General features: G+C 43.8%; 1 pseudogene; it reads left to right on the top strand.

The window, feature by feature from the left end:
• The first annotated feature begins 6301 nt into the window (after nt 1-6301).
• LOC104302148 (arylsulfatase D-like) lies at nt 6302-45166 on the top strand (annotated as a pseudogene).
• Nucleotides 45167-60291: the final 15125 nt, after the last annotated feature.

Genomic DNA, 60291 nt, shown 5'->3' on the forward strand with positions numbered 1-60291 from the left:
ATGGGGCACTTGTTTACCAAACAACCCCTATTTACCATTTGCCCCAACAAATACTGGTCCAATGAGCATCCATTGCTAACACAATAATTAACCAATGAAATGTGTTCTGCCAAATACGGCATAAGCATACACCATGAACAGGGCAAATGCGAACATGTAGCCTGGCCCTTGTTTACCACAGAGGTGGAAATATGCCCAGGCAGATTGTTTACCTGGACTAAGTGGCATCAAGATGCCCCACCAACTTCAGATGAGAGGGGGGAGAAGGGGAGTTTGAGTCACACACACAGAAGCATGTTCTGGCAATATGTGGGGCACAATCCTGGCTATAAGCACCATTTACTATACTATGTCAAGGCTAGCTGGATAGCTTTTACCTCTGCAAATTGGTTGGATTCTCCTTCACCATCTTTTGCCTCTGCAATTTGATCTGTTGGACTCCACACTACAGACTTCCACTTTCGCTTGTTTCCAACAAGATGGCAGTAACCATCTGTGAACCAAGCATATTTCTTTTCATCATCAGAAAGGTCATTGTAAGGAGGAGCTTCCTCAGCACAAGTTACTCTCTCCTCTGGAGGTTTAGTACAGCTAGTGCCTTCAGGCCAGTTTGTGATCACCTCTACCAGACCAGGTCTTTTAAGATTTCCCATTCAAGCTCTCTGTGTTATCAGAGCCATCCACTTGGACCATGTGGCATCTGTGGCATGATGTGGTGTAGAACCTTTGCCTTTGAACATCCAATTCAAAACTGGCAATCTAGGAGCTAAGGGAAGTTGTGATTCAGTTCCAATTACTTCAGAGGCAGCTATTACTCCTTTGTAGGCAGCTAGAATCTCTTTCTCTGTTGGAGCATAACTTACCTCTGAGCCTCTGCAGCCTTGACTCCAGAAACCAAGAGGACGTCCCCGTGTCTCACCTGGAGCTCTTTGCCATAAGCACCAGGTTGGACCATTGTCACTTGCAGCTATGCACAAAATGTTCTTAATGTCGGGACCATCTTGGACAGGTCCCAGACCCATTGCTTGGACTACTTCTTGCTTTATCTGGTCAAAGGCTGCTTGTTGCTGAGTTTCCCACTGGAAACTGTTTCTCTTTCGAGTCACATCATACAGAGGTTTCACAATCTGACTGTATTCAGGAATGTGCAGTCTCCAAAATCCCACTATACCTCAGAAACTTAGAGTTTCTTTCTTGTTCATGGGATTTGCCATGGTAGAGTCTGTTTACCACATCCACTGGAATGTGACAGCAGCCATCCTGCCACTGGACTCCCAGAAACTGGATCCCTCTGGCAGGTCCTTTCACCTTGTCTCGCTTGATGATGAAACCTGCGTTCAGGAGAATGTCAATGATTTTGTTACCTTTCTCAAAGACTTCTTCAGCAGTTTTACCCCAGATGGTGATATCCTTGATGAACTGGATGTGTTCTGGAGCACCAGCTTTCTCCAGAGCATCATGGATCACTGCATCACAGATGCTTGAGCTGTGAAACCATCCTTGAGGCAATCTGTTGAAAGTGTACTGGATTCCTCTCCAGGTGAAAGGAAACTGAGGCCTGCATTCCCCTGCTATGGGAATAGAGAAGAAAGCATTAGCTATGTCTGTGGTAGCATACCATTTGGCCTCTTTGGATTCCAGCTCATACTGGAGTTCCATCATGTCTGGTACTGCTGCACTCATAGGTGGAGTTACTTCATTCAGGGCACGGAAGTCGACTGTCAGATTCCAGTCTCCATTCTGCTTTCACACAGGCCACACTGGACTGTTGAAAGGTGAATGAGTTTTGCTGATGACATTCCGACTTTCCAACTGACGAATCAGATTCTGAATGGTCACCAAATAGTCACGGTTGGTTCTGTACTGTCTGTGATGCACAGTCTGAGAAGCAAACAGCAACTTTAGATACTCTATCTCACATTGTCCCACAACTGCAGATTCATCAGAAAGCTCAGGTCTAACAGGTAGCTTCAATTATTCTCCATCAGTTTCTACAGATGCTTCTCCAAAAGCCCATTTGTGACCCTTAGGGTCTTTGAAACACCCTTCTGTCAGAAAATCAGTTCCCAAAATACAAGGTGCATCAGGTCCTGTCACAATAGTATGTTTTTTCCACTCTTTACTAGTTAAAATATCAACTTGTATCTTAGTTAACTTTTGAGATCCACCAGTGACTACCAGAATAGTTATAGGCTCTGATCCCTGATAATTTGATGGCATTATGGTGGACTGTGCTCCTGTGTCAACCAAGGCCCTGTACTTCTGAAGTTTTGAAGTGCCAGGCCACTAGATGTACGTATCTCAATAGATTCTGTTATCTCCATTATCCCTCTCCTCCCCCTGGCGGGATGCATGGCACCCCTAATTATGGGGAATATGTCCACATGCAGTTAGCACAGTGTCCAGTATTAGAATTGGAATCATTGTTGGAGCCGTTAGAGTTGTTCTGGGAAACTGTGGAATTAACAGCTACCCTTCTGGTATTGCTACCTCGGGTTCTGCCACTTTGCAGTTCCCTTAGTCTCCAGAAAAGATTAGACGTTGGTTGACCATTCCATCTGTTCATGTTCTCACCAAACTGATGATGCAGAGTTATCCAAATACTCCCATGTGATTGCAGCCATTTTCTCTCTTTTACTTCTGCCTCTCTGGGATGAAAGGACTAAGAGAGTCACTGCTGACTTCCTGGTTCTCTGCCACATGGTCAGGCCTGGTCTTTCTCCCTGCTGCATCTTCAAAGGACTGTTGGTTTTGTATATTCTCCCTATCCATCCTTGTTCCTTATGAACCCCTCCTGTTATTGTTTTTATATACATATATATATATAAAAGAAAATTTTACATCTCTACTTCCAAACCTACTCCACATTATTTCTCAGTAGATTTACCTCTTCCTTATTTTCCTTATCCCCCTTCCTTTCCTTTTTTTTTCTTAGAGTTGGGGGGGCAGCAGGGGAGGGATTCTCAGTATTTTGATGAGAAACAGCTTCTTCAAGTCAAGAGCTATTCAGATTATTTGAATTCTTTAGGTAAGTCTTAAAATTAGATTTAATTGAGCTCCTTTAGGTAGCTTAGGACAAGAAGTTTCATGAAGTGGTTGCTTGGGAAGATAGTGTGGAGTTTGTAGCAGGTTGTTTCTCTGATCATGATTGCTATGAACTCTTAACAGGCAGTCAGCTGAAATTCATGGAGAGTCCTGTAGCTTCTGTTTCTTTACAGAACTTTTCTTTCTTCCACTTAAAGTATGTTGTAATATAGATGGGTAATTCACCCCAAGCAAATCTTCCAGGACAAGATGTAAGCAGGCAAAGACATTTATTACATTATACAGCAAAGTTATATAGTCTATCAGAAGGCATGTGTCACATCTTAATTTATCATTTTCTACTGGCATGCATGTAATTAAGGCATAAAATAGGTTAAAATAACAAAACAGTATTTTAACACATCCAACCAAATTCTGCCTGATTTCTCTCCTTCAGTTACAAGATGTTTACATTCTTTTCTGAGTCACAGACTAAACATAGCCTTCTCTAATTTGAACAAAGGCAAATCTTCCCCATAGCCTTCCAAAGCCATCCAAAACCAGCCCTTCTCCCACAAAATTACACAATCATAGTTATTGCACTCTGTTTAGAAACATGATTGAATAACAAATTGCTTTGCTTGCAGAAAATACATGCTCTATTTGCCTGACTTTACTTTCCAAATACTGCCTCTGTATCAGCAAAATTGATGAACTTTCTAAGACCTGTATTTCCTCCCCATAAATTTATACACTAATGTTTTACTGTCTTGTTCTGGATTGAGGTCCTGTTCTCTCAGATCTTTTCCCACTCTTGAATTGTTAATATGTGATTTTTCTGCCCCCTCTTTACTTCATTTTGAAAACACTTTGCTTTTTGTCAGTAGGCAGTTTGATGCCATCAGTACTTGTGTCTGAGGTAACATCGTCTCACTAGTCCATCTTTTGTAAAGAGACATCAGGATTGCTCAAGGTGTTCTTTTCACTCCAACATCACACTGATAACTGTTCAATTTATTGCTTTCTATAAATTTAACTTTTTTTCAGGATCCCTGCCTACCAGGTGGTGATTGTGCCAGCACCATTGCCTCCATTCTAGTCAGGTGAATCTATTTACTTTCTACTTGGCAGAATTAAAATTAGGTTGTTTCATTTGATCAACATTTTGGCTCAAATAAATTACTTTTCCTGATGCCTTGTTTGCCTTAAGTCTTTATTCCCTTTCTTACTTCCATGCAGGAAATTCAACTGCATTAAGTCTTGTCATCATTTTTCTCTATCCCCCTCCTGCAACCCCATCCCATTATAAAAAGTTTATTTCCTCCATGAGTGTAGGCCCCACACTGCTCTAAAGATATGTACAAGCCCACAAGCCCTTAGAGAAGCTGTCCAAAGTGTGCCAGGCTCTCATACAGATATAACTTGCCTGTGAAATCTCATAGGAGCAGCAGATTTCTTGAACAGAAGCATGCTATAATCTCATAAAGCTGACATTCTCCAGGTATGCACTGAGCACAGTGGTATCACCTTAGAACATAATTCTAAGGCAAGTAGAGGCACCAAATATTGTAGTTCAGTAGGTTTTTCTTGAACATCTGATTGCTTGTGCCAATGAGCACACCTGTCCTCAGAAGATCATTGTCAGTAAATCTATGGATCTGTCTCCTGTGTGGAAGTCTCTCTGTAATATTATAATTTGCAGAAACAGATTTCTAGGTAATTCTGATAAAGTTTATATATATATATATATATACACACACACACACATTTTATATATGTATATATAAATATATATATATGTATACATATGCAAGCTTTATCTTCTACTTTCTTTCAACCCTATTCTTTCAAGATTCTTGAATTTTTCCTCAATGTATTGATGAAGGAAGATCACTTCAGGTTCTACACATGGTTACTTTATAATGTATAGTAATGCTACCTAACACCTTAGGGTACAGACTTTGAACTGTTAGCAGTAGACTACCTGAGATGGCACTTTCTTGTAACTCTGTCTTAATCCACCAACAGGATTACTGCAAGTAATTACTTCTAATATCCAGCTCTTACACTATGAGAAAACAAAGTGCAGGTATGGGACTGCAGCTCTTGGTAAAGTCATATTTTGTAATTTGATTGGACTTGATTTTTTTCCTGTTTCCATTTTGAATAACAGAAAGAAATGGGATTAGCTACTTTTGTTCTCAACTTAGAAAGAATGTCTGAGTGACTCAAACGGGCTGTTGTCCCTGCTTAGTTCCAGGGACATTTAGAGACCTTCCCCTGCAGCTCTAACTGAATTTGTGCTCTAAAAGGATGTATTACAATGGTATAATGTCCTGTAAGTCTTAGGAGATACAACATTGGCAAATGGAAAATTCTGCTTTCATTAAAATGAGTAATAGAAGTATAGAGAAGCAAATTACCCAAAGCCCTTCTAAAGCAAGGTTTCATCACAACTCTGTAAATCACTGTTGTAACTCAGCAGAAGAATGCACAAACAACCCCCAGCTGGAACTTTGCTCTTGGCTGATTAAATTCTCATAGCTACTGGTCACTTGTTTACAGTTGGGAGATCTCAGTCTTGTTTACAGAAAGTCCTGTGTATTGTGTTTTCCTGTTAGAAGTGATGGTTACTGATTGGTTCAAAACCATCGTTTTGTATAAAAGATTGTCACGCCAAAACTGCAAATCCTACAATGATTTGCAGGAGCTTTCTCAGTCTGCTAGAGAGTTGCTCTTGCCACATGTCCAGCAAAATTAATACATATTGCAATGATAACTCTGTCCAAGTGAAAAATCAATCCAAGATTAGGTTTTAAGATTATTGATCAACAATACCTGGAGAAACAGATAGCTTCAAACACTCTGACCAGGGGGTTTTCATGTTGTTCGGCAATTGTAAGTATCTGTATAATATTGTAAATAGTGTATATTTTGTAGATATTCATTGCCTTCCATTGTAGAGTGTAGATTTTCCTTGTAAATACAGCTTCATTTTCTTCTAACTGACTTGGTCTGGCAAAGTTAATGCTGGGGGAGAAATTTCAACCCACCAGAGCAGTAGAGATGGAAGAAGTGGAACCAGTAAAATTCTGTCCTCCTCTGAAGTTCCCGCTGTTTTATGTTTCATATTTCAGATCTGTCCTCATCACTATCCAGATCTTGAAAGTCACATATGTAAAAAGTTATTTTGTTTATTTTGTTGTGTTTCAGAAGGTAGCTCCTAATGGTACTGACTTCATGTGTATTCTGGAACACATCTGGCCTTAGTGCAGCTATGGACTCTAAACCAAATGTACTTGTTTCTGGCTGATGATCTTGGAATCAGAGATATAAGTTGTTATAAGAACAATAAGGTAAAAAAATCTCTCAGTACAATGTACTTAATGCTATAGAACACCTACACTGGGTAATTAAGCCTAGTTATAAAACCAGAAATATTGTTAATCTCTTGATCTGAGGCTCCAGTAATTGTATATTTAAAGACTTGTATGTATGTACATAGGATTGGTCCTAGATTAACAGTATGCAGTGAAAGAAAAAAATAACAAAGTAAACCAGACCATATATTTGTTTTGTTTTAAGTTCTTTCTGGAAATTCCTCCCATACCTTTTCTCTCCTTCTCATGCATGAACTTCTTAATTCCTTATCATTAATAGTTAATCCTTGCTTTATCCACCCAATGCTTTTTCAGAATCCCTCATCCATTTGTTTGCTGTCTCCAAATGACACCAGTCCAGATTTACATGGATGGACCCACATAATTTATTATATGTATATGTGCTTCAAAACTAGTGATTATTTGCCTTCAAAACTAAAAAGGCAAAGTAGAACTGAATGGTCATTGGAACCACATCTTATAAGATTCAGCTCAAGTTCCACCAAGTGGAAGACAAACATTTTGTTGGCACGTTCCAGATGCATCTTCCTTGAATGGTGTCAGTGGAGTTGTACAGAGAAATGGGAATGTGCCTGTGGAAGCCTATCCTCTACTGGTGGTGAAGACATTGAGGAGACCTCTTTCAATCTTCATTGTGTTGCAGTCCATTATTCTGGGAGAGCTAGCCTCCAATACAAATGCACCTGTGTAAAGACACCACTGTATTTTGAAGTAAATGGTGCATGTTAAAAATACAGAACAGAAAGTCTTGGTTTCAAGAGCTTCAGACACACTGTAAGGTTCTCTGGCTCAACGAACTTTGAAATTCAGGGTCTAAATGTGCTGGCAAAAGTGATTTATTGGAAGCACTAGAATAGAAAATTAACAGCCTTTCTTAGATAATTCTTTCCATTTCAAATTTATTTTCAAAGAGTACCAATAATGTCTAGGTTTCTTTTATGTATTGCCAAGCACACACTATGGCTATGTCCCAAGAATGGATTCTCCAGTGGCTACAACCCACTTCACTCACAGTATCAAACTTGTTACTATAGCAGTCCTGGAGTATGTAAAGAAGAGATTTTCCTCTTGAAAAACTGTGCAGCAGCTTAGTTGTTCTAGGCAATTTATTGAAATAAATTTCAGATTACCTTGCTTTTCTTAAACTTGAAATATTTTTTGAGACCCCCAAACATTGATTGCTTGGCAAGAGCAAAACTTACTCAGCACATTGTTGCAGCTCCACTTTGCACTCCGAACATAGCAGCTTTCCTCACTGGCAGATACCCCATCAGGTCAGGTTAGGCCTGTTTTAAATCATAAATTTCTGTGAGTAGTGCTGAGGAACTAAAATAGCTAATAAATATTGGAACAGGAGAATTCAGCTCTTTCTTCAACCTGAAATAAAAAATATGCTGCTAGAGGCCCAAACATTCTTTAAATAACCTCTGAATGGGAACCACCACCTTATCAGCTGACAGAGTTTTATCCTGATTGTGTAGAATGTGGAGACTTTTATGTTGAAAAGAGATAGATAGGGAGAAGTGCCAAATGCAGTGATATGTATCACTTCCATACAGCAATGCAGCCTCGGGAAAACTGATGGAATTCCCCTTGATAGTAATGGTCAGAACAAAGGGTATCCTAAGAGAAATTTCCAACAGTGCAGAAAGTTACAAAACTCTGCTGAAAATGGAGTGTTGGATTCATTCCCCACTACCTAAGGCACCTTTAGGAGGGCTTTGTACATACCCATCTCTCATCAGGCATTATAGGAAAGTTAGATGCCTATTTTGAGAGCTAAGTGCATCATTACTGTCTATGTTGAGTGTACTGTCTCTCCTAATATGATATAGCATCCCTCTGATGCAGGAAAATACAACTGTTATCTCTCATTTTAGGTGAAAAGCAGCGGGACTAAATTATCACAGTTACTCAGAAAGGCAGAAAATAAAGCCTACTTTATACTGTCACCATTGATTTATTCTCAATTTGATGGTAAAACTGGTGCCAAGCAGTGTTTGTTTTGAAATAAAACTCTTGACTGCCTGAGGTACTTGACACACTACTGACACACTACTGACAATGCAATGTGACCACTCACAAGATATTTTTTGCTTTATGCCTTATGAAGAACTTTGCTGGTTTCAGGTTGAGCTGCTGATGTGGAGGTTGACAGAAGCAGCTCAGCCTCCACTAGCAGAAAGCAAAAGTCCTGCAGGAATGACCAGAGCTGTTTTTGTGAGGGATGCCATCCAGCAATGGGTACTGGGCACTGCAGTGCAACACAGGGTCAGGAGGGCTCCCTGCTAATGAAATGGTTGCCAGGCTGCTGCAGCAACAAGGCTACAACAGTGGACTGATATCTAAGGGGAAATATTTTAGCATGAGCTTGAAGAATTAGCACTCTATTAGGACTGTATTTGCCCCACGTAGTCTGTTACTTACAGATACAAATCTGAAAAGTCAAAGGGGGAAAACCCCTCTTATTTCAAGGAGACTTAAAATACTACAGTCCACAGAATTCAAATATTTTGGTAATGCCTGTACAGGGCACCTGAAACAGGAAGAGTTAAAAACTGTCTCATGATTATAATGGGTAAGCAGTTATTTTATTTGGCCCAAGGTTTTTTTTTAAGATTGGCCCACTGTGAGAGTTTTATTAATGTAGAGATTGCTCCAAATGATACAACATCTTGTAAGTATTTCATCTGCTTTTAGGAGGCAAGAGACAGAAGAAAAAGAACAGCAACAAAAACTATAGGGAAAGAAAAGAACAAAGTTTGTACCCACAGAGAAGATGAAAAAGCACAAATGTCTCACAGATGAGGCTGTCCCAGAGAAGCATGATGAGGTGTCTGTTTCCTTACCTGAAGCCCAATTGCAAAGGTGTCAGTGAAACACTGCCCCAGGGCACCTTCCTCTCTTTGACTTTGAGCAGACCTCAACAGTTCAAAAATTCATTATATTTTTGCCAAATATATCTAAAATCAGATGGCAACATTTCTCTTTTCCTCTTCCATCCGCTTTTATTACTGTCAAGTGACAGGCACTCCACAATAGATCCTTTCACATAAATGAGTAGGTAAGGTAAGCACTGTATACAGGGGATTTGGGCCAGCTGTGCCAAGTGTATTGACATATCCATGTGCTGGAAATAGAAGTGGTTGCATTAAATCATGAGCTAATGAATTGTAGTCTTCCTGGCTGAGTCTGTAATTACTTGGAAATCACATAACAAGGCCAACTTCAGGGTCCTTTGATCCAGTGCATTTTCTAAGCAGACAGCTTCTGCCTGCTTGCTCTATTCTAGGCAGGGATAGAGTGAAAGGTTGGTTTACAGCCTTTTTACATGGAGTAGGGAGATGCTTGTGGAATCATCTTCCCAAGCCTGGTGATAAATATGGTTGTTAACATGGGACAAAATTTTACTGGATCTTCCAGTTATCTTAAGTTTCAAGTTATAAGTTGTGATTGAAACTTCAGAAGGGAATGTATTAAAGGAGATAATGAGTAAGAGTATCTGAATTCCCTGATCATCAATGAAATGTAATGAAATTCTATCCTTATGTGACTCTTATTCCCTCAATAGCTGATCATCTTGAAAATGTGTTTATCCCATGATCATCTGGGGATTGTTCCACAGTTGTGTGTCTCTAACCAGGCTTTCTAAGGACAGTGAGAGATTTCACTGGTTTACAATGAAATTGCAGAGAATTTAGGGCTGGAATTAATTGTTTATTATAAGAGTTTATTGTAAGCATGCTGGTAGAATACTAATGAAATTCTGGGTTGATGTGAGTAAATGGAAACATATTTTAGTTTGGTTTTGTCATCATCCCACCCCTAAGGAATACCACTGCAAACATTTTACTTGCTCAGACAGTTTAGTTTATTAGATATCTTCTTTTAATCTGATAGTATTTTTTTTCAGTCATGGCATACAAACAATTTCACAAATTTCTTGGTTTGTCATTTCAGTATTTATGTTCTTCACTGCTAGCACTTCACTCTAAAAACTTGTCAAAGGAAGAAGGAATTATATGAATGCTAATGTTTGTTTTTAGTACTCAGGCTTGCAAGAATCTAGGTGGAAAGTGGCAGTAGAAAGCTACAATGACTCAAAAGTTAAGTTTGCTGGCAGAGAATTTACTTTCATGCAGCAGTGAGTAAATAGCAGCTTCCTGTGCTTGGGTACAGTGAAAAAACAGAGTAAGAGGAGGAAGTACTGCAAGGCTCAAAATGCTGAGATAAAAATCATATCCTTTCTGCTTCATTCTTACAAAGGTCTTTTTATGAAAAGAAAAAACCAAAGGTGTTGGTTTAAAGCTTAGTTTTGTTGAAGATCATAAGTAATCACAGCTGTTACTTCTGTACTGGGTCAGTAATGTAGTGGTGAGGAATAAGGTGCTAGCAGAGTGCTTCATCTGCTTTGAGATACCATTTTGTTATTAAGTAAAATTCTAAAGATGGGAAGTTGTTGGGTTGAGGTTTGTTGGCTTTTTATTTCAGTTGGCTGATTTTTTTAAGTTGTGCCAGCAGCAGCATGGACACCTCTCCAGTAGTGATCACATGTAAACAGCTTAGAAAGGCTAACAGTTTTCTTCAGTCATAATTTGGGCCAAAGACAGATGAAAATTGATAGTTATGTCTTTGGCAACTTTTTAAGATACAATTTCCCCAAGGCATGATGAAATTTGTGAGACATGGTTTTTTTTTCAAGAAATAACTTTGCACTCAAAACATTGCAAGCTGTTAAATAATCATACAAAACAAGTAATGTAGTATAGGTATGAGTGAAATAGCCCAATTTGAAAACTTATAAAAAACAACTGCAAGGAAGTCAATAAATAAAACCTGCTTCCAATTGTGATTATCTCTGACATGTATTATACACATATGGTAGTTTAAGCTGCTTCATCTCTCTAACTCACTGATTCCTGTTTTCTCTAGAACACTGTTTCAAATTCAGCATTTGCTGTATTCAGCCAACTTGAAGAACTCAAATGTCAACAAATTAATAGACGAGAGTTCCTCTAAGAAGTGTGAGTGTTGGGGGTGGGGGTAATAGTAAACTTTCAGTTGTTGGGGGTTAAGAAAGGGCAGTTAATATCTTCTGTACAGGCAGGCCTAGCATTTCTGAAAATGCCATGAATATGAAAAGACATCATGGCAGGAAAAAAAAAGGAAAAAAGAAAAAAAAAAAAAAAAGAAAAAAGAAAGAGGAGGACAAGTCCTGTATCTGGCCAGAAGGCTGTAGAGTGGGAGAAACAAATCCTGGGGCTCTGAGTGCTGTGCTATTATTCAGAGCACCTCTTCAAATCTGTACAGAATTAACTGGATGGGGTATCTACCAAAGGCAGTAGCCATGTTGTGGCAGTAATTCAAGAATAAGGACTTTGGACTGTGCCTGGAATTCATGTTAAACTGTGCCAGTTTGCTAGTGGTTGCTGGCAGGTATCCCAGGAGGGTTTTGAGCTGGAGACTGGGGGGAGGGGGAGTAAGAGGGAAAGGAGCAAGTCCCAGCATGCTTCCTCCCACGCTCGACTCAGAGGATCAGGACTGCTCAGCACACCAAGGAGCAAGAGGGATATCAGAGCAAGAAGAATATTTGAGACAAGGGTTTGTTTGCCACATTGTTAAAAGGGGTTGGCCTTTTTTAATTAGTCTTAATCATTTATTGTGGCATACTGGCTTACAGATGGAATTACTATCTGATGGTTCTCACATTTCTGTAAGTAACTGCTGATTCCTAGAGGTTGATGTTAGATTTATGGATTAAGTTGATTTTTCACTTAACAGCTAAGGAATCTGGACAAGCCCTAGGGCACAGTACTGAGTTCATGGCAGTACTATCAATGTCAATGACAGCTCTGCTTTCAGAAAGAATCAGCCCTTAATGGAGAAACACAAATATGCATATTTAAACTGCTGTGAGTATTTTTTTTTTTTTTTTTAACAAGTTAGATATTTCTGGTCATCTTTTTTAGCAAGATTAGGGTTCCTAAAATGGTTTCCAGTAAATCAGGAAGCACTAACTTTAGTCATGCCACTGCTAGTGCTATTAAGATTCAAATATCTTTTAATACCATCACTGCAACTCCCATGTTCAAAAATTCAGAGCTTTCCCAAGGGGCTGTACAAAGTCCCCGTCTAAATACCAATGTGCCTGCTGTGACCAGCTGGCTGTGCCACAAGAGCCTGTGGGGCAAAAGTAGAAGGCAGCAGAGTTGTATCAGTTCAGAAAGATTATCAAAGCCCACAGGAAATCAGGATTTGTCAGATGTCCAGATCTGTCTGGTCCCTTTGCTCCACTAAGCTCACCAGGGCTGTGATGATCCTCAGCTACTCAGCACACGCTGAAAACGTTTTTGTTGGAGTGGTTTTGGTTTAATTATGTACACCAAGTCCTTTAAACACAATTCTGCCTAGCAGTTGCTGGGAAGGCAGAATTCTGCCTCTGATCTTAAAGCACCCTAAAGTTGTTCTCATTATAGATTAGGACCAAAGCCTTTGTTGGGTTTTCCTTCTTGCATGTTAATGCCTTTGTAAACTTGCCTGATTGTAACCTCAGCTCTTTGGGGTCATAGTTCACCAATGCTTTGGAGAAAATACTGCCTCAGAATTTTTGGCTTATCCTTTGAAATGAAGAGGACAGGATTATACTCTGCTCTGGCCCATTTAGTATTCCTCAGACATCCAAGGAAACAGTAATGCTGTTTTGTACCAAAAAGAGAGAAAAAAGTTCTCTAAGAAAATGCTGTATGTTTCCACTGGAGAACATGTTGATTTTGAAAAAGAAAACAAGACACGCACAATAAAAACCCCAAAAACCCACCCAGAAAAACAAGCAATAACAACAACAAAACATTGCACAAGTTTTTCTTTAATCAAGATGGAACTTTTTAGTTCTCTGTGTTTAGAAGTGACTTCTGTTTACAAACATGCCTCTAGTTGTTATTGAAAGTAAATATTCTTAGTAGCTTCAATCTGTTCCTTAATGGAGCTAACAACATCTTTGTTCTTGTGCTTGTTTGGAATGGAAAGAATCATGGAAAAGCAGAAATTTTGCATGTGTGGGATATTTCAAATTTGCATCTCTTTTCACAGCAAAGGAATGAATGTCATCTCTAGTTTATTTCAGTGTACAACATGAAGTCATGTATGCCAGTCCTTGATGGAGCCAGTTTGCCATGTACTTCTTCATGACTGTTTGCATGATTCAAGTGCAACATTTTATGCAGACCTGTGGCCATTCACAAGGAGTGCATTTCCCAAGCCATTCTTTGTCTAATGCAACTAGATGTGCTCTCTATTTCAGCAAGCACAGGAAATTGCTTCAACTAATAAGATTTGCCCTGTCAGACAAAATAGATTTAGAAACTTAAAGATTACATCTGGGTTTCTAAGTCCAAGTTGTTTTCATAGAGTTGGCAGGTAGAAAACCTTGCCTGATCAATTTATAAATAGCATTAAGTTTTTAAATCCTTTACAGAAATAATGATATTTATGTTTCTGGAGATAGCTTTTAGTAACACTTAGATAGAAACACGTCCTTGTATATACTGGATGGCTTCCAAACCCAAGAACATTACAGTCCCTTCCCTAAGAATTTCACTCCAAATGTTAGTTCCCAGAACAGCTTCCCTTTGAGACATTTTTTTGTAGTTTCTAAGCACACAATAAGGATTAGATTTTTTTTTTCCCCCTAGACCTTAAAGATAACTTGAGGTTAAATTAAAAGTGAGATACTAGTTTTACTTATCATTACCTTGTTTATAAATTGGTGAAAAGCTTCCTTTCAGTGGACACCAACACTTCTGTGTGTGTATTGAGCAACTGGCACCTTTAATACTTATTGAAAGACTTGGCCATTTAACTTTCTTTCCACTCATGAAGATATGCGCAGCTGGGAACAGTTTAGATCTTGTGATACTACACACTGTGCTCTCTGACCTCACCTGTCCTCAGAAGTGCTCTTTCTGCTTTTCAATGTCAGTTCTCTGTCAGGGCTCTGCAAGTGCAGGAATGTAGGGACTGCATAATCAAGACCTAGTAGTTCAGTCCTCCTCTGTTGTAGCCAGCCGCAAGCAATGGCAATATTAGTGTGGTAATGCAGGGAAATTCGTGAACAACTTCACAGACAAGATCACCAGGGCAACTGGGCTCTGAGTTCCTTTTTTTCCTTTTTCATCAGAATTTATGTGACCAGCTGTTGAGGAATGGCTTGTAAAGACATGGTTCTATGGAATTATGGTTTGAACAAGAGCATGTAGGCCGGACTCCATCTTGTTATTTACTGCTCACAGTAAGCTAGTGTGTTGATGCAGCCAGGCCACCGTGGCCTTGTAGCTGTGCTTGCAGCTGCCTGCAAAGGATAACAGGATACCAAAGCAAGGTCACTACGCCCTTACAGGCGATAACAAGTAAAGAAGAATGTAAAACAGAATTCTTGTGATTATCTCATCAGGATGGGAAAGCAGGATGTTTAACCGCAGAAGGTGGGATCGGCAGCTAGGCTACTGTATATAAGAAGTGTCTGATGCTCAATAAAGTTGGATTTCGTGGATCATATTGATTGTTTCTGACCCCTTCTTGCGACAAGTGGCGCCTGGAACAGGGACCCCACAGAGAGGGTCATAGACTCACAGAGAAGTCTGAAGGTTCCTTGAGGGTTCGACCCCACAGAGAGGGTCATAGACTCACAGAGAAGTCTGAAGGTTCCTCGAGGGTTAAGTGTACGGTCGTGAGCGCGGAGGCAAGAAGTACCGGCCCGGGATAGCAGTACCGGAGGCTGTTCGTTGACCCGCAGAGAGGCAGCGAGACGACAGCCTGAGAGCCGAAGACGTTGTAACCTGGAACTGCTGGGGAACTGTGCGCACAGGTACTAATGCATGATGGATAGGCAGGCAACGTATGATTTACTTAAGTGCTTTTTAGAAAAGCGGGGCTCTAAGTTAGATGTTAAAAAGGAATTGATGCTGTTGTTAGAGCATGCAGAAAGTTTGGGATATTTTAAGGATCCTAACGATGTTTTTGAGAGGACAGAATGGAAAAAATTTGGCCAGGATTTATGGTTAGCAGCAATTGATGATGATAAGTCAGCTAAAAAATACAGTAAGTCTTGGAAAGTAGTTATGACTATATTGGATCAACATCGGGCGGAACAGAAAGCATCTAACTTCTGAGTGTCGTGACTGCTTAACTGTTGCATGGATGTTAAGAGATCAGAATTACTAGGATGAGCAAAAACACGTTATTTTGTGTAATTTTATATTGGGCAAAGCAATGAAGCTCTTTTTGCTCTTGCTGTTTTCTTGCAGATTTCTGTCTGTGAAGCTAGAGCCTGGCCAGATCTACCTTTACAGATTAAAGAAATCTTGCTGCCATTAAGCAGTTGATGATTTTTGACCATCCTAGAGAAAATAAAAATGCAACATACCCCAAAAGCAGATTGTAAAAGATAGTGCTAAGGATTGCATTTGTGTCTTAATCTCTGTGTGCAATGTGTTCAGGCATAATCATTCTTCTCTGTCAATAAGTGAAATGTAAAGATTGGAACTATTAAGATCTCAGTTCTTCTTTACAATGTCTGTTATCTTTGACCATGGATTATGCCAACGCTGTTAGAACATTCTAAGCACCGTGTCTTGTATGGGTGACATGGGCCAACATGACAGACAGTAACAAATTTTGTTTGAGCTTATAGACAGTGGGTTAGACAATTGATAGAAGAAGTTTTAAGGTTTTTAGGTATCATTGTATTAATTTTGATTATTGATAAGCCTGAATGTATTGTGTAGAGTTATATAAGGCCTTATTTGTATTAAAGAAAACGGGGGAATTGTTGAGGAATGGCTTGTAAAGACATGGTTCTATGGAATTATGGTTTGAACAAGAGCATGTAGGCCGGACTCCATCTTGTTATTTACTGCTCACAGTAAGCTAGTGTGTTGATGCAGCCAGGCCACCGTGGCCTTGTAGCTGTGCTTGCAGCTGCCTGCAAAGGATAACAGGATACCAAAGCAAGGTCACTACGCCCTTACAGGCGATAACAAGTAAAGAAGAATGTAAAACAGAATTCTTGTGATTATCTCATCAGGATGGGAAAGCAGGATGTTTAACCGCAGAAGGTGGGATCGGCAGCTAGGCTACTGTATATAAGAAGTGTCTGATGCTCAATAAAGTTGGATTTCGTGGATCATATTGATCGTTTCCGACCCCTTCTTGCGACAACCAGCTATATACTTTTTTCATGCAAGGGGAAACCATGAAGTTTACCCAGCAAAACAATCTGTTGTCTTTCCTGGCTTTTAAGTGTTATGCTTAAGATAATGTAAACAGATCTTTCCCACCCCAGCCCCCCGAAACTCATTGAGAATCTAAGAGCATCTAGTGCAGGTTTAGATCTATTGGTATTTCAAGACATTTTACCATAGGTTTATAGCACATGAAAGATTAGGAGTATAGTATATCTACTATGCATGTGTCAGATTGCAGTATCTGTTAATGAACTAGCAGTCAGTACATGTGTTCTAGCATATGTATTTTGCTTCAGGTGAACATCAGTGAGCAGCCCTTTGCAAACACTCTGAGCAACTAAGACATTTGCTAAGGTGTTCTTAAGGTCTTCTAGGAAAATAACCAAGGTTAAGTCTGTTGCTGCAGCCTTGCTTTTGCAGATGGTCCCATGAGTGAAAGAGCACTTTCCAGATGCTGTGTGTAGCACCAGGAGCAGTGAGTGCAATAGTCAAGCTATTGCATTCATATCCAGTGTACCTCTACATCAGCTACCTCCATACTCCTGTCCTGCTCATTCCAGAAGCCTCAACAGTAATGTCCTACACCCCCGTACAAGGGGTACTTCAGGAGACTTGCATGCATCCAACCACTCTTTCTACTGGAACCATGTTAAGATCAGTGAAATCACAACACAGAAATGCACACACAGAATTTGTGGTGGTTTGAAAGGAAAGGTTCTGCTTTCCCTCCCCCACTGAGAAAGAAACCACGGCTAAAAGTCAGTGGGAGAAATGAGTATATTTTACAAGGCAACAGATTATATGTAACACAACAAATACAGGTATTTTGCAATATATACAGAAATATACAGCAAATGAACTCAACCAGAAACTAGACCCCCCACAGAGGGGGCTTCCCCCTGTGCCCCCTTCACCCCCCTACTTCCCTTCTCCCCCAAAGAGGTAGAAGAAGAGAAAAAAGGGGAGTTAGTACAGCAGACAGAGGCCTATGCATAGGGAGTTAGTTCTTATCTCTTGGCAAGAAGCCCAGAAGCAGATCCAGCCAAAAGGGACAGCGAAGAAAGGAAGACTGAGAGAGAAAGTCCCAGCTCCCCTGGGTCCAATCTCACCTCCCGCAATTCTACCAATGAAATTCGTTTAGATTACCAAAATATTTTATAAACATTTAGCCAGTGTGCCCCTTTCTTAAAGGCACAGCCTCAAACGGTCACAGAATTCTTGTGCGAGTAAAAGGAAAATGCTACTGGTTTTAGAAAATGCAAGGACTTTTCTAAATATTCAGGAGCTCTATCTGCTGACAGTATTTGGCAGCTGTTTACATCTATACTGAGCTGTCATAAACTGTAATAATAGTTTAAAGTCTATTGTAAAGCGTACAAATGCTTTTGTAGTATTACCTCTTTACTTGTCATTTCAGGATCTGCCTAAGCATTTGGCTAATTCTATACTTGTTTCCAAGATCCTCTGTATCAAATCCTTCAAACCCCAATTTTGTACTGATACTGGCTGATGATTCTGGTATTGGAGATGTGGATTGCTATGTCAATGACAGTAAGGTAAGAATGTATTCTACAAAATAAATTATCCCTTCCTGCTGCAACGCTGATGACAGTACTGGAAAAATCATTAATGGTGTAATTCATCTAGATAATTTCTACATTATTTTAACTAAGTGTAAATATTCTACAGTAATCCCTACTGAAATGATAATTATACAGGCATGCTTGAGCAACTTTTTTTCAGTTGTGCTGGGTTGAGGCAGCCCCTCTCCCCACCACGGGCAGCAATAAACACTCAAGACAAACGGATTGCAAAAGTGATGAAAGTTTAAATAGAAAGCAGTGAATGTTTACAGACAAGCAAAAGCACAGTGACAAAGAAAGATCCCGAAACAAACCCAGAGGCATCCCATTCCCACCTGAGGGTACACCCAAGACCCCCAGGGCTCCTTCTTCCCCCTCCAGCTAGTCTTAGCTGGCCAGGTCTGAGACTGCCCATCCCCCTGTGGCCTTGGGCCTAGCCAGGCCCAAAGCCAGCAGACATCTCCCCCAGTTACCGGCTGAAGGAGGAGGAAGAAAAGAGAAAGTGCTAGACCCCGCACTGGATCTTATAGTGGTGCAAAGAATCATGGTAGGAAATACAATTTCCTGTGTCCACCCCTCTGGGCTGGACTTCTGGACACAGGAAGTGAACATACCAGGGGGTACCGAGCTCAAACTGCAACAAGTATATGCAGTCAGAACTTCAGAAATGTGTCCATGCACTGTATTTGTTCAGGCATGTGTATAAACTTTAAATTTTCATAACTCAAGGATTAAAATGTCAAAGATCAAGATTAGGATTTAGTATCAGCTAACAACCCTAGTAGGCTTATTATGAAATGACAGTTTAGTCTATTTGATCTATTTATCCCTGGTGCACTTATCAAGCTGTATATAGATTGGCTGTGTATATTGTTGTGGTTCAGGCCTAGACAGCAGCAGAACTGCACGCACCACCTCACACAACACAAACACACAAAGGTGCCCCCACCTTTGCCCATATAAGCCCTTTCCTTACATAGTAGGCAGAATATGGAGTACACTTGAAATTCCTCTTTTTTTTCTTTATTTTTTTACCCTTTTAGTTATCAATAATAACACATGCATCCATGGAAAGTTCATTTCTAAAGTGTCAAGGTATTTTAAAAAATTCATAGCACAGAGCTTTTCGAGTGTGACCGGTTGAGGCTGTGCCTTTAAGGAAGGGGCACTCTGGCTAAATGTTTATAAATATTCTGTATTCTAAATGAATTTCATTGGTAGGATTATGGGAGGTGAGGTCTTAGACCCAGAGTGGCTGGAACTTTCGTTCAGTTTTCCTTTCTTCGCTCTCGCTTCTGGCTGGACTGCTTCTGGGCTTCTGGCCAACAGATAAGAGATACTGACTCCCTGTATCTAGACCTCTGTCTGCCTTGCTGTTGTAGTTTGAGCTGGGTGCCCCCCTGGTGCATTCACTTCCTGTGTCCAGAAGTCCAGCCCAGAGGGATGGACACAAGAAATTGTGTATTTCCTACCATAATTCTTTGCACCACTATAAGATCCAGTGCGGAGTCTGGCACTTCCTCTTTCCTTCCCTCTCCGAGACTTGGTAACTGGGGGAGAGATCTCCCGGCCATGGGCCTGATTGGGCCCAAGGCCACAGGGGGATGGGCAGTCTCAGGCCTGGCCAGCTGAGACTAGCCCAGCAGAGGGAGGGGGAAGAAGGAGCCCTGGGGGTTTTGCATGCACCCTCAGGTGGGGATGGGATCTTTCTTTGTCACTGCGCTTTGGGTTTTCTGTAACATTCACTGCTTTCTATTTAAACTTTCATCACTTTTGCAATCCGTTTGTCTGAGTCGTTATTTCTGCCTGTGGTGGGGAGGGGATCTGCCCCAACCCATTACATTTTGGCGCACCAACGTGGGGCCAACTGCAGCTCGGATTGCAAAAGATGGAGAGTTTAAATTTAGTTCTGGGCGTCGGTTTGGGTTTGGAAAGTTGGGGCTCAGGTTTTGTGTTACCGGGGCGACTGTGTGAACTCCTGTGGACTGCAGAAGGATAGCTGGTGCGTGGCTGATGGCATGGAAGTCCCTCCTGTTCCTTGGGAACAGCGAGGGGTGGTTCTTTCTGTGACTTTCTGCCCAGGGTAGCTTAAGAGTGCTCGAGTAGCCTAAGAAGGCGAGACCTGCCCTCTCCTCGTTCTCTGCGGAGCGGCAGGGAGCGGAGGAGGGGCAGCGGCAAGCAGAGCGTGGTCGGCCCGTGGCCGCTGCGGGGAGCGGACACCCGCGGCGAGCGGGCAAGCGACTGCTGGAGGTGACTTGGACTCTGCATCGCGGCGACAGAGACGGCGGGGGCCGGGCCGGGCTGCGTTCAGGCGGCGGCGGCAGCTGTAAATCTTTCCCTGGTGTTTTCGGACGTGTTCCGAAAATGGTGCCGAGCACCTGGCTCCGCCTCCCTGCTTCTTCAGTGGGCTGTGGCGCAGCTCCTCCCTCTTCCGGGGGTGGAGGTTGTGCAGCCGGATGCTGTCCTGCCTCGGTACGCGAGCGCCCAGCCGGGGGGTGCGGAGTGCCTCTGACATGCATCCGTGTAGCTTTGGTCCGCGTGAAAGCGGTTGGCTGCGGCACCCTGGATGGATTGAAAAAGGCAGTTGTGGAGCCGGATTGTTCCGACTGGCCTGCCCCAGGGGTGGAGAATTTGCCGCTGAATATGAGAGTAAAGGCTTGGCTGAGAAGTTGTGAGGTATTTCCAGGTGACCAGGATGTCCCAAGGAGTCCACAAGGAATTCACACTGCAGGAGAAGGACTGCGTCGCTGGGAGGTTCCATCACATGAGGAAGAACAACTGGAATGGACTGATGCTTGAGCCTGAATGAGAGACTGTTTGAGTGGACGCCCAGATGAAGATGTGGACTCCGCCGGACATGTCATCAGAAGTTTTCTGATCTGATGATGTGTTTGGGTGCAAGGATTATGGTATGAAATACAGGGGTGGCATGTTGTAGTTTGAGCTGGGTGCCCCCCTGGTGCATTCACTTCCTGTGTCCAGAAGTCCAGCCCAGAGGGATGGACACAAGAAATTGTGTATTTCCTACCATAATTCTTTGCACCACTATAAGATCCAGTGCGGAGTCTGGCACTTCCTCTTTCCTTCCCTCTCCGAGACTTGGTAACTGGGGGAGAGATCTCCCGGCCATGGGCCTGATTGGGCCCAAGGCCACAGGGGGATGGGCAGTCTCAGGCCTGGCCAGCTGAGACTAGCCCAGCAGAGGGAGGGGGAAGAAGGAGCCCTGGGGGTTTTGGATGCACCCTCAGGTGGGGATGGGATCTTTCTTTGTCACTGCGCTTTGGGTTTTCTGTAACATTCACTGCTTTCTATTTAAACTTTCATCACTTTTGCAATCCGTTTGTCTGAGTCGTTATTTCTGCCTGTGGTGGGGAGGGGGTCTGCCCCAACCCATTACACTTGCTAACTACCCTTTTTTCTAACCCTCTTTGGGGAAGAAGGGAGGTAGGGGGCGGTGAAGGGGGCACAGGGGGAAGGCCCCTCTGTTGGGGGTCTGGTTTCTGATTGTGTTTTTTTTGCTGTATATTTCTGTATATATTGTAAAATACCTGTATATATTGTGTTATATATAACCTGCTTCCTATATGTGCTTGTAAATATAGTCTGCTTTCTCCAACTGAGTTTAGCCGTGGTTACTTACTCTGCGAGGGAGAGAGAGCTAGGCCCTCTCTCAACCTACCACATCTAGTTAAGCTGCAGATAGAGAGTTTTGTAAATGTGATGGTGACGGCCTTGACAAAAATAGGAGGAGGGGGGCACCACTGTGGTGGTGAGAGAAAGTTCAGTTCTCACACACACACAGAAACCACAGCTGACTCAGTCGGAGAAGCAACAATGGGAGGGCTATATTTTACAAGCAGGATGAAATGCGGTGAACATACACACAACATACAGTATTTACAATATATACAGAAATATACAGCAAAGAATGTAACACAGAAAACCTTCCCTCTTCCAGAGAGGAGGGTCCCCCCAACTCCCCCTTCTCTCCTTTCCTCCCTTTTTTCCCCAAAAAGGGTTAGAAAGAGAGAAGTAATTATTAAGGAGGAAGTTCTGTTAGTTAAAAGCATGTGCTAAGGAAAGGAAAAAAAAATTAGTTTTTTGTCTTGTTAATTGAAGGTCAGCAGCCAAGCTCAGAGAGAGAAACAGCAGCTGTTCAGACCCAGACTCCCAAACAGAGACTGACTGAGATTCAAACTGAACTAAAACTAAAATTTAAAGTTGCATTCTACCAATCTACCAATGAAATTAGTTTAGAATTATCTTTGTTTTCCTTATTACACCAAAACATTCAGCCAGAGTGTTCCAGTAACTGTCTTTTCTTAAAGGCACAGCCTGAACCGGTCACAACCATGAACTTCTGTATAATATGGTTTTTTTCAGAGATGGGATTTTTATCTTTAGGACCCCAAACACTGATGGCCTGGCAGAAGGAGTGAGACTTACTCAGCACATTGCTGCAGCTGTCTGTACTCCAGAGCAGTTTTCCTGACTGGAAGATACCCATCAGATCAGGTTGGACTGCTCTCTAATGGTTCACTGCAATTTGTCTAGCAATAATTGCTATTAAAAATCCCCTGAAGTAAACCCTTTTAAAGACTAGTTAATCTAAGGATTTGGGGTCTTTGTGAGATGGACAAGAATAAAGATGACTAGAGTAGTGTATTGGGTTGAACTGAGCTGGAGTTAATTCTCCTCACAGCATCTTTCTAGTGCTGTGTTTTTTTGCAGCAGTAGTTGATAACACAGCAGTGTTTTGGCTACTGCTGAATCCAGTATCCAGGCTGTGTCCTTTCAACGTTTCCCTGCCCCAAGAGTACATTGAGGGGTGGGCAAAATCTTGGGAGGGGACACAGCTGAACCAGCTGACTCAGACTGGGCAAAGAGGTATCTCATACCATATGACGTCAGCTCAGATATAAGAATGAAGTGGGGGGATTTGTCCATGGCATTTATCCTCCCAAGGAACCACCAAGCTTAGAGAGCCCTGCTTCCCGAGACCAACCATCATCCTTCTGATGGGAAGAGAGACTAACAGCTCTCTCTCTGCTTTTTTGCTTCCACACAGTCTATTGCTGTTTGCTTATTAGTGTTATTAAAATTGGTCCTATCTTATTACGGGCTTCTGTTATTTTTTTTTCCCTTCTTCCCCTGTTCACTTAAGAGGGGGAGTGATAGAGAGGCTTTGGTGGGCATCTGGCCTCCAGGCCAGGACCAAACCACCACAAGTAGGGATTAATTTCTATGGAAAAATCCCTACATAAAGCACATTTAATGTGGCTAAATTACAACAGATTAAAAGATGACAATCCAAACAGCACAAAGTACCCAGAGGTAGAAATATAAAGAAAATTGTGTAAATACTGTATGTTCAGTGGTATTAAGATTATATTAAGTAAAATGCAATATTTTTAATATCCCTGTGAAGTTTTTCATAGTGAAAGGTGTCAGACTGTGGAATAGTTCTCCACTATCTCAGTAGTTCTCATGTTTTAAGACAGACTTCAACCATGTAAATTCAAGATAGAAAATATTAGCCACTGCTTACAGCAGTAATAAGCAGCGTAGCTCCTCTGTTGTGATTCTGACTTGCTAAATGAGAAATGTAATCATGAACTGTACATGTCAGAAGTGTGTACCTGTGTCTCTGAAAACCTTTTGTGCTATATAAACCTTTCATTTCCCCCACCTCCCCTTTTATACATTAGATTTTGATACAACTTTGCTTGTAAAAGGTTGCCTGGTATCCATCTTAGTGCCATTTGTAGACACTCCAGCATAGCTGAAGCATCTGTATTGGGCTAGCAGATAATGACAAGGGAGTTGGAGGATGCATCCTTCTAGGGATCAGTCAGAGTATTCCAGACCATACTAAATGGCTTATTTAAAAAAACACTAGGTAGGCTTAGAAAATCATAGAATGGTTTGGATTGGAAGAGGCCTTTAAAGGTTATCTAGCCCTACCCCCCTGCAGTGAGTGAGCAGGGACATCTTCAACTACATCAGGTTGCTCAGAGCCCTGTCCAACCTGACATGGAATGATTCCATTCCATGGATTGATGGGGTGTCTACCCTATCTCTGGGCAACCTGTGATACTGTGACACCGTGTCACCACCTTCCTTATGAAAAATTTCTTCCTTCTATCTAATGTAAATCTCCCATCTTTTAGCTTTAAACCATCACCATTTTTCCTGTTACAATGTGTCCTGTTAAAAAGTCTGCCCCCATCTCTTTTATAGGCCCCTTTTAGGTACTGAAAGGGCACAGTAAGGTGTCTGTGGAGCTGCCTTTTCTCCAGGCTGAACAGCCCCAGCTGTCTCAGTCTGGCCTCATTGCAGAGGTGTTCCAGTCCTCTGATTGTTTTTGTGCCAAGAAGGCAAATGGGATCCTGGGATGTATTAAGAAGAGTGTGTCCAGCAGATCAAGGGAGGTTCTCCTTCCTCTCTACTCTGCCTTACTGAGGCCTCATCTTGAGTACTGCATTCAGTTTGGGGCTCCCCAGTTTAAAAGGGACAGGGATGTCCTCATAGTGGAAGGCTATGAGGATGATTAGGGGAGTGGAGCACTGCCCTATGAGGAGAGGCTGAGGGCCCTGGGACTTTTTAGTCTGGAAAAGAGAAGACTTAGAGGGGATTTAATAAATGTTTATAAATATCTGAGGGCTGGGTGTCAGGAGGGAGGGGACAGGTTCTTCTTTCTTGTTCCCTGTGATAGGACAAGGAGCAATGGATGTAAGCTGCAGCACGGGAGGCTCCACCTCAACACAAGGGGGAACTTCGGGGTTACAGACCACTGGAACAGGCTCCCCAGAGACGTGGAGTCTCCTTCTGTGGAGACTCTCAGGGCCCATCTGGGTGCATTCCTCTGTGACCTGAGCTAGATTGTATGGTCCTGCTCTGGCAGGGGGGCTGGACTCAATGATCGCTTTGGGTCCCTTTCAACTCCTGACATCCTGTGATCCTGTCATAAATAGACATTAATGAACCTTTGTGTGCTTATATCAAACATGTTTCAACACAAGGACACTCAATCAGCTTAAACTTCCAAGTCTCCCTTTGGTTTTGTTTATTTAGAACTGGTTCTCTAAAACATTGCAGATCCAAAGCTGGATGCCTAACAGCGATGTGCTATGGCACAGAAACAAGGAGAGCCACAAAAATGATCAGAGGGCTGGAGCACCTCTATGAAGATGGGCTGAAAGAGTTGTGGTTATTCAGCCTGAAGGAGAGAAGGCTCCAGGGAGACCTTATAGCTGCCTTCTAGTACCTGAGGGGGACTAAAAGAAAGCTGTGGAGGGCCTATTTACAAAGGCAAGCAGCAATAGGACAAGGGGCAATGGCATTAAACTAGAGAAGGGTAGATTTAGATTGGACATTAGGAAGAAGTTCTTGACTATGAGAACGACGGAACAGGTTGCCCAGGGAGGTAGCGGAGGTCCCATCCCTGGAGATATTCAGTGTCAGGCTTGCTGGGGCTCTGAGCAACATGATCTAGTTGCAGAACCTAGCGCCTGGCTGCGGGGAGAGGAGGCAGCGGTGCCCAGCTCAGCTAGGCCTGCTCACTGATGGGAGAGAGAGAGGGGGAAAAAAAAGAGAGGAAAAAAAAAGTGGGGTGGAGAGGGTTGTGATGAATGGAGTGATTATTTGTGTCAATTAGATGATTTTGATTAAAGCAAAAGCAGGAGCATGAATGATGAAAACAAGGCATCAGATACTGGGAACTGACCTATGTAACTAAAGTATGATTTATTTATTTATTTTAGGCTTTATTATAATCAGTTGTTTATGATTAATTTTACTTGCTTTAATATAGAGTAAGATTTTAGGTTTTATTATAACCTGTTGATTATTAATTTGATTTGTTCTAATATATGTATACAAAGGCCTTAGTGAAATGTAGGAGCTAACAGTTGGAATACTATGAAACAATAAGTTGTTTAAGGATGGGAAAGGAAGAGAGATTGCTACAGAAGATGTGAACACGAGAGACAATTGTGAGAATCACAAGATCCTATGTGCAACCCATCCCTGGGAAGGATGTTGATTGTAACAACAGAGCTAAAAAAGATACAACCACAAGGACTCGGCACACAACCCACCAGCTGTACTGACCAGAAGATTACATCATTGAAAGACCACCACAAGGATGAACTAATTTAAATAAATCCACCCTTATATGCATATGTATTAGGAGTAGAATATTTAAAGGGGAATTAGATTGTGTTTAGTGTGCATTATTGCACCCAACGCTGTTTGCATGTCTCTTATTGCCTTAAAATTGCTCTTTTCAAATTAAAACTGTATTCAATTGACTTTAATTGGCTTTGTCATTAATAACAGGGTGGTTACTGAAAGATGGTTACTAGTCGAACAAAGGCTAGTAGAAAAACAGTGGGCACCCAAGCAGAAAGCACACACAAGCATGCAGATACTCAGGTAGGTGACTGCAGTGAGTGCTGGAGCCTAGCACTTGATATGGAGGATGGAAGGAACAACTCCTGTGTTAGGTGTGAGCAGATCAGTGATCTGATGAGCATGGTGGCCGAGCTAAAAGAAGAGGTGGAAAGGCTAAGAACTATAAGAGACTGCAAAAGGAAAATTGACTATTTCCATAATCTAACCTCTACAAAAGCAGAACAGGGGGTAACTCTTAGTGGAACAGGGAGTTTGATACCCTCCCATCAGCAAATCTATCAACCTCCCTGTATTAACCCACATGAGCAGGGCCAATGGGAACAGGTCTCTGCCCGACGGAAGAAATGCAAATGGAGAAAGCCTGCTACTTTGAGCAGCGTACTGCCTACAGTGCAATTACAGAATCGGTATGAGGCTCTGCAGGAGGAGCAGGTCATTGGCAAGGTTGAGGACTCAAGAAGGTCAGAAGCTGCACCAATGACAAGTTGCCTCAGGCCAGCCACCAAAACTAATCCTGAAAAGAAACCTTGTAGGGTCATTGTCATAGGAGACTCCCTGCTGAAGGGAGCAGAGGGACCAATATGTATCATAGTATCAGTCAGGGTTGGAAGGGACCACAAGCATCATCTAGTTCTAACCCCCCTGACATGGGCAGGGACACCCCACACTAGATCAGGCTGGCCAGAGCCTCATCCAGCCTGGGCTTAAACACCTCCAGGGACAGGACCATGGACAACCCATTCCAGGGCTTCACCACTCTCATGGTGAAGAACTTCTTCCTGAATCTCCCCACCTTCAGCTTCATTCCATTCCCCCTAGTCCTATCACTACTTGATATCCTGGGAAGTCCCTCCTTCTTATAGGCCCCCTTCAGATACTGGAAGGCCACACTTAGTTAGACCAAACCCATTTCATAGAGAGGTCTGCTGCCTCCCTGGTGCCCAAGTAAGGGATATTGTACGTAAAATTCCCAATCTCATGAGTCCTTCAGACTACTACCCACTTCTGGTCTTTCAGGTGGGTAGTGACAATGCAACAATGAGAGGCTCACAATCAATTAAAAGAGACTTCAGAACCTTAGGGCAACTGCTAAAGGGATCAGGAGCTCAAGTTGTGTTCTCTGCTATCCCTCTAACGTCAGCAATGGACAAGAGAACATTGAGGAAGAGCCAACAGGTCAATTCATGGCTCTGGGGCTGGTGTCATCGACAGGGTTTTGGGTTCTACAATCATGGCTTGGTTTACAAGGCACCAGAGCTGCAAACAACTTATGGGATGCACTTGTCCCAGAGTGGGAAAAGGATCGTGGGGCAGGAATTGGCAGGGCTTATTGATAGGGCTTTAAACTAGGTTTGAAGGGGGAAGGGGTTAATAGTCTCCTGCTGGCCAGTGACAAACAGAGGGGCAGCTCACCAGAGGCAGAGGGATGGAGAGCTTGTAAGGGCTCTCAGCTTGCTGCCCTGAGGCAAGCCATGAATGATGCATGAGGATATTCTGTGGAAATCAAGGGGAATTGGCTCAAGAGGACAACAGGGCCAGCCCAGCTGAAGTGCCTCTATGCAAATGCACACAGCTGGGGCAACAAACAGGATGAATCAACAGCCACTGTGCTGCTGGGATGCCATGACACAGTGGCTATTACTGAAACTTGGCAGGATGATTCCCATGACTGGAATGTAGGGATAGACAGGTATAAGCTCTTTAGGAAGGATAGGCAGGGAAGGAGAGGAGGAGGTGTTGTCCTCTATGTCAATAACCAGCTGGAATCAGTGAAGCTCCACCTGGGGAAGGATGATGAGCTGGTTGAGAGTGTATGGGTTAAAATTAAAGGCAAGACAGGGGAAGGAGATACTACTGTGGGGGTCTCCTACAGGCCACCTGACCAGCAGAACCAAGCAGATGAGATCCTCCACAGGCAAATAGAAGTGGCTTCCAGGTCACAACCCTGGTCCTCATGGGTGATTTCAACCACCCTGACATCTGCTGGAGGGACCACACGGCAAGGCACCAGCAATCTAGGATGTTCCTGGACTGCATAGAAGACAACTTCCTCCTCCAAATGGTAGAGGAACCAACAAGAAAAGGTGCTATGTTGGACCTTGTTCTCACCAACAGGGAAGGGCTGGTAACCAATGTGGAGCTCAGAGACAGCCTTGGCTGCAGTGACCATGAAGCAGTTGAATTTAAGATCCTCAGGGCAATCAGGAGGAAGTATTCTAAGCTCACAACCCTAGACTTTAGGCATGCAGACTTTGATCGCTTCAGGGATCTGATAGCCAAAGTGTCGTGGGACAAAGCCCTGGAGGGAAAAGGGACCCAGGACAGCTGGTCAGTATTCAAGGACCACCTCCTCTGTGTCCAGGAGCTATGTATACCAACAAAGGGAAAAGCCGGAAAGAATGCTAGGAAGCCTGCCTGGATGAGCAAGGAGCTGCTGGACACACTATCACTTAAAAGGAAACTGTACAGGAAGTGGAGGGAAGGACAGCTGGAACAGGGGGTATATAAGGAAGCTGCCCGAGCAGCAAGAGACCTGGTTAGGAAAGCCAAAGCAGAGTTTGAATTGACTCTAGCCAGGGAAGTTAAAGGGAACACTAAGAACTTCTACAGGTATATTAATGGGAAGAAGAGGACTAGGGAAGGTGTGGGCCCCCTCAGAAAGGAAACTGGTGAAATGGTCACAAGTGATGAGGAAAAGGCTGAGGGTCTCAATAACTTCTTTACCTCAGTCTTCACTGCAAGGGCCTCTAGCCACACTCCTGATGTCATGGAAGATAATGGCAGGGACCAGGAGGAAGAACTGCCCATCATAAGTGAAGATCAGGTTCATGAACACCTGAAGAACCTGAAAGTGTTCAAGTCCATGGGACCTGATGGGATACACCCACAGGTACTGAGAAAACTGGCAGATGAGGTTGCTAAACCTCTCTCTGTTATATTCCAAAAGTCATGGCAGTCTGGGGCAGTCCCCACAGACTGGAAAAGGGAAACATTACCCCATTTTCAAAAAGGGTAAGAAGGAGGAACCAGGGAACTACAGGCCAGTCAGTCTCACCTCTGTGCCCAGAAAGATCATGGAGCAGATCCTCCTGGAGGCACTACTGACACAGAAGAATAGTGAAGAAGTGAGTTGATACAGTCAGCATGGCTTTGCCAAGGGCAAATCCTGCCTGACAAACCTGGTGGCCTTCTATGAACAGGTGACAACATTAATAGATGAGGGGCGAGCAACTGATGTCATTTACCTGGACCTGAGCAAAGCCTTCAATGCTGTTCCACACCACATCCTGGTCTCCAAACTGGTGACACATGGGTTTGCTGGCTGGACCACTAGATGGATAAAGAACTGGCTTGATGGCTGCACCCAAAGAGTGGCTGTCAATGGGTCCATGTCCCAGTGGAGGCCAGTGACAAGCGGAGTCCCTGAGGGATCAGTCCTGGGACCAGGCTTGTTCAACATCTTTGTCAGTGCCATGGACAGTGGCATTGAGTGCACCCTCAGCAAGTTTGCTGATGACACCAAGCTGTGTGGTGCAGCAGACATGCTGGAGGGAATGGATGCCATCCAAGAGGGACCTTGACAGGCTGGAGAGGTGGGCACAAGCCAACTTCAGGAGGTTCAACAAGACCAAGTGCAGGGTCCTGCATCTGGCTTGAGGCAATCCCAGGCACAAATCCAGGCTGGGCAGTGACTGGCTGGAAAGCAGCCCTGAGGAGAGAGACTTGGGGGTGCTGGTGGACGAGAAGCTCAACATGAGCTCTCAGTGTGCACTTGCAGCCCAGAAAGCCAATCAGACCCTGGGCTGCATCAAGAGAAGTGTGGCCAGCAGGGCAAGGGAGGTGATTCTCCCCCTCTACTCAGCTCTGGTGAGACCCCACCTGGAGTACTGTGTCCGGTTCTGGAGCCCCTATTACAAGAGGGAAATGGACATGCTGGAGCATGTCCAGAGAAGGGCCACGAGGATGACCAGAGGGCTGGAGCACCTCTCCTATGAGGACAGACTGAAAGAGTCGGGGCTGTTCAGTTTGGAGAAAAGAAGGCTCTGAGGTGACCTTATTGTGGCCTTCCAGTATCTGAAGGGGGCTACAGGAAGGCTGGGGAGGCACTTGTCAGGATCTCAGGCAGCGCTCGGACTAGGTGAAATGTAATGAAGCTGGAGGTGGGGAGATTCAGGCTGGAATTGAGGAGGAAGTTCTTCCCCATGAGAGTGGTGAAGCCCTGGAATGGGTTGTCCAGGGAAGTGGTTGAGGCCCCATCCCTGGAGGTGTTTAAGCCCAGGCTGGATGAGGCTCTGGCCAGCCTGATCTAGTGTGGGGTGTCCCTGCCCATGTCAGGGGGGTTGGAACCAGATGATCCTTGTGGTCCCTTCCAACCCTGACTGATTCTATGATTCTCTTTGGGGCTGTTCCTACTTACTGCAAGGGGGTTGGCCTAGATGACTTGGTGTTCAAAAAATTGATTGGATGTGGCCCTTGGAGCCATGAGGTTTTAGTCACTGGGGAATAGGTATGACTTGATCTTTCAGGTCTTTCCCAACCTGGTTGATTCTAGAAAGAAAATTCTTTAATCCATGCCTAGTTTTGCAGCCTGACTCAATAAATTTTGATTCAGAAAAGGGGGAGGAAGGATACTCTAGGAGAATTTGGCTAGATAATCTTCAGAGGTCCAACAGTGGGGAGGACAGCCACAGTTTGGTGATTGCAACCCAAAATGAGAAGAAGAGATTATTCTCTCTTCCTCTGTGGGAAAGGGGAGAAAAGAGAGAAGTGACACAAAAATCTTTCCTGAGCAAAAGCTCAAAACAGTAATCCCAGAAGGACTGCAGAGCTCAACCCAGCATCAGAGGTGCATTTGATCCATCAAGACCAAGGTGCACAGGAAGGCCTGGGTGTGGGAGTTTACCAGCAGCCAGATGCAGGTGGATAACCATCACTGGCCACCTTAGCTTTTACAGAATTAACCGGGTTGGAAACTGACCAGGTTAGGCAACTGACTCCCATTCATTAGAAAGAACAATCTGAGAAGACTGAAAATCTGGTATGAAGATTTTTGAAACTCTGGCTTGTTTTATTTTAAAGACTATTATCTTTCCCCAGGCATGGCATTCAGCACTCAACAGCAGGTTCTATTTTGGAATGGGTGTTCTGGTGGGCTCCCACCAAATGAAACTACTTTTGCCAAAATACCGCAGCAGCAAGGTTATTCTACAGCACTTGTAGGTATGAGACATAGCAACCTGCCACCCTTCCATTGCATGTTATTCAAATAAGGCTACTTCTGTACATATTTTTGCTTGCCAAAACATGTAGGATTAGTTAAATTAGAGTTTCTTACATGCAAGCTATCTGAATCAACAGGGCTTTTAGAATGTCACCCACAAACCTCAATGTTAGTGCAACATACCTGATAAATCCAATGGAATGCATAGATGTACATGGCAAACAGAAGTAACCACAAAGGAAAGAATCCTGTTTACCCAGTACAGACTGTTTTAGAAAGAACCAACAGAGGTATTCACTGATCTATTAAAACAGTAAAATGTTGTCTGCCAGTTGGTACCCAGGCACTATGGTGGTCTTAGTTATACCTGATGGCTAGGTTTTCTGTTAGTTATGCATCCTGCTTACTACCACAGTTAAAACTCTGAACAACTCTGCAAAAAAAGCTGAGAGAGTCCCATTGACTTCAGTGGATTTTGGATCAGAATATACATTCAAGAAAGAAAATTCTATTACCTTGGCTATCTTTTAGCCTGAACACTGATTAAAGGATTTGTCTTTCAAACACCTCTCATTTTTAAACTCCCTTTGATGAGGTCAAAAGCATCATGTGCTTCATTGTAATTACTGTGAATGTGACACCTCTGCTTGGCTCTAGCACACTGAGTTATTGCTGGGTTCCTAAACTGAAGTGAGTCTCAGTGATGTACTTACTGCACACAAGCCTGTGCAAAGGCATGAACTTTCTCTAGCTCACTGCAGTCTGGCATAGCTTGTAGTGTAAACGATATTCATACACATGAGTACAGAGCTGTCTGGCTGTTCTCATAAGTTTTTTGTCTAGCTAATAGTCCCTAAGCCCATGGTTATAGACTGTCCATCAATGTCAGGTTAATTACATTGTTCTGTCCTATGACTTCACTAAGGTTCATTTTCAGTGTATGGCATTATGATGTTTCTAGTTGTACTGGATAATTGGAATGATCTATTTTTACTACTCATTTTAGGATGAACTTAGACACACAGAGCCAATATGTACACCTTCTTCAAATTTGGACTGCAAAGGTCAGTTAGAACTTGTATGTAAATCAGTTCCTATTTTTGCTTAGCTGTTTCTCCTGTCACAAGAGTTTCTCCCCATAAGCCAACCCATTAATGAATGGCAACTTTATCATGTGAAAAATAATAAGCAACAAGCATTGGAACCCTATTTGTTACTATTCAGGGAAGCATCTGAGCTTACCCATTGCCCTCTGTGGAATTTTAACAGATAGGTGAGGAAAACCAGCTGTTATAGGCAGATAAAATGCCAATGAATGCATGATTGCTCCCTAAGAGTCTGCCCCCATTCCACACCAGCTCCTCCCTTGGCTGTGCCTCAGCTGAGGAGTGCACCCAACCTATTAGAAATACAGGTGCGAATAGGCAAGTTTAAAAATCTGGGTTTAAAAATCTTTGGTTTATATTTTCAGGGAAGTGGCATATGGGTGTAAACTGTAGATCCTGTCACTGATCATTGCCACCATCCTTTAAATCATGCATTTGATTATTTTTATGGCATGCCTTTCACCCTTTTGAACGAGTGTCAAGGCACAGATGACCCTGAACTGGCCACATCCTTACAAGATACATACTGGCTTTACACACAGGTCATCATCCTTGCAGTGCTTACTCTTTTGATTGGAAAACTTACCAATTTGTTCTCAGTAAAATGGAAAATAATCATGTGTCTGTGTGGTGGTGAGAGAAAGTTCTGTTCTCCCACCCACACAAAGAAACCACTGCTAGCTCAGTCAGAGGAGCAAAATGGATAAGCTATATTTACAAGCAGGATGAAGTGCAGATGATTATATACACAATATATAGTATTTACAATATATACAGAAATACACAACAAAGAGTATAACACAGCAAATCTTTACCTCCTCCAGCCAGGAGGGTCCCCCCCAACTGTACCCCCTTCTTTCCCTACCTCCCTTTTTCCCCCAAAAAGGGTTAGAGAGAGAAAAAGGTAATTATTAAGGAGGAAATTCTGTTAGCTCAAAGCATATGCAAGAATTAGTTCCTTATCTGGTTGGCTCAGTTAGTTCATGGTCAACTCTGTCCAGCACAGAGGAAAAACAGTAGCTGCTCAGAGAGACTGAAACAGACAGACTGAACTGACTGAGATTCAAACTGAACTAAAGCTAAAAATTTAAAGTTGCATTCTACCAATCTACCAATGAAATTCGTTTAGAATATCTTTGTTTTCATTTTACACCAAAACATTCAGCCAGAGTGTTCCAGTAACTATCCCTTTCTTAAAGGCACAGCCTAAAACTGTCACAGTCTGGCTATCTGTGGTCTCCTGTATTTCATCTCTTGGTTCTCCAGCTATGGTTTCACCAAGTACTGGAACTGTATCTGTGATGGGTTACACCCATCCTGGAAGCAGTGAGGGGAGGGCTTGTGAGAGCATTTCCCTCCCTGCAGGGGGTTTTCCCCCTGGGAAACTAAGTTAGTCTGTTCCACTCCCTCTCCCTGTCCAGTGAGTCTATAAGAAGGAGGGCACTACAGCCATTAGCTTTCTTGGCCCCTGCCTTTGCCTGGATGAGGACTGCCGCTGGCTCCCTGCTTCTCTGCCACGTGGTCCTCCCTGCTACACCCATGCCTTTGCAAAGGACTGGTTTTGTATTTCATATTTCTTTTTTCCCATCCATCCTTGTTTCTTACCCTTGTGAACCCTACCTGTTATTGTTACATACACACACACACACACACACACACACACACACACACACACTGTTTAAAGAAAATTCTTTACCTCTCTACTTCCAAGCTGAATCCAAATTATTTCTTGATGTATTTGATCCTTTCCTTTCTTTTCCTCTCTATTGGGAAAGAGGAGGGGGGAGCAGGGAAGGGATTCTCAGCCTTGCCCCCATCTGAGCTCTTAAGTCCCAGTTAAGGCTCAAACCACCACAGTATCTTAATGAGAAACTATGATATCACTGAACAACTGAGCAATCTAGAAAAAACTAATATGCTGAGAGAAGCAGTTTCATTCATTGCCAAGTAACAAACAAATCATATTGCATTTTAATGTGTTTACTGTGTCAGAGACCACTAAATTAGCTGGCTGGCATGCTGAATTATCCATCCTGGTGCTGGCCATTAATTTATTTCCTGGCATTCTGTTGCCTGTGCTTCATCTTGTACATAGCTAGTCACCTCCTCAGGAAAAGGAGGTTGATTATTTTGTGTGTTTGTGTTCTTCCAATAAAAGGGGTGCTGGCCAAAGGCTGACCCTCCTGCCAGTTTGAACAGAAAAATTATCTTAGCCTGATGTATCAACTGCCATAAAAGTGTCATCTGACATTAATATTTTGCAAACAGGAGGAGGGTGATCATGAATTTTAGTATTGTTTTCCAGAGGTGTCTTTCATTTACAATCAGTAGCCTCAGCTGGAATTGAACAAGCCACTAAGTTTTTATAAGTGTTCATGTATCAAGTCCGGCACATTCTTGAATGAGGTTAGACTGTTTCTGTCAGAGTTTAGGGGTTACTTGTTTGGTTATTAAGGGAAATTGAAGCTAAAATAAATATCTTCTGTAAAACTTTGAATATAGCTAATCTCAGGTTCATGGAATATCCTGCCTGACCTGATGTTAAAGGGATATGGTTTCCTTGTGGGTGCAGTGTTATATCTGTGTCTTCCATGAGGACATCTCAGATGCTCAGTGGCATCCATGCTAAGCTTTAAACAAGTCCTGTTCTCCGTGCCCCTGAGAGAGTGTCAATCTTTTGGCTGTGAACTTCAGAACCAGAAAAAGAAAGGGCCCATTTTGGTCTTTATGGGGAAAAAAACCCAAACAAACCAAAACCCCACAAAATCTTTCAGATATGTTTTCATCCCCTCTGTTCCCAAAACCTCAAAAATGCAAAGATGTAAAAAAAAATAAAAATCACCAAAATATTGATTTGGGGATAATGACTACAATACCACTGTTACATTTGGCCTGAGTGACAGTTTGCAGATAAGTGACTATTGTTTTCATTTATTTCAGTAACAAGCATAGCCAGTTTCTTCTCTTTGTTTCCCTTTTATATGTTCAAACCCCTCTCGTTACTACAGAGAAGTTTCAGGGAAGAAGTAGGCATGGCCTATTGGAGATGATGCCGAGGAAATGGACTGGATGGTGGGTAAGTGGACTTCTTGAAAAAAGTAATTTGTTTGAACACAGAAAGAAAATTAAAGAGCTGAATGCAGGAACTCCCTTTTCGCATGTCACAAATCAGTGAACTTGTCTTAAATACACCGTTAGCTACAGAGATTGCCATACCATCACCACAGGATTTTTTCTTTACGTGAAACATCAAACTTTTGTTTGTTCTTTAATTGACACACTTCTGTGCCACATTGTTAAATGCAGTCAAATAATCGGGTATGTGCTTGATCATGTTAATTACAATGTTTGACATTCTCTACCTCCGTCTAGTCTCAGAAGATTGAGTGGTGCTGCTCCGGAATATTACATTACATTAGATGGTGGTTGGTTTTTTGCACTTGTTGATTTATATAGAAGAATAATTCTTGGAGCAGAAACCAGAATTCCTTTCCAGCCCAAAGGCCCAGGTTAAAAGGTATGGATTTTCACTTAATAAACTGTATGAAGTCAGGATGTCATGAAGATTCACTTAGGCCTAAATCTCTTCTCTGAGTGCCAGTTATGTCTTTAAACTAAACTGACACTCAAGAGTCTAGATTTAGACCTAAGGCTTGCTTAATCCTTTCTCTCAGCTTCAGTGGAGGCAGAACATAGCTGCTCTTTGTATTCAGTCAAAAGTTAAGACCCTTTTGACAAAGCATTCACCTCCTATTCAGGCCAAGAACTGATCCCCTGAACCTTTTCTTTTTCCAATAACCATGTTTGCAAAATTATATTTTGAGGGGAGCCTTCTTGCTTCTGTTAGAAAGGCTAAGGACTACTGCAAGGTCCATTTGAACCAAAAGACTCTGCCATGCTCTCCTTACAATTTTTTTGCCACCAGTAACCTTCAGGCACAGGCTACACAAGCAGAGCTGAAAAACAGTCCAACGGTGTAAGGAACTTGCTCTGTATAGGCCAAACAGGATGAGAGAAGAGATTGATCTAAAGAGCTGAGCAGTGGCTTATGCTTTATCCTCACATACTTCAGCTTTCACTGCTGCTTATGTAACTATGGATGCTGTTCTTGGCAAATTTTATTTGATGGCAAAAGGTGATGAGGAGAAGCAATCAAAGATGCTATCAGTATAAAAAATATTCCTTATGAAGTTAGGTTTGAATTACAATCTATGAAGCTTTTAGCGTTGACATTAGGAGATGACTTTTCATTGATAGATGAGGACAAGCAATCAAAGATGCTATCAGTATAAAAAATATTCCTTATGAAGTTAGGTTTGAATTACAATCTATGAAGCTTTTACCGTTGACATTGGGAGATGACTTTTCATTGATAGTATGCAGCCTGTTTCTCAGAGCCTCTGCTCAATTTATGATGAGACATAGCAATTTTCTATGATTAGAAAACTAGGTAGCACTATTACTTAAAGATGCTTCAAAGGCTTAAATACGGAGCGAGGTAATCCTTCATTTGGAGAATTTACAGATAAACCTGACAGAGTATTCTGAGTAGCTTGAATAGAAGTATCATTTATGTAAGTGATTTTCCAAATTTATAGACACCACAAAAATTTTGGACACATTCAGGAGCTTTCCATTGGGCTCTTATTATTTCCATAATGTGGGATTACTCTTGCATTGTTTTGGTAATGCAGAACTCATTTAGCTAAATGGAAAGACTCCGTCTTCGCTGAATTTTCAGTGAAGACTAAAAAGTCTGACTGCAACTCTGGGCATAACTATGTTGTTTTCCTTTTTATATATAGGCAGGCTTCTGGATGTTATTGTGAAAGAAGGCTTGAAGAATAACACATTCATTTATTTTGCATCTGATCATGGAGGCTTCTTGGAGGCTTGCTGAGGAAATGCTCAGTTGGGTGGATGGAATGAGATATATAAAGGTAAAATTCCAGTAGCAGACTTCCTAAAAAGAAAATTATGAAACAAAATATATCCAGATAGCATATATCTTAGTAAATAGAGTCTGGGTTGATAATCTTGCATTGTAGGTCTGGAGTAAATTCAGGACAGTTTTCATCCCCCCAGACAGGATCAATTTCACTAAAACTACTCCTCATAGCTATATTGGCTAACCCATTCTTAAAGACCTTCAGTGATTACTCAGATATTCCATATTTTATTTTACTGAAGGCTTTTTCCTTGTACTTAGTTTGGACTTGTGTGAGCTTTCTGCTCAGCTTTTCGCCTTCCTTTCAGGGTTTTGCGGGTCGGAAGGACTCCTGGTAGGCAGGGGGCCCCGGCAGGATCGTGCTCTCGTGAGCGTGCGTGGGAATGGGAGCCTGACGTCAGCTGCGGGAGGTTTCAATCCCGCCCGGGCTTTGCGCGCGGCGCCAGTTTGGCTTGAGAGCCTCTCGGCTGCTTACAAAAAAAAAAGAAACACCAAAAGAAACCTAAAAAAAAATTAAAATAATTTTTTTCAATTGAACACTGAACCATGGTCGTCACTCGGACGAAGGCTAGAGAAACAGCATCTACCCAGACAGAGTTGCTTCATCAGCATGCAGGAGTCCAGGCTGCCAGCTGCAGAGAGTGCTTCAGCCTGGCACTTGAAATAGAGGGAGAGGGAGAGAACACCTGTGTCAGGTGTGAGCAGGTGAACTTTCTCCTCAGTATGGTGGTGGAGCTGAAGGATGAAGTGGCCGAGCTGAAAGAGGAGGTATCTAGGCTCAGGTCAATAAGGGAAAGCGAAAGGGAGTTAGATATGTGGGAGAAGGCTCTGCAGATCTCCCCTGCTGAGGGAAGGGTCCCTGGAAACAGGGAGGGATGGATACAGGTCCCTGCCAGGGATGGCAAGGGAAATCCATCCTGGCCCTCTCCTCCTCTTCCACTGTCCTTGCATAATAAGTATGAGGCCCTGCAGGCCAAGGGCAGTGGGGATGAGAGGGCCGAGGAGCAGCCATCCGGAGTGGAGCCTAAGGCCAAGCAGTCCCCACCAGCTATAACTACCAGCTACAGAGAGGAGCCTAAGGCCAAGCAGTCCCCAACAGCTATAACAAGCAGCTCCACAAAGAAAAGGAGAAGGGTTATAGTTGTTGGGGACTCTCTCCTGGGGGGTACTGAGGGACCCATATGTCATCCCGACCCATCCCACAGGGAGGTCTGCTCCCTACCCGGGGCATGGGTTAGGGACATCGCAAGGAGAATCCCAAAGTTAATCCAGCCCTCTGACTATTACCCTCTGCTGATAATGCAAGCTGGGAGTGACAAAATTGACAAGAAGGGCACCAGGGCAATTAAAAAGGAGTTCAGGGCCCTTGGACAATTGATTGATGGGGCAGGAGCTCAAGTGGTGTTCTGCTCGGTTCACTCAGTGGCAGGGGAGTACACTGAGAGGAACAGGAGAACCCACACCATCAGCAATTGGCTCAGGGGATTGTGCCAGCAGCAGAACTTTGGTTTCTTCAATCATGGGGCAACTTTTACTGCACCCAACCTGCTGGGTCCTGATGGGGTGCATTTATCTAGAAGGGGTAAGAAAGTCCTAGCACTAGAGTTGGCAGGGCTTTAAATTAGGTCTGAAGGGGGTGGGTGAGGAAATCAGTCCCTCTGAAGAGGAAAGAGTGGGGCACAAATTAGGGTTAATTGAGAAGTCAGGAGCCCAGCTGCAGTGCATGTACACCAATGCACCCAGCATGGGCAATAAGCAAGAGGAGCTGGAAGTCCTGGTCCACCAGGGTGACTATGATGTAGTCACCATGTCAGAAACATGGTGGGATAACACACACGATTGGAGTGCTACACTGGGGGGTTACAGGCTCTTTAGGAGAGACAGGCAAGGGAGAAGAGGAGGAGGGGTGGCTCTGTATATTAGGGAGTCATTCTCAGCCACAGAACTTGAGGTGGAAAATGAGGGGATTGAGAGCCTGTGGGTTAAAATCAGAGGGCAGCCTAACAAATCTGACATCCTGGTTGGAGTCTGTTATAGACTAACCAACCAGGATGAGGAGGCTGATGAATTATTCTATAAGCAACTGGAGGCTGTCTCAAGATCATCAGATCTTGTCCTTGTGGGTGACTTTAACCTGCCAGATATCTGCTGGGAACTTAATTCAGCAGAGAGGAGGCAGTCCAGAAGATTCCTAGAGTGCATGGAGGACAGCTTCCTGACGCAGCTCTTAAGTGAGCCTACCAGGGGTCAGGCTCTGCTTGACCTGCTGATCTCCAATAGGGAAGGGCTGGTGGGAGATGTGATGGTGGGAGGCTGCCTAGGGTGCAGTGACCACGAGATAGTGAAATTTTCAATATGCAGGGAGATAGGGAGCAGCACCAACAGAACCTTCACCTTGGGCTTCCAGAGGGCAAACTTGAGCCTGTTTAAGAAACTTATTCGCAAAGTTCCCTGGGTATCAACCCTCAAGAACTGAGGGGTCCAGAAGGGTTGGAGCTACTTCAAACAGGAGCTCTTGAAGGCACAGGAACTGGCGGTCCCCATGTGCCGAAAGATGAGCCGGCAGGGAAGGCGACCGGCCTGGATGAGCAAGCAGCTCCTGGAGGAACTAAGGGGAAAAAAGAGGCTGTATCACCTTTGGAAGGAGGGGAAGGCTTCTCGAGGGATGTTTAAGGAATTTGTTGGATTATGTAGGAAAAAAATTAGAGAGGCAAAGGCCCAGTTGGAACTGAAGCTGAGCACCTCTGTGAAAGACAATAAAAAGCATTTTTACAAATACATCAACACTAAAAAGAGGGGCAAGAAGAACCTCCACTCCTTATTGGACCTGAAGGGTAACAATGTAGCTAAAGGCTGAGGTTCTAAATACCTTCTTTACCTCAATTTTCAACAGTAAGGCAGGAGGACTCCAGGATAACTGGCCTCCTGAACTGGTAGATCGGGTCAGGGAGCAGTGTAGTACTCCTGAAAGCCACGAGGAAGTAGTTAGGGACTTGCTGAGCCACTTGGATACTCACAAGTCCATGGGACCAGATGGGATCCATCCTAGGGTGCTGAGAGAGCTGGCAGATGAGCTGGCCAAGCCGCTCTCCATCATTTTCCTCCAGTCCTGGCTCACTGGAGAGGTCCCAGATGACTGGAAACTGGCCAGTGTGGTCCCCATCCACAAGAAGGGCTGGATGGAGGAACCTGGAAACTACAGGCCTGTCAGCCTGAACTCAGTGCCAGGGAAAATTATGGAGCAGATTATCTTGGGGGCGATAACTGCGCACCTGAAGGACGGCCAAGGGCTCAGGTGCAGCCAGCATGGATTTAGGAAGGGCAGATCCTGCCTACCAACCTGATCTCCTTCTATGATCAGGTGACCCACCTGGTGGATGTGGGGAAGGCTGTGGATGTAGTCTACCTGGACTTCAGTAAGGCCTTTGACACCATCCCCCACAGCAAACTGCTGGCTAAGCTGTCAGCTCGTGGCTTGGACTGCAACACTCTGTGCTGGGTTAGGAACTGGATGGAGGGCTAAGCCCAAAGAGCGGTGGTGAATGGTGCCACATGCAGCTGGCAGCCAGTCACCAGTGGCGTCCCCCAAGGATCAGTGCTGGGCCCCTTCCTCTTTAATATCTTCCTTGATGATCTGGATGAGGGGATTGAGTCAGTCATCAGTAAATTTGCAGATGACACCAAGTTGGGTGCAGATGTTGGTCAGTTAGAGGGTGTAAGGGCTCTGCAGAGGGACCTTGACCGGCTGGACAGATGGGCAGAGTCCAACAGGATGGCATTCAACAAGTCCAAGTGCCAGGTGCTGCACTTTGGCCACAGCAACCCCATGCAGAGCTACAGGCTGGGGTCAGAGTGGCTGGAGAGCTGCCAAACAGAGAGGGACCTGGGGGTGCTGGTTGACAGCCGCCTAAACATGAGCCAGCAGTGTGCCCAGGTGGCCAAGAATGCCAATGGATCCTGATCTGCATTAGGAATAGCGTGGCCAGCAGGAGCAGGGAAGTCATTGTGCCCCTGTTCTCTGCATTGGTTAGGCCACACCTTGAGTCCTGTGTCCAGTTCTGGGCCCCTCAGTTTAGGAAGGACATCGAGACACTTGAACGTGTCCAGAGAAGGGCAACAAGGCTGGGGAGAGGCCTTGAGCACAAGCCCTGTGAGGAGAGGCTGAGGGAGCTGGGATTGTTTAGCCTGGAGAGGAGGAAGCTCAGGGGAAACCTCATTGCTCTCTACAACTACCTGAAAGGTGTTTGTAGCCAGGAAGGGGTTGGGCTCCTCTGTCTAGCAACCAGCACCAGAACAAGAGGACACAGTCTCAAGCTGCACCAGGGGAAGTCTAGGCTTGAGGTGAGAAGAAATTCTTCACAGAGAGAGTCGTTTGCCATTGGAATGGGCTGCCCAGGGAGGTGGTGGAGTCACCATCCCTGGAGGTGTTCAAGAGGAGATTGGATGTGGCACTTGGTGCCATGGTCTAGTCATGAGGTCTCTGGTGACAGGTTGGACTCGATGATCTTTGAGGTCTCTTCCAACCTTTGTGATACTGTGATACTGTGAGAGTATCAGGATAATGGCTGAGAACATTGCTGTCTGTCTTGTTGCCATGAATAAATAGATACTAGAGTTGTAACACCAAACTTTTAGTCATGCTGCCAGTTAAACCTTGAGGGTCAACACATTTGATGTGATGCCAGATGCTGCAGTGGAATTTTGGTTTTAGATTTTTGATCCTCAAAGATAAATCTGGGTGCTTCATTCAAGGAAAAGTGTCGACGCTATACAAGCTATAAAGTACTTGTGGAACCAATGCCTTCAAAGTGACATCTAGAGCCACTTTCACATTGCTCAAAGAGCTATATGGTAGAAAATGTTAAGTGCAAGGGTTTTCCATAGATGCAGTTCTTCCATGGGGTGCTGCATCTTCAAACTGTGATTTTTGTGGTGGGTTTTGTTGTTATTGTTATTTTGGGGGAGGTTGGTGGTGGTTTTTGGTTGGTTGGGGTTTTTTGTTTGCTTGTTTGGTTTGTTGTCTTTTTTTCTCTTTGGAAACCTCAGTCTTTATCTAGAGACAAGAGGCCAATAACTTTTTTTGTCTAAGATCTAGGAAAGTAATTGTTTCTTTTAAAAGGAAATGTTAAGGAATATTATTTAACTTATAAACAATATGGCAAATATGGAGGGAAAAAAAAATAATTTTTAAAAATCCCACAAAACCAAACCAACCAAACAAAAAAAACCCACAACCAAGCAAGCAACCAAAAAACCCAAACAAAAAAATCCTACCACAAACCAAACAACCATAAAACAAAACCAAGAAAATGAAGGAAAGAAAATGGAGAGTGCCGCAACTGTTAATCTGTCTTGGAGCTCAGCAGTGGTAAGGCCTTCATAACCCTACCAGGTCTGCTGCAGTTGGGCAAATCTGCCGCAGTGCTGGTGACTGTCACAGCCACAAGCACACTTGGCCGGGTCTCAGCAGCTCAGTCGGCCTTGCTGCATTCCCCAAACTGTGGATTTGGATGACCTGATACCACTGTGGCCATGAAACAAGGTGAAACCCAGTGTGGGAACCATACTTTAAGTGCTCATGGCCAACATTTTGGTTGTATTAACTAAAAGCTTATCTGAGGAGACCAGGACTCAATTCCTCCCACGGTTTGGAAAACAGATCTGCATCATCTCTAAGTGACATGTGTAAATCACTCTGCATCTTTGCTCTTTCTGTGGAAATACAGCCTCTACAGGAACGATAAATAAAGATCAGTTGAACCAACCCCATAACCTAACTCTTAAAACAGTCACTTGTGGTTAGGGGTTTTCTCCCACCATTGCTTTCACAGTCCCTTTTTTATTAAGTACCTTAATATGATTAAAATGGAGACAAAACCCCACAACACCAGAGGTGTGCTCCTTCCCTGCTAAGTGCTGTAGGGAGGAATAGGACAATAAAGGAAAGAAATGCCCAGCAGGGACACACTGCAGGTGTGCTGTTGTGCAGCATTCACCTCCCAAAACATACCACTTCCCCCCACCCTAACTATCCCCTCACACCAGGGGTAGGAGCAGGCCTGAAGGTCTGAGGGTTGAGTGTCCAGATGCAGAGCTGCACCACAGGGCCACTAGCCACTCAAGAGGCAGACGTCAGGGGAAGCCGCCACCAAGGGGTAGCACAGCACAGCTGCCTGTGGTGAAGGCACATTATGCCCAAATATTGAATCTTGTCCCAGCACATGGACAAGTTCCCCCTCTTCATGAGGGAAACAAAAGCCAAGGCATTAGCCAGGCTGGCAGGGACCCCTGTACGCACCCAGCGCATGGGATGCTCGTGCGAAAACTAAGTATGGGCATAATTCTAGCTTCAAGCTTTCTATTGGCCAGAGCCAGTTGTTTACAAGAGTGCCCACTGGTCAAATCCAGCCTCAAGGAACCTGTAAGTTTTACCCCAGTTGGTAAACGAGTTGCCCCCTCTTTGACTTTGTCTCTCTCATTGCTCGAGAGGACAAGGCCATAGCCTCTGCCATTAAGTCTTCCTCCTCTCATACATGCAAGCATACTAGAAGCCTCTGCACGACGAGAAGAAGCCCGTATCCAGGCAGGCCCATTGAGCCTTAGCCCTGAGAATTATCTCCAGAGGAGGGACCTTCACTGAGCCCGAGAAGCCCAGCGCCGTTACAGGCAGTGACACCGACAGGGGGAGCCCACCGTGCCTCCAGAGGACTGGACCCGCCACAGTAAGATCTGCCCAGCTGTCAGGAAAAAGGACTACCGAGTCCGGTAGTGCACACACCTGCGTGACCCCACTGTAGTGGGAGAGGAGCCGTCACGCCGCTCCGAGCCCTGTAAACCACAGGGTAGACCCAGAGCACTGCTCCGAAGCTGGGACCGCTCTGAGAGGGTCCCGCTGTTCCGTTAAGCCAAGTAAACAGGAATTCGCCACTCCCTGTAGCCTCACTTCTTCCCTGGGGCCGCTCCACGCCAGCCCCGAACCCACTGCAGAACGGCCGGCCCCTACGGGGTCCAGGCCTGCCTGCTGCTGTGCCAGATCCAAAGCCTCCGAGCCCGCCTGTCGGGAACCGTCGCCCCATCCTGCCACACGGGCCAACTGTGAGGACCGACTCTGAGGGCCGACCCCGTCTCGGGACCAGCCCTACCAGCCCTGCCGGCCCTACCAGGGCTGCTCCCTATCGTCTGGAAGGAACCTGCCGAGTCCTGCAAGAGAACCTGCTTACCAGCTAAGCCCAGGATCCATCTCCTCTCCACTGCCACGGAGAGAGCTACCCAGTGCCGCCGTCCAGACCAGCCTAGGAACCAGTGCAGTGACAGTAGTCCGACAGAACCCAACCTTGCCACAAACAACAGCTACAAAGTATCTTCCACGTGCTTTCCACTCACTAGCATTCAGCTTAAAGCATCCGCGTCTAGCAGTAACCTTGGACGCATGGAAACAGTCTCTGTGTATAGTTAAGTAGCTGCCCAAGCCATGTCGAGTCGCCATCTAGTGGCCAAGCGGCGGAACTGCACCCTTCGTTATATAAATGTAGAAAGTGATTCTATAAATATTCCAATTGAGTTCTAATTACAATGCTAAACCACTTATGGGATGTATTTCACGAATGTGCACTAGAACATGTATATAAAATAGTGATTCATTGGTTATTAATAATTTTTATACTTAATACTATTTTCACTATTCATATTTCATATTCATAAATTAAGACAATTGAAAGCATTTTTATAAATACATTAATGCTAAAAAGAGGGGCAAGAAGAACCTCCACTCCTTATTGGACCTGAAGGGTAACAATGTAGCTAAAGATGAGGAAAAGGCTGAGGTTCTAAATACCTTCTTTACCTCAATTTTCAACAGTAAAGCAGGAGGACTCCAGGATAACTGGCCTCCTGAACTGGTAGATCGGGTCAGGGAGCAGTGTAGTACTCCTGAAAGCCACGAGGAAGTAGTTAGGGACTTGCTGAGCCACTTGGATACTCGAAAGTCCATGGGACCGGATGGGATCCATCCTAGGGTGCTGAGAGAGCAGGCAGATGAGCTGGCCAAGCCGCTCTTCATCATTTTCCACCAGTCCTGGCTCACTGGAGAGGTCCCAGATAACTGGAAACTGGCCAGTGTGATGCCCATCCACAAGAAGGGTCAGAAGGAGGAACCTGCAAACTACAGGCCAGTCAGCCTGACCTCAGTGCCAGGGAAAATGATGGAGCAGATCATCTTGGGGGCGATAACTGCGCACCTGAAGGACGGCCAAGGGATCAGGTGCAGCCAGCATGGATTTAGGAAGGGCAGATCCTGCCTGACCATCCTGATCTCCTTCTATGATCAGGTGACCCACCTGGTGGATGTGGGGAAGGCTGTGGATGTAGTCTACCTGGACTTCAGTAAGGCCTTTGACACCATCCCCCACAGCAAACTCCTGGCCAAGCTGTCAGCTCATGGCTTGGACTGCAACACTCTGTGCTGGGTTAGGAACTGGCTGGAGGGCAAAGCCCAGAGAGTGGTGGTGAATGGTGCCACATGCAGCTGGCAGCCAGTCACTAGTGGTGTCCCCCAAGGATCAGTGCTGGGCCCCTTCCTCTTTAATATCTTCCTTGATGATCTGGATGAGGGGATTGAGACAGTCATCAGTAAATTTGAAGATGACACCAAGTTGAGAGCAGGTGTTGTTCTGTTAGAGGGTAGAAGGGCTCTGCAGAGGGACCTTGACAGGCTGGACAATTGGCAGAGTCCAACAGGATGGCATTCAACAAGTCCAAGTGCCAGGTGCTGCCCTTTGGCCACAGCAACCCCATGCAGTGCTACAGGTTGGGGTCAGAATGGCTGGAGAGCTGCCAAACAGAGAGGGACCTGGGTTGACTGCTGCCTAAACATGAGCCAGCAGTGTGCCCAGGTGGCCAAGAATGCCAATGGCATCCTGGCCTGCATTAGGAATAGTGTGGCCAGCAGGAGCAGGGAAGTCATTGTGCCCCTGTACTCTGCATTGGTTAGGCCACACCTTGAGTCCTGTGTCCAGTTCTGGGCCCCTCAATTTAAGAAGGACATCGAGACACTTGAACGTGTCCAGAGAAGGGCAACAAGGCTGGTGAGAGGCCTCGAGCACAAGCCCTACAAGGAAAGGCTGAGGGAGCTGGGATTGTTTAGCCTGGAGGAGGCTCAGGGGAGACCTTATTGCTGTCTACAACTTCCTGAAGGGTGGTTGGTCTCTTCTCCCAGGCAACCAGCACCAGAACAAGAAGACACCGTCTCAAGCTGCACCAGGGGAAGTGTAATGGGTTGGGGCAGATACCCTCCCCACCACAGGCAGAAATAACGACTCAGACAAACGGATTGCAAAAGTGATGAAAGTTTAAATAGAAAGCAGTGAATGTTACAGAAAACCCAAAGCGCAGTGACAAAGAAAGATCCCATCCCCACCTGAGGGTGCATGCAAAACCCCCAGGGCTCCTTCTTCCCCCTCCCTCTGCTGGGCTAGTCTCAGCTGGCCAGGCCTGAGACTGCCCATCCCCCTGTGGCCTTGGGCCCAATCAGGCCCATGGCCGGGAGATCTCTCCCCCAGTTACCAAGTCTCGGAGAGGGAAGGAAAGAGGAAGTGCCAGACCCCACCGCAAAATTTATAGTGGTGCAAGGGATTATGGTAGAAATACCTAATTTTCTGAGTCCACCCACTGGGATGGACTTCTGGACACAGGAAACACCCCTGTAGCAGAGGGCACCCAGCCCAAACTACGACAGGAAGTCTAGGCTTGAGGTGAGGAGAAATTCTTCACAGAGAGAGTCATTAGCTGTTGGAATGGACTGCCCAGGGAGGTGGTTGAGTCACCATCCCTGGAGGTGTTCAAGAGGGGATTTGATGTGGCACTTGGTGCCATGGTTTAGTGGTCATGAGATCTTGGGTGACAGATTGGACTTGATGATCTTTGAAGTCTTTTCCAACCTGATTGATTCTATGGTTCTGTGAAAAATTATCGTCTTCTGTGGGCCCACAGAGGGAGAGCAGTCAGGCCCCCGCAGGCTGAGAGTTGCATGTGCAGCTCTGAGCACTCGAGAAAGTGGGACAATCATGGGGGCAGCAAGGCTTACAGCACCAGGAGCCCTTGCCAGGCACCCCTCAACTTGCAGTGGCTTCATTTCCAAAGTATTGCCACCACTGGTGCTATTCCCTGAATCCCAAGCCTGAAGTTTGAACTAATGGACACCATCACAGTGAGACATGGCCCATACCCCAAGGAACACTGTGCATGGAGCCCGTAACAGTATACATGCTGCAGAAACATGAGTCAACACTTTGAATATCTCCCTCCATGTATCCAATACTCAGAAGACCAGGAAGCTAGAACTGACAATATGTAATTGTTTTTTTTTCCTGGACAGCTTCTGGGCAGAAAGCTTTTTCTGACTGCAGTGACTCCAGCAGAAAACTCCCGCTAGAGGAGTCTTGCCACACTTCCCTACTGAAAGGTTAAATACATAGTCCATTGGGGGATGCATTTGAAGAATTGCTTTTCAGGTTAAAGGACTGCTGTTCACCTCACCTAGCTTTCACCTCTTTTTCATCTAGCCTGTGTGTGTCTATATTACAATTTTGGTTCTAGTTGGAAGCATGCTTTTGAGGTAAACCCCTCTTGAGCTCATTATGCTTTGGGTTGCATTGTGGAGTGGGCTTGATGATTATGACTTTAGATGAAATTAAACTGTGAAATAGGTTCCAGTATCATACTTAATATGCTCTGATCACTAAAAGATGTTATGTAGATAGGACCAAACAAGAGTTAGCCCGCAGCAAATCACAGACCAGACACCACAGCATGAATATCGAGAAATGTTCTGGTTTACATGTCAGTTTCTAATAGGCCACACTAACTGTAATAGAGATGTGGGAAACTGTGATGAATTTGTGGACCCTTTGATGTGCCAAGAAGAGATTGACCTCCAAAGTATTGCTGTGTATCCATGAGAAAGTATTGTACCTGTGAATGAATACATTGTCATGTACCTTAGAATATATGGAAAGTCCCTGAAACGAATGTGTAGTTTGTTTGAGGCTGAGAAACTGCAAGAAGAAGAAACCTGGACTTAGCTCAGCAGTAACTGTAGCAATGCTATCACTAACCAGTAAGAATCTTGACAAAAGTTAGTTAACCAATCACACGCAGCCACACTGACATAACATACATACAAATATGTGTTGCTTGCTAGAATAAATGGAGTCTTTTGTCTCTATACTCTGCTTGCATTTATTTTTGTCGCTTTGGCCGTCACCTTTCTCCCTATACAGTGACAGAGAGACAGTGTTACAACATGCAAAGTGTATTTTGTTGTATTTTGTGTTCCTGTGAAGCCAAATGCACAGCAGATCTCCTGTGTCTGCCTTTCTAATTTTTTTAATTTTTTTTTTGGTCCATTGAACCACAACTGCTCATGGCAGGGGGATTGGAAACCATGGGAGACCTAGCCCATGAAAGACTGGCTAATCAAATATTACTGTATGCTCAACTTTCAGCCAAGCCAGAAATTCTGATTCTTTGCTTCAATGGCTATTAATTCTGACTGGGCTGACAGACTTTTAAGAGAAGTCTATCACATTCATATTACATATTTATTATCGATTTACTTCTATCTATTGGACAGGCTAGATAAGAAGCTGCTGTGTCTTGATGTCATCCGGGCAGGACTCATCAATTGAGCCTTTCACTGAAGCCAGAAGAATCCTCGGTCTGTATGTTAGTCCCTTCCTGTACCACAGTTTATTAGTAACAGTTCATTTATTTCAGCTTGTTAAACTGATTGATTGTTACCAGATGGGTTTGAGAGATGTTTGAAGAAGCAGGTTCCCTTTCCTTTGGACATACTATATTAACATCTTTCCCTAAAATTCACACACATCTTTCAAATTCTGTCAGAGCAATTCAGCAGCAAATTGCATATCCTTCTTTGCCTTGTGGAGATGACTGAAACCCCTGCTGCTTCCATCAGCACTGATTCCTACCACCTTTGTATTTTTTGATCACTCTATAACCTGGCTGTCTACTCAGTTCACCAACACAGGTTAATTGCCATCAACCTCACTGTATCCTTCCCAGCAAACAAACAAGGAGCTGGCTCTCTGCAACCACAGTTACTATCTGCAGCTGTAAAATGCAAATGTTAAAATTTTGCAGAATCAAAAGAATTCCTCCTCAGACACTCAGCATTCACTTCCTTGAGCTGCCCTATAGTGTGAAAGTTATGGGGAGTTCAGCTCAACCATTTATGGAAAAAAATGACTATTTAGTTCCTTTTTTCTGAACACTAATCACACAAAAAACTCCTATGTATAGCTAGGTAAATCTACCTGCTCACCTCATATTTATCTGTTAAACGGTCATTTTAGCACTGTCTGAATAACATTCTTACTAGAGCCAGATAATCTGAAAAATGCACATGGCCCAAAGAGTACTTATTTAACTCCTACCAAGTACCCATACTCCCCAACCAACGGACCTAAGACCCAAATTCCATGCTCGGTGGGCCCTGATGTTACAGACGATGTTTGTGTTTTTGTCATGAGATAAATGCTGGTTTAGTCACGAGACAGGAAAATGTAGAAGAATGTAGAGCACATCCCAACCAGCAGCAAAGCACACACCCAAACAGACCTAAAGAATACTTGCCCTTAGCAAGCTATCATGAAGTAAGCCCATTTCCTTTAGTAAATCCACCTCCTGCATCTTTTATCTCACAACTTCAGAAACTGAGTTATCTAAAATCAGTAACATTTCTACATGTATTATTCCAAAGCATTTCAGAACATTGAGACATCGTCCCTCCAGAGAAATGCAGTATCATGGCTTAGCAGGACATGGAAACCTTGAGGTGGAAATAGATACATAGCCAGCCTCCTAGCAACTGAAGATTATTGTTCCTCCTCACCTATTAAGAAATTTTAATTAGTTTTTTTTAATTACCAAAATATATTCTACCAATAGTGACATAAAGACAGAAGAATAAAGCTTCAAACTCCCAATTGTGAAGAACAGCTCCAGGGGCAATAGAAGGAAAGACAGATTCCATTGAACCAAAAAGAAAATGTCATGTAAGGACAATGCAGTTTTCAGTTACTTATGTTCAGTATTGCTGAAGTGACTCCAAGTGTTTAATCCTCTCTTTCTTCTTCTCTCCCTTTGTCAGACATAGTATCTAATTGCTGTCATCTTGTTGGGCACATCCTTGTCTCTGAGTTCAGTGTAGTGATTTGTAAATACGGAGTCAGGAGTAGGGGAAAAAGGGAGGGAGGAAGAAGGACAACCTCCTGTTGGACTGCATTCAGATTTAGTCCTAGTCATTTGTCATTTCTTCATTGAAAGTTAAATATCTGTGCTTATCCAGTGGTCAGTATGAGAGCTTGATAGAGTTACAAGTGCTAAAGCTGCAAACTTTATAATAATGATTTAAAAACTAGACTTCAGATTCCAGTGTTCATGGCCTGCTATCACAACTCTATTTGAATGTGTGCTGGAGAGCGAGCATGGAAATGAGCTGTGATGGGTTTTTGCCCAGGTGCTTTTGGCCCAGATGTACAGAGAATAGAATAGAATAGAATAGAATAGAATAGAATAGAATAGAATAGAATAGAATAGAATAGAATAGAATAGACCAGACCAGGTTGGAAGAGACCTTCAAGATCATCGTGTCCAACCTATCATCCAACACCACCTAATCAACTAAACCATGCAACCAAGCATCCTGTCAAGCCTTGCCCTGAACACCCCCAGCAACGGCGACCCCACCACCTCCTTGGGCAGCCCATTCCAATGGGCAATCACTCTCTCTGTGTAAAACTTCCTCCTAACCTCCAGCCTAAACCTCCCCTGGCACAGCCTGAGACTGTGTCCTCTTGTTCTGGTACTGGTTGCCTGGGAGAAGAGACTAACCTCTGCCTGACTACAACCCCCCTTAATGTAGTTGTAGAGAGCAATAAGGTCACCCCTGAGTCTCCTCCTCTCCAGGCTAAGCAACCCCAGCTCCCTCAGTCTCTCCTCATAGGGCTTGTGTTCCAAGCCCCTCACCAACTTTGTTGCCAACAGAAGAACAACCTACCAGAACCTGCACCCAGAAACTGGGGGCTGCATAATCTGTTTTTCACCCTAAAAGATATGTAGAATTCTAAAGGGACACAAGAAAGTAGCAGACATTCCCTCTTCACCCAGAATATTACACCTCATCATCCACATAACATGTATGAACCTGCATGTACCTAGAGCCCAGCTACACTCATGTGCCACAAAAGCCATTCTGAATCTCTGCCAGCTCCCAAGAGAACCTTTCCCCTCTATGTGGCAACCACAACATAGGAAGAACAAAGCAATTCACTTGAAATATGAACCAACGTTGTAGGGGCCTCCCCTGATTTCTACTGCTCTTTAGCTGTTCAAACATGGCTCTTCTGTGACAGGTGGCACCATATGGAAAGCTCATTATGCTACTGCAGTATTCCAACCAGAAGCCTCTGGGGCCTGTTTTGGAAGAGGAATTTGCCCATGTTTCAGGGATGGTGTAACCCATCATTACCCTCCATTGCTATTTGACCTGAGGAGAATTCTCCATCAGCTGACACTGAGCCCTTGTTCAACACTACAATGAGGAGAATAGGAAAAGCTGTAGAAGAGCATCACAAGACACTGACTCCAGTCCCGCAGCAGCTATCTCCTTTCAATAATATATGGAAGCCATGGCTGCAGCCATGCTGTGGCACATTCCCATTTTGTTGATGTGATGAAGAAAACAAAGCAGATGGCATTGCTTAATACCAAAATCAAAGTAGAATTATCTTTAAAAGAGCTTATAGTTTTCACATTTACATGACCACAGTCCTAGAGATATGGGTCAAATGACACTGGAATAAGTGAAATTGACACTATTGCTGTTTTTATTCAACCTTCTCCTTTATCCAAGTACATAATTCTAGAATCAATACCCAAATAAAACAAATTTTCTTTCCTGACCAATTTTCAATTCAAGCAAATTAGGAATTCTAAGAAAGCAAACTTTAATTACAGATGTTTGTACAAGTAATACGCTTGTTGAGGCAACAGAACTGAGCCAAAGAGTATCACAGTATCACAGTATAACTAAGGTTGGAAGAGACCCCAAGGATCATCAAGCCCAACCTGTCCCAACAGACCTCACGACTAGACCATGGCACCAAGTGCCACGTCCAATCTCCCCTTGAACACCTCCAGGGACGGTGACTCCACCACCTCCCTGGGCAGCACATTCCAATGACGAACGACTCGCTCAGTGAAGAACTTTTTCCTCACCTCGAGTCTAAACCTCCCCTGGCACAGCTTGAGACTGTGTCCCCTTGTTCTGGTGCTGGTTGCCTGGGAGAAGAGACCAACCCCTTTCTGTTTACAACCACCTTTCAGGTAGTTGTAGAGGGCAATGAGGTCACCCCTGATCCTTCTCTTCTCCAGGCTAAACAATCCCAGCTCCCTCAGCCTCTCCTCATAGGGCTTGTGCTCAAGGCCTCTCCCCAGCCTTGTTGCCCTTCTCTGGACACATTCAAGTGTCTCAATGTCCTTGCTAAATTGAGGGGCCCAGAACTGGACACAGGACTCAAGGTGTGGCCTAACCAATGCAGAGTACAGGGGCACAATGACCTCCAAAGAGGGCACCTCTATTCGGGCCTATTACGTTTAATGGAAAAGCTGTCCTGTGTTTAAAGGCACAATCGCACATCTAAGTGAAAACAAACCACTTAAAGTGGCTTCTAAGAAATAGACTGCTGCCATTTTGCAGTAATTTTTTACTGCACCTATATATTAATTTATTTATCATGTAATAATTCCTAGGAAAAACTGAACTGACAAGTATGTTTTAAAAATTGGGTAGCTAAAGTAACCATCTCAAGTTTAGCAGTGAAGTAGCAATTCTGAAATGATAAACCCCATCAATTCCTACTGTCATATATTTTGCACACTGTTAAGTCATCTCACCTGATAGAACATTGAAAATCATCATCCATCTACCTTGACAAGATAGCTCTCGCATTTCATGATCTGTGAGACCAATTCATAAGCTGCGTGTCCCACTTGAGCAATAATGCTCCTGATTGCCTATGAGTACTATTATGGCCCATGAAAAATGTGTTTTCTTTTTTGAGACAGCACTTTGTTTTCAGTAGGATATGTTAAAAAATTCACTGCACACACTAATAATTTCAATGTATAGGTCACCTTCTCCAATCCAAATAAGCATCAACACTCTGCACAGTCTAGGGAATGGAATTAAAATATCCAATCCACTCTTACTGCCCTCGGGTTAAATAAATTAATCTCTCAATATATAATCCAAACTGTGTCAAGTCTGATTTTTACATAGAGGTACCTGCATTTTCTGCTTAAAAAAATAATTAAAAAGTGGATTGCATGTCAGAGACTCAGATTCACACTCCTAAGACTTCTTGGATACTGTGCATTCACTCCTAAAGCTCTGTGTATCCACACATCAAGATTTTAAAAACAAGGGATGTTAAGAGCAGGAGTGCAGGTGCTTCAGGTGACTTGTTTCCTCAAAGATAGCTGCCTTGCAGAACCATGCCAGTGCAGTTCTGTTCAGCACCAAGGCTGTCTGCGTGTCATTTTTTGCCTTTTAGAAAGAAGACGACATAAACTGGCCCATGGCAGCTGACAGTCCCAGAGTAGTGCTGCCCTCTCAGTTCTTGCAGTGCAACAGCAGCTCGCAGCCTTTCCACCAGCCTCAGGACAACAGAGTGTGTCTGTGCTTGAACACTGCAACTTTTGAGTATTTTCAGGCTGGCTCCTGACTTACCCTGCAACTGTGTAAGTCAGTGGTGTGATGAGTCACTGTGTTATTTTGCTGTAAAGAGCACAGGTTGTGGCCATGATGCAGTACCAAACACAAATCTCCAGGAAGCTTATCAGACATTTTTTCAGGTTATTTCCTGTTTCAACCTTTCCTCTAAAAGGTCACCAAACCACCAAACAAGCTATCAGTGGGCTAATCTGACAATTAACTGATAGGACACATCAATGTCAGACTTGACAGAATTTTCTGAAAATACATTTGTTCTTACTGCTTGGTAGCATCTAAAGTCGCATCGACATTGCTAAGAACTTGTCAGAAGATTTTACATCTTTCTGTGGCTGACAGGGTTTGGAACCAGAGCAGCTGCATTGTTCTGGATTCTTGCAGAAACAGCATAAAAGACCATGCATTTAAAGCCATCTTCGTTGATTCAGAGCTGGAGGAGATATCTTAGTAAGGAACAAAGCCAAAAGCTGTTCTCTAGAGTCAAGATGGTCAGTTCAGCAACATATGCGTTGCCAGTTAAGTATGAGGATAAGCTTCTCAGTTTACTTCGCTGTCCTCCCCACTCACCCAACCCATTTATACACAAGAACGTGCCCACTCCCAAATGAGGCCACTATTAGTGTTTACTAGGTTTACTAGGGTTTACTAGGGTATGAGCACCCATACAACATGTAAGCATAAGTCCCAGCTCCCCCTGACAGACTAGGATGTCAAATAGATCAGTAAAACACCTGAACTCCATCTCCAAGCACAGTGTGAATGCTTTTGACCCAAATTTAAAGCCAAGCTAAGAGCTACCAAAATGAGCAGAGTGCATTTGGACTGGCTTATACCATGCCCATCATGCAAGGTTGCCATTCACCTCACAGGGTAAAAAATAAATCACCCCCATATAGAAGTAAACATTCAACATTTGTGCAACACCTCCTCTGAGAGGTGAATTTGCTAAACTGCTGTATAAAGTCAGAGAGTAAGGCCTTGTGTGCCTATAATGCTGCCTTCCTGACATCCCAGCATAGACAATTTCTTCCTAACTGGCATCCATGGAAAGCCACAGGGGCAGGAGTTGGGGAAAACAGGCATGGCAATATAGAACAGGTGGTATTTGTCAAGCATTAGAGACCTCAACCAGGCACCAGGAAATGGCCTCCCATGAAAGAGAGAGGAAGAAGGGCAGATGGTGCACACACAGGGGACAAGGAGAACAATGCAATAGGAAAACACTGAGTAAGACACACAGCATAACTTCAAAGAACACAGGGGACAGGAGGGAACACTATTTTCAGTCCTAAATTCCTTTCACTGTATAAAGCTAAATAGAATAGATAAATGTATCTTAAAATATGCAAACTTTGACAAGGCAGTGGTAAGTAGGGGAAAGAAGTAATCTGTGTTTCCTACAGATCCTACCCATGGACCAGTTGCTGATTTCTTCATCTGTATCACCTCTAACCAAAGCATGAGACTTCTGTACAAGCTGTTATTCTGATCTCCTGGGAAATGTGTATTCCCCATAAAGTAGGCGAACCCACCATCACAGTAACAAGTTGTCCTGGCACACACTTCCACATAAATTAATAGGTAAAAAGACATTACAAAAACTGTTTGCATTTGAGTAATACTGAAAGAAATAAACTCAAGTAACTACCTAGGTTCACTTGAAAAATCATCTAAGTAATCTTTTGCAAAGTACGTAGACATAAAAATAAAAGCTAAATGACTTGTTTTCTCCCTTCTTTTCTCATGGTCTTTCCCATTGTGGAAGGCAGCAAGCACCACATAAGATGGCCTGTTGGAAAAGCAACTGGCAAAGCTCCAAGCCAGTGTTAACCATAGGAGAATGTGCCTATATGTGATTAAATATAGACACCATAGAGAGGGAAGCATTACTCTGCAACAAATTACGTTTGCTTTTATGAAAAAGCTGTGGCAGGGCTGTATAAATGTTTGATGTTCATGTTGTAAGAAGCTGACTTCTATCTAAATAGCCCTATCATTATTAAATGGCATTTGGAATTGCTGCATTAGAATGATTCAACAAAGTAATTGTTGAGTCTCACAATGGTATGACAATAAGTTTCTAAGAGACATCACTTCGCCATGTTTAAATATCAGACCTTCATTTTGCTCCCTGCTGGGACCCAAGGGAATGCCAGCACATAGATCAGAAGATCTTATCATTTAAGGATGCAAAGTAATTGTGTAACAGATAAAACTGAGAGGCAATTTGAGCTCAGAGTTTATCCAGCCGGAAATTCCTAAGGACTCTATTTGAGAAGCATCTACACAAATTGTCAAAAAGGAGGAATAAGTATCTAAAATCCTGCTCACTGCCAGACTGTAGGTTAAAACACCCACATATACTTAATGTTGAGCTGAATGAAATACCAGTTTTTGTGGAATATTTTTATTTTAATGTTACAACTAAGCAACTCTGTAAAATGAGATTTGCTAAAAAACTAGTTTATCGTTGAATTATTGTAATACTGCATTGCTAAGATATTTTGAAGGCAAGAAAAAATATTAAAGGGGAAAAAAAAGTAATCTCTAAGATAAATGAGGATACTACAGGTTCCAAACAACCCTGCCTTCTGTTCAGACATTTGTCTAAAAGCTATGAGTAAACCTGCCAGCTGCATCCTAGATTAAGATGGGAAATGAACTTTCATTGGTATTTGTTGTCGCAGCTGACAAATAGTAAGAAATTAACCCAGGAAAAAATTACATATAATTAGTGGCTCAGAATTACTTGCCATAAGTAACTGGGCTTTATTTCAGTTTGCCTTGATTCAATATTTATGTTATGTAGGATAAGCAGAATTAATTTTCTTCCTCAATCTTGTGTTTTGTGTTTCTTTGTATCGGTTACAGCAGTTATTTATTGTTCCTCTGTGACATGAAAGGGAGTTCTAATATACCTTACTGATTTTGGAAGTTTAAAGGTTTAGAACAACATTTAGAAATATTGTACTTGATTACAGCCTGTTGAAAAGTTGTGGGGGGTTTTTTAGGGGGAAAAAAAAAATACAAGCAGTTCCATTTTTGAATTCTCAGTAATTTTTGTGATCTGGGTAAAACCAGCTTGAGTTGGTGATCCTGTTTCCTTCATTTGTGTTTGTCTAACAAGCTATTTTTTTCCCCTAAATATTCCCATTTAAAACTCAAGTAGTAAATGAGTCTTATTATAACCTCATATATTACTCAATACAATAAGAGGATTTTAATGCTTACATTACCCTATGACTTTGTAACCTTTCCAAATCCTACCCTTGGCTGCCACACAGACTGGCTGAGGCCATTGTTTGCACAGTTAAATAATTGTGCTTCTGGTACAGGAATCAGACAGACTTGATTGTGAGAGTTGTTTTCTTTCTGCAGTCCTAACAGGAGTGGGAAGACTAAATAACTTTTATTTTTGCTGTCAGTTACATGGAAAGATTGGATGTGTTTTTAAAATGTATTTACATGATTTAGTAAGGACTGTGGTTTGGGATTTAATGCAGAATGCATCATGGAGATGAAGTGCAAGTGTTCCTATTATTTTGCTCTCAAAATTGAACAGAACAAAGAACAGGTCAGCCAAAGGCTACATGAGGAATCTTCATTGTAAAGCTTGGTGGATATTATCAGTCTTCTTTACAAATGGTGCTAGCAGTAAACCAAATCCCAACCACGAGGCAGAACCAGGAAGCTAGCAGCAGCTGTGGGTCTTTTTGAACAGGCAAGGCAGGAGCAAAGAAAGCAAATGGCCACAGTGTTTTCCTTTTTCAAGGCTTGCTGGACAGGAAGGAGGAGTGGAATAGACCACCTTTGCCCCAGGGGACCCCTCCTCCTGGAAAGGGACAACCAAGTCTCTCTCTGTTCACCTGGATCAGGTTTCTTTTGTCCCCTGGGGAAGCAGGGCTCTCGCAGCCCTTCCCCCAGGATGGGTGTAACACAGCACAATCCACCCCTCTATTCCACTTCCACTTTCCTGTCAGAGTCCCTTTATCCAGTCATGAAATGTGGTATTAGAGTTCTTGATGCAAGTCCTTCTTTATCCTGGCTGTTTCTCTTTCAGAGCAGTCTCTCTCCCTCCAGCGCTGGTTGATGCAGGTGGTGCTTCTGCTGGGCAGGGACGTGGAGAAGAATCAGGAACCAGGAAACCATCTTTTTCTTTGAAGGGAAAATCAGGAACAGTATCTTGCTGTAGGTAAACAGTGTGGTGGTTTTACGCTGTGCCTTTAAAATTTAGTTCCAGATTTTGAGCAGAAAAGTAGAAAAATATAAATAAATCACCATTGGGTGTAAAAAGGAAAATAAAATATTATTGTAAACAAAGTCATTGGATAAATATCTAGAGTAAGAGGAGCTGTACCATAACAATTCTTCCGTTCTCTTCTGATGTCTGGCTGGTTTTGCTTTGCTCAGGAGAGATAACATGCTTTTAGAATAAACCAGGTTGGAAGAGACCTTCAAGATCATCACGTCCAACCCATCAACCAATCCAACACCACCTAAACAACTAAACCCATGGCACCAAGCACCCTATCAAGTCTCCTCCTGAACACCTCCAATGATGGCGACTCCACCACCTCCCCAGGCAGCCCATTCCAATGGGCAATCACTATCTCTGTATAGAACTTCTTCCTAAACATCCAACCTAAACCTCCCCTGGCGCAACCTGAGACTGTGTCCTCTTGTTCTGGTACTGGCTGCCTGGGAGAAGAGATCAACATCCACCTGTCTACAACCTCCCCTCAGGTAGTTGTAGAGAGCAATAAGGTCACCCCTGAGTCTCCTCTTCTCCAGGCTAAGCAACCCCAGCTCCCTCAGCCTCTCCTCATAGGGCTTGTGTTCCAAACCCCTCACCAATTTTGTTGCTCTTCTCTGGACTCGTTCCAGCAAATCAACCTCCTTCCTAAACTGAGGGGCCCAGAACTGGACACAGTACTCGAGGTGCGGCCTAACCAGTGCAGTGTACAGGGGCAGAATGACCTCCCTGCTCCTGCTGGCCACACTGTTCCTGATGCAGGCCAGGATGCCATTGGCCCTCTTGGCTGCCTGGGCATGCTGCAGGCTCATGTTCAGACTACCATCGACCAGCACCCCCAGGTCCCTCTCTGCCTGGCTGCTCTCCAGCCACTCTGACCCCAGCCTGTAGCTCTGCATGGGGTTGCTGTGGCCAATGTGCAGAACCCGGCACTTGGATGTGTTCAATCTCATGCTGTTGGACTCTGCCCATCTGTCCAGCCTGTCGAGGTCCCTCTGCAGAGCCTCTCTACCCTCCAGCAGATCAACTCCTGCCCCCAGCTTGGTGTCATCAGCAAATTTACTGATGATGGACTCAATGCCCTCATCCAGATCATCAATAAAGATGTTAAAGAGCATAGGGCCCAGCACTGATCCCTGGGGCACACCACTGGTGACTGGCTGCCAGCTGGCTGTGGCACCATTCACTACCACTCTCTGGGCTCGGCCCTCCAGCCAGTTCCTAACCCATCGCAGTGTGCTCCCATCCAAGCCATGGGCTGACAGTTTGGCCAGGAGTTTGCTATGG

This window comes from Dryobates pubescens, chromosome 10 (genome assembly GCF_014839835.1).
Source record: "Dryobates pubescens isolate bDryPub1 chromosome 10, bDryPub1.pri, whole genome shotgun sequence".
Lineage (NCBI taxonomy): Eukaryota > Metazoa > Chordata > Aves > Piciformes > Picidae > Dryobates > Dryobates pubescens.